This window comes from Lutjanus erythropterus, chromosome 4 (assembly GCF_056507025.1).
Source record: "Lutjanus erythropterus isolate fLutEry1 chromosome 4, fLutEry1.hap2, whole genome shotgun sequence".
Taxonomy (NCBI): domain Eukaryota; kingdom Metazoa; phylum Chordata; class Actinopteri; order Lutjaniformes; family Lutjanidae; genus Lutjanus; species Lutjanus erythropterus.
This window is the reverse complement of record NC_139320.1, coordinates 44,176,330-44,248,418: the sequence shown is the minus strand read 5'-3', so window position 1 is coordinate 44,248,418 and position 72,089 is coordinate 44,176,330. Positions and strand designations below refer to the sequence as shown.

At 40.0% G+C, this 72,089-nt stretch overlaps 1 protein-coding gene across 1 annotated transcript; it reads left to right on the top strand.

Annotated features, from left to right (window-relative positions):
- Window positions 1–39,624: 39,624 nt before the first annotated feature.
- Window positions 39,625–52,024, top strand: fzd4 (frizzled class receptor 4). Its single transcript, XM_084718105.1, has 6 exons — window positions 39,625–40,262; window positions 46,471–46,608; window positions 47,592–47,978; window positions 48,644–48,789; window positions 49,322–49,569; window positions 50,491–52,024. The coding sequence occupies exons 1-6, from the start codon at window positions 39,999–40,001 to the stop codon at window positions 50,907–50,909; spliced, it is 1,602 nt and encodes a 533-aa protein (XP_084574231.1). The 5' UTR covers window positions 39,625–39,998; the 3' UTR covers window positions 50,910–52,024.
- Window positions 52,025–72,089: the final 20,065 nt, after the last annotated feature.

Below are 72,089 nucleotides of genomic sequence, written 5' to 3'. Positions count from 1 at the left end.
TCATGCGGCGAGGGGACCGAGAGATGAGGGGGGAGAGAAAAGCAGAGGAGAAAATGAAGGAGAGGAGGAGGAGGAGGGGGTCATTAAAGAGCTCTAATGACCTGGTGATTGACGAGGGGCCCAAACTCTGACCCCAAAATTGCTACAGAGCCTGAGAACCAGTCCTGTGTTCTCTGAGTGCGTGTGTAGGTGGGCATCTGTGTGGAGGTGAAATAGAAATTAGCAGTTTCTACCCATGTTCAAACAATTTGAATCCACCAACTGCTTCCAAGCATATATGGTCCAAATATGCATTTTTCACTTATGTGAAGGGAAAACACAGCCTGTACGGGCAAACCATTACTTGGGGTGCATCAGAAATTAGTGTAGGTTAGAGTATCTACAGTGCAGACCGGCAACAGCAAGGCTCCAAACATGGCCTAATGAACAGATTATGCTGGAGCGCAGCTAGGGAAAAAAAAAAATGTAAACAGTTTTAAGGGATAACAGTGTGTCATTCCTTTTCAGCAACAGTTTGCTTTAAGAGTCACCAATGATCTGTTGATAAATCCACAGCTGCTGAGAAGTGCCGCGCCAGAGCACTGTCACGCATGTTCATTCACTGGGTTTACCTCCATTATCACCACACACCAGGCTGCTACAGTATAACGATACAAAACTCTGAACACACCAGACTGGTCGGTTATAACAACATATTCTGCTTTATTATGAAGGAGATATCCAGTTACCAGAGTTCATCATAACCAAGTGGTTCATGTGTGACCATTTAAAAATGGTGGTTAGGATTATTGCGTGCGATTATTGATTAGTTCGTGTTGTGATGCTCTGAGCCATCCACACGTTTCTTGAGGTAAAGATTCTCATTTGCTGTTATGATACTCACCTGTGATTGGCACAGCTGTTTCAGAACTATGAGACCAGTAATGTGACTGCTTGACAGAGTATTTAATAATCACCACACCTGCTGATCTATATTCACCTTCACCCAGGCCAGTAGACACATACACAGACAGCTGCAGGCATGTGTGACCTACCACCTTGTGCTTGGCATGTGTTATTCAAATTTCAACTAAGGATGCAAAATATTAAACTTAAGGTTCAATGCATGCTTTTGCAGGCTTGTAGAATTTTGGTAAGCCTGCAAATCATGAACAACTAACAGTCAGTTTGTGAATGTGCCCAAACTATCAGCATCACTAACTTACATTTAAATCTTGGCTTGGATGTTTGCTGCTTGTTACTGGAGTTCTCAATCCTGTTACAGAAGAAACATCATTCATGTCTAGGTAAAAAACACAGCCAATCTCTAGGAAATAAACTTAAGCATTTATCTACTGAAATAATGTGTCCAAAGTTATTGTTTCTAGACTTAGTTACAAATTAAATACTTTGCGAAGTAGCATGATGTCCCATCTTGTCCCATCACACAATATCACAAGTTGGTATAAGATCATGTGAGAATTACTTTTGACAGGCTTCAAGTTATGCACTGAATTCTCCTCTCGATGAAGAAGATGTTTTCGCTCTTCTCCTTGCTGGTTTCAGCAGGAGGTTGTCTCTCATATGGTTCATCAGATTGGTTGAATTTAATCTGTGACAGAATACGATAGACAGATGGTAGTCTTGCATAGCTAAACCTATTCTCATAGTGCTGTGCCAACATTTTCATTTTGGAATAGGGGAGAAAAGGCTCTGGCTTGTTTGTAATTCTTTAAAACCGGTCATAATCATCTTGGGTGGCACTAAGCTCAGTATGTAGCAACGGTGTACCTAGCTAACTTTCTGTGAGTTGGACTAGACAGATGGTTCATCCAACTACTTGCCAAACATTGCATCACCTGCCTCTGCAGTTCCCCTCAGAGGGTTTTTAGCATGTTTCAGCTCTTTATTTTGGTTATCCAGTCTGTAATTTTACTGTTTTTAGTTTTTACTCTCATTACTCCCATCAGCATTGGCAGCAGACAGCTATTCTCAGTGAAAAAGCAATGAAATACTGACAACATGCTAGTGACTAGCTGCTAAAGGCTTCAGCCGGTGGAGACCAAAAACAGAACTAAAAGGAAAGCGAATTTTGAACTCAAACACAACCCCAAATAACTATGAACATTGCTCCATATCTGCTGGATGGATAGGCAGCTGTTTGCTAACAAGTTTTTCATCTCAGCTGTGTTAGCGTGGATAAGATATTGTTAAATCAGCAGCAGGATGTGTGTTGTATCTCTCTGCATGGCCTTGAGACATACACAGATACGTAGATCTACATAATTCATATCTGTACGCTCCCCTGACTCAACAGAATTCCATATTTTCTCATGAGTGAAAACTGCACATTCATATTATGTTCTCACACACACACAATCTCACACACATGCAGACAGTAAGATACAGAAGCAGCCAAACATTTGTATCCAAATGAAGACCAGATGAAGTGGCCATGAGATACTGCTGAAACACATGTTCACACACACAAACACACACACACAGCTCTTAAGCTTGTGCCCATGCTTCATCTGAAAGCTGTAACCACAGCTTTATTTCTCTTCTCATTCTCTATAATCCTCGTCCTTCTTTCATGCACACACACACACACACACACACACACACACACACACACACACACACACACACACACACACAAACAGTCACACACAGGCAGACACAGCAGGAGCAGCAGCACTGCTCCTTCATTACAGGGCTGTAAACTGCAGCAATCTGTTTGGGCCTGGTTAACATGCAATAAAACTCTCTCTGTTTTTCCATTCACCCCCCCCCCCCCCCCTCGCCTCCTCATCTCTCTTTATGAGTAAACAAACAAAGTTGCTCTTGTTGACAGATAAAATCACTCACACACTTCTCAATAAATGCCACACACACACTCACAGAATGACAGGCCTGTAAAAGTATTTCTGGTTGCAATGATGAATGAGGCTCATTATATTTGGTTTGTATTTTTAGAATTGCTCATGTGCAGAGTTACTTAGAATATTAAATATCTGATGAAAATCCGTTGAGAGGAATCACTGATACATTAACCCCTAAGTATAATACGTAGAGGAAAAACTCTATAAACTTTCTGTTCTCCCAACATTTCAACCACTTTTTGGAGATGTTGTGATGTACTTAGCAATGTTGCAGCAATGTCATTATGTAAAGTACAGGAAACACCATGCAGAGGATACTGCAAAAATACTGTACCTGTTGCATTTTTAACGATTCAACAATGTAGCAGCAACCTAACCAATGGTAAAGATGTAATTGTAATGTTACAGTAACAAATAACAAGTGATCACTTCCGCCATTAGTGATCAAAATGAACAAAATGCCTGCTGCCTGGAAACATATTGTGAGAGCAGCCCTTGTTGTGAAAGGACCCTGTTTACTGAAAAATTGAACAGATCTGTTCTTTTCAGAGGTCACAAAAGTAAACACATTCTTTACTACCACTACTTTTAAGCAGAAGTACTAAAAGACCTTTATTTTTACCCTGAGGATAAAACAAGGTGGAGTCGAAGTATAAACTCAACTTCTTTACTGAATAAGTGAAAAAGTACAGGCTTCGAAATGCACTCAGAGTGTAAAAGTTAAAACTAGCTCTCTGAAGGTAGTTTCTACTGACTGTCTCTGTGCAAAACTAACTGAACTCAGGTCATATTAATATGATTTGAAGACAGTTAAACTTAAATAACTGTAACTTCAAATAAAATACATAAATATGCTGAACATAATAAACAATTTACAAATCCATTTCCAGTGTCAGGAGACAAAAACAAACTTCAGGTCTAGATGAGCCTTTTTTTCTTTTGTTAGAAATTCCCTCATCTCTACTCAACCACCAAAATCTTTTGCTCAGCTGCAGCAGAAGCTGGTTTTCAAAGTTATTTGAATCATGGTTTGCCCTTTTGGGTCTAAAAATCATCCTGTCAGGCTCAGATAGATTCACTAAACGTCTCACACGGTTTAGTCCCTCCATACAATTTCATTTACCAGACACTTTTATGCAAAGCGACGTACATCTGAGAGCTGATTCAAGCAAGGATCTAGTTAGGAGAGAACAACATGAATAAGTGCCATGAAGCAAAGATTAAGTCTGACAGGATGAGGTGGAGGTCTTGTGCAGTCAATCAAGTGCAGGGCTGAGTCTTCAGTCTTTTCTTGAAGACTGAGAAGGACTGGTTGAACATGGTTTGGTAGCTCGTTCTACCATCGGGGCGCCACAGTCTAGCGAGTGACTTCAGGCCCTGTTGTGGTGGTTGAATCAGACATCTTTCTTTGGCAGAACGCAGCGAGCAGGAGGGAGCGTAGACTTGGACGAGGGAGTTCAGGTAGGCAGGGGTAGTTTTTGTTGCTGCTTTGTAGGCAAGTGTCAGTGTTTTGAATTTGATGTTGGCAGCATCTGGGAGCCAGTGGAGTGATCTGAACAGCGGAGTGACGTGTGCTCTTCTTGGCTGATTAAAAACCGCCACTTTCTGGATCATCTGTAGAGGTTTGAATGTGCATGAGGGCAGGCCTGCCAGTGAGGTGTCGCAGTAGTCAATGCGTGATATTACAAGAGCCTGAACCAGGAGATAGGTAGGGTCTTATCTTCCTGATGTTGGACAGGATTTCGTCTTGTTAGGCTATGTCTTTTTTTTTTTTTTTTTTACATTATTTTCATCTTGTTTCATCTGTCGCAAGGAATTGTCATGTGATATTGTTCCACCCATTTAGGTTTAATTAACTCTTGATATTAGAATGGTGGTGTGCAATAAGTGAAAATAAGAATCATCAATAATACCCCTCAAATCCTGAAAATAAATGTTAAATTCTTAAGCTTAAGAAACAAGCCTGTTTTGAAAATATGTGGAGTAGAAAGTGCAGATGTTTATGTTAAAATATTCCACACATTCCAGAAACGATAAAGATAAACCAAGAAGCAAACAGCAAGAAGAGAGTGAAAGAGTGCATACAGGGAAAAAGATTGAGTGTGTGTGTGTGTGTGTGTGTGTGTGTGTGTGTGTGTACATGTTTGCGTGTGTGAGTAATTGATAGGAGATTTTGGCCCAAAGCACAGTATGACCTCATTGCTTGCCTGATTTCTCAGCGTTCACAGTTTTACACAAGCGTAGGATCAGGTTAACATCGAAGGCTAGGCTAACAGGCACAGACGCGCACACACACACACACACACACACACACACACACACACACACACACACACACACACACACACACTCAATCTTCACCATTCCACCACATCTTTCAACTGCTTAAGAAAGCTATTTTCCGAAGCTCAGACAAACCACAGACTAATTTGGGAGTACAATTCTGTGGCTGTTGACACATAAACACACACTTCCACAGCAGAAAAACATACATGCGCGCACACACACACACACACACACACACACACACACACACACACACACACACTCTTGCTGCAGAAACACACAGACCTAAGTGCGTCCAGATAACATCTTAAAACAACTATTACTTGTGGTGTGTGGTGTGGGATAAGTGCTGAGAAGCGATGACTTTTAGCTAAAACAAACACCAGACAGTGAAACAACAAGCAGGAAGGGGAGCAGGCAGAGACTGACACAAGAGGGGCAAGAAGAGGAGGAAGAGGAAAAAGAGGAGGGATAAAAACAAGGACTTTACTTTGCAACTTCCGCCTTTGTAACACAGAAATAGATGGTCTCTCGGTCTTCAAGGTCTCCTTCTAGAAAGCTCGTTCTGAGGATAATTAGACTGTGTTCTGTCAAGAAATATATTTAACACTACACTGATTAATGCAAGAACACACAACTCACCCAGCTATCGTCTGTGATGGCTAATTTAAATTTAGACCACAGGAGCAAAACTCAGATTTCTCAGACTCGGAAAAACCTTGAATTCAAGTTCAGTATTGATCATGGAAGCTATGCAGAAAAACATCACATTTTCATTTGGCATTTTCATTACGACTGCATGTCAAGCATCAATTAAAGAGGTATCCAAAAGATACAAACTTCATGGACCATCTCCAGAGTGAGGCCACAGCACGTCTGCCTCTGAGCAGGATTTGGTGATGTCTCACTCGGCCGACCCGTGACGGTTCCCTCAAACAAGTGTATGTTGTGAGACTCGACTCGTGTTATGCAGGAGAGCACAGCAAAAGGCGTCTTTAAAAGTAAAATTATGTAGTGTTGGGTTTTTCCACTGGCACTTTTGGTGCTGTCGAGTCATTTCAATTACCACTCTTAATGCGTCGAGCTGTTCCAAGTCACACCAAAGATGGACCAAGTCCAGGTTTAGTTTTTCCCCAGTGCCCTTATTTGTACTCTCAGTTATCTGATTTATTTTATTTTATTCCACCATTTTGCAGTTGCTTGACTCATGACAAGGTTGTCATCAGTTTAAAGACACACCTTCGAGCAGGTAGTCCTGCCATGCCTTGACGCGCTGAGTCACCAGCGAGGACCAAACCAAACCAAGCCAGAACATGTTTGGAAGAGGGGTTATAGTTCGGCCAAATGAACTGGCTAACTGAGCATCCTATATTTACAAAACTAATTCTGATCACAGGAACTCAAAGAAAACAGATCTGGTGATAACATTAACATGTGAAAGAAAAAAGGAAAGAAAGAAATAAAGAGCCAGCACACCAACAGAGCTTGGCCGCCCACAACAAACATTTTGTTTTGAGTTCACCTTTTCTAAGGGCACAGATGCAAGAAGAAAAGCAAGAGCAGCGACAACACACATAAAACAAGAATTACAACAAGTTGGAATCTACTGCAGAAACAGAAACAAGGGAATAAAAGCGTCTGGAATAAATGAGAGAGAAAAGGAGGAGAGATGGGGAGATGGAGGCACGTAGCCAAAGACCTGCAGGGTTTGAGGGGCCCTGTAATGCTGCCTTTGGCTCTAAAGGTGAGAACAAGAAACCCACATGATCCTGACACGACTGTATACGCGAACGTGCACGGTCTGAGCAGATGGCGGGATGGCGGTAGGGCTGGCACTCGTGTTTACTGTCTGTTCATTGTGAGTTTTTTCTTGCGTTTAGACGTTGTTGGATGTAATTGCTCTCCTGGTAGAGAGCTGGCAGTGTCTGGTAGTGGAGTTTGTGTGTGCATGTCAGACACTGTGCTTTTATGTGCACTGTGTGTGTGAGTACACCATGTAATGTTAAAATGATGCACAAGATGAGCGTAAAGACAAAGGACAGGACACATGTTTATCAGAAAGCAGGTCTGAGTGACGGACAAAGAGACAAAGATAAAGAGAGACAGAGAAGAAAAAGTCTCAGAGGGTCATTATGAAACAAATAACCCATCCCATCTACAGAAGAAGGTAGAGCCAGCTGGACAGCTTCCCAGCCTGTAGATTTATGGCGGCATACTGAGGTGAGACTGAGCGGAGAAAGTCAGTACAACTCAGGGGGAGCAGCAAATATAAGAGCCATTACTGCTATATTGTTAACCCATCATGGGAGGATGTGTAACAAATGAGCTTTAGATTTTCAGTAGTGGAAAGATGATTTTAGAGGGAAAACAGAAGACCTTTTTAGGTAACAGAGGGAGAACTACTTCCACTGGACTGTTTTTCGAACACTTAAGGCTGTATCAGAAATGTAAAATCAAATATAAGTGCTTCTTCTATTTGCACTTGTTAGACAGATTTGTCGACACTGCCACCATAGATACCATTATGTTTGAGGTATAGGGCTGGGGCGATTCATCGACATAACCTGGAGAATAAGCTGCAGCGAGCGAGCCCCGCTGCGATCATCTAAAGAGTATTTTAGACAGAGATGCAACAGTTTGGTTCTCTTTAGCTCCACAAACTGGACATGACTCATCACAGCAGGACAAACTCCTCCGCACGAGTGTTGGAACTGAAGCAAAGAGTGACCTGTCCTCCTCCTGCTGCAGCAGCAGCAGCATCGCCCTGCTTATTTTCTGTCAGCACCCAAACACGATTCAGATTATCAACATGTGGAACATGTTTCTGAAGATAGAAGTCACTGAAGATAGATTTCCTAGAAGTTTCGTCATCACCCCTGTGTTAAAAGTGTCTGCACTGCTGCTCTTAACTTTACACCATGCGTCATCTGACTGTATTATTCTTGTCTCGTACTCTCTGTTCACTTTATCAGCCACATTTGAGTCAGAAATGGCTAAAATTAACTTTACAGGCTGCAAGTAATTCATTTCAGTTGCCAGAAAAACAAGAACAAGTATTTTCCGTGGTTCCATGCTGATGCAAAAACAGTGATCATCTTACCTGCATAAAACTCCAGTAATGAAATAACTCCATGTCATAACCGGTTAAAGTTTTAAGTCAAGATGCTGAGTTTTCAGTTTAGTGAGGGGTTGAGAGTGATTAGTTATTAAATAAATATGCATCACAGCTCCTTTTGATTTGCATCTGATCTGATCAACCATCTGAAATGGAGTCTATTACATAAGGAGGAAATTAGACTAATTTTAAAATATGCCGTTATTACCATTATTCTAATGTGATTTATTTGTCTATTTTTCAGCATTGTGATTGAACAAAATATTGAAATATTAATGAGACTAGTTTTTTATATTTATTTTGGGTAAATTAAATGTCATACAACTGAATAATTTAAATTTAGAATTAATTTAGATGAATTTATTAATAGAAAAAAATCAACAGATTAATCATTTTAAAAAATAATCATTAGGTGCAGCCCTAGTTGTGAAATAACCTACACAAACATTATTTATTATGTTTCCACCCAAAGTAGCTTCAAGTTTCAGTCTCAGGAACTACTTTCCAAGAAAGTTAAAGGACCCTCCAGCCTGTTGTTGTCTGTGTTTACACTGCAGTCCAAAGACCTACAAAATTACACATTAGTCTGCTGACATGAAAAACCACTGGCCATGTTTTCACTTATCATTTTCAACTGCACACTGCAACAACATACTAACCTGACACACCAGGTGGTTTGTTACACAAGAACCATCTGGAAAGTTAGAAACTGCTTGGAAAAGGGCAGGTACTTAAAAAACAATTGCACACATTGCAGAGTAGAACATAAACTTATAGGTATAAATTAAAAGAAGCTAAAGGTGCACAGAAAAAATTCAAATGTGTCTGCATTAGCTCTCGACAAGCCACAGAAATGAACAGGGAGAAAGTGAGACACAAACAGATGTAAAACAAGTGGAAGAGGAAAAAGACAAAGAAAGGAACAAGAAACTGAAAGCCTGAAGGAGAGAGAGTTGTTTCCATTTTTTGGCGCTGGCACAGCTGGTAGTACAGTACATTTTCTCTCTGTGGGTAAAAAGAAGGTAGGAGGCCTCCTTCCCTCTCCACTAATCACACTTAATGATTCAAATGGGCCTAAGACATACCTTTGAAATCAAATCCACTTATAACCACACAAAAACGCACACACACACACACTAACAGCCAGACAAAGACTAAGCACACATTTACCCACTCACAGACACACACACACATTTGTCTGAGAGCACAGCCAGCAATTTACATGGAGAGGAGAGGAGAGGAGAGGAGAGGAGAGGAGAGGAGAGGAGAGGAGAGGAGAGGAGAGGAGGATGTAACTGAAGACGTGTGAAGAAGTGTGTTTGCCTGGATGTTTCCAATCCATCAGCACACCCCTAACTAGCTCTGCAGTGCCACAGCTAATTGGTCCTAATGACCTCATAGATGTGCACACACACACACACACACACGCGTAAAGGAAAAAGTTAAAAAAAAAAAAAAAATGCTGCACACACACAGATTTACAAGTGGCACATGTAAAGGAAAAGAAGTTGAGCCAACTGGTGACCATAAAACACTGGCCTGTCAAACTGTGTGTGTGTGTTTGTATGTGTGTGTGTGGGTGTGTGTCTGTGCGGACTAAGTAATACCCTACAGCTACATCAGGCTCCTATAGCGGCATTTCCTGAAACCTCTACGCAGCAAAAAGATATCCTCTTTCACCCCCACCCCCAAACATGCACACACACACATTGTAGGCTGTAGGCTTAGCCCCTTGCAGACTTCAAAGTAATTTGCCGTTGGATAAAATAAAGCTTTACTTTCCATATTTCAAAGAATTACTGTAAGTACAGAAAATGTGTTAATGTGCTCTGAGAGAGCTTTCACACGCTAAGAAAGGCGAAGCTTGTTTCCTAAAATCTTTTACAGCAAGGTGTGAGAGAGAACCGGATTTTAAAAAAATACTGAAAGTGATAAAAGATGTAACCAGAGAACAGATTTACTGTTCTGTCAGTACACTATAAGCAATAAAGGGAATCCCCCGTTTGCTCTGGAGGGAACTGGCCCTCCTGGGTCTACATGAGTCTGAAGTTATTTGGAGCCGGACGCCATCAACATAGGCCCTGCTCAGACGTGGTATTAACATCCGTCTTGGGTAATCCAGTCACAAGTGGACAGCTCTGAGTACGGGCGTGAACACACCGAGGACACAATTGAGATCCGATCACTCAGACCATATTCGGTGGTGTTCTGAACCACATGTGACCACATTCTTTTAGCAGTGTGTACGCAGATTGTGTCCTGGGCCACACTGAAAGACCGCCTACTCAACTGACGACCCGTAGGTACATCATTTGGTTGGCTGTAATGCAAATGACGTGTTTGGGCTCTCTTATCTGCAGCGAATGTTTGTGAGCACACTAGCAACACTATATCCCCAGACGGCAATAAAAAATTTGCTATTTTGAGAGTGAAAATAATACTATAAACACTGTGACGAGCTGACCATGACAAATTCTTAACTATCTGGGCCTTCTTGTAAATTCAGCATTAAATGCAGTACATTATGCTGTTTCTCTGTTGGTTTGTTTGTGTCTGTTTGTCCCAGTGTCTTAAAGGCTCATACTGCATTTTGCAAATGTATTTATTTGCATACAGAGCAGGGAAATGAAAACACTAAGGGGAATTCTAAATCAGTTGTGCCTTTTTGTAAGGCGGCATTAAATGCAATACATTCAGTTGTTCCTTTCCTTGTATAAAAAATTGTGTTGCTCAGAAAAGCAGACAGGAAAGAGGCTCCATTGTGCACTGGGACACACTTTTACTTTCTCTTCGTCATGTGTGATCTGAAAACATCAGATTTTCACAGTAAAAAACTATGTGTGTGTCATCATGTGCATAGTTACATTATAAAATCTAAAAATACAAAGATGATTTAGGATTTTAGTGTGGCTAAATGTTGGAACTAATAGTTGAATCTGCAAAAATGGACAGTAATGGACATTCAACTGACAAAAAGTCCTAGCATTTATTTGTATATAGAGCAGGGGAGTGAAATAAAAATACAAGTGGTCTCTCACGATGCATCTGGAGACAATGCTAGGTGTAAAGTAACGCACTCAGAGCTGTCCACTTGTGACTGGATCACCCAGGATGCATGTTAATAGCAGGTTTGAAAAGGCTCATAGAAACAATCACATCAGGCTTGAATTTGTCCCCATTAAAAATGAACATGCCTTCATAAACACACACATATTCATATAAGCAAAGCACATTCATACATTAGCAATATCACACACCAGCCAGTGAGAAGCGAAGTTATTCCCATCAGCCTTACAAAGTAACGCAGCTGTTAACTAATCATTAAAGCAAAAAGACAAAATGCTCTCACACTAAAGTCAGTGCATGTGTTTGTTTGTATACCTAGAAAACAAAGAATTTATTCCTCCAGAACCACCCCCTGCCCACCCAAACACACACACACACATATATGCATGCACACTCTGGCTTGCGTTGCTTCTGGGTGGTTTCACAACTGATGGGCATGTGCACAGAACTAACACCACAACACTGGCATCTACGGCTTTCTTTCCTTCTCCCTCACTAATCACTTCATTATGGATTTTTATGGTTACCAATATTAGGCGGTACACAGAAATGTGTTTCATCAAAACAGGCCTTCAGGTAAACATAAACACCCTCACAAAGAAACGCAGTGGTTGGACGGCATTATTTTCACTCCTGATGCAAACGCTGGAACACGTTTTACCATTCTGGATGAAATAATTCTTTCGACTACAACACTACAAACCATGAGTGTGTTATAAATATTTTTAACATTTTTATAGATGTGATTTAGTAGGTGACTGCAAAATTGTGAGACATAATAAGAAGTTCTGCTTGATGCTAACCAGACTCTTTGGCTCTTTGGCCTTATAATTTACCGACAGTGATAGCATCACATTGGAGGAGGATTGTTGCTGAGTATTTTCTTTCTTCTGTCCCTGAATGACTTGCATCCTCCAAAACTCCTCCATGCTTTGTGAGTGTAGACATTGCCACACGGTTATGTTAAAGTGACAAATGCCTCTAGCATCCATATAAGGGCTCCTGCAGGCAAATCAGATGTGTTTCTCAAATCAGATCTTAAACAGACTATCTACACTGTTATTTGGAAGTGACCAGATCTCGGGATTATTTTCATTGTCATTTAATCTCTTGATTATTTCTTTGATTAATTGATTTATGAATCCCATCACAATCTCGTCAGTTTCAACCTATTTTTCAAATCTTTTCTGTAATGATTGTTTTCGATTTTCGATTAATCCGTTGATCATATTCTCTATTAATCAGTTAGTTGTTTGGTCCATCAAATGTCTGAAAACGGTGAAAAAATGTCGATCAGTATTTCACCAAAGTCCAACATGTCTTATTTTGCCAAAGATTTTATTGGAAAAAATGATTCAAAACAATTCATTAATTGATTAATTGATTGCAGCTCTAATCAGATCGGATTTGTGTCCAGACATCACCAACCTATATACATAGGTTGCTGTAGTAGCAAAGAAGGCGTCAGTAACTACATATGTTAGAGGTGAGGAAGCATAAGAAATGGAGAGAGCCTGTACAGAGACCTACCCCGAAAGTGCCGGCAGACAATTTATTTCAGCATCTGTCCACAAACTGTTGCTCTCTGTGTCCTCCATACCACTCTGCTGGCAGCAGCATGGATTCTCCTCAGCCACTCTGATGCACTCCATATACTCTGGAGTTGACGTTGTTGTTTCTCCCTCCTGTGAGTGATGCAAAAGACACATCTGTAAGAATCTGATTACAATCCCATTTCAAACCACCTCCAAGTGTGGCTTGGATTCAATTTGCAAAAATCACAATTTGTTGGTCCAACTCTCTAAAATCAATCTGGATACGCCTGGACTTGGGTTGGCAGTCTGACCTGAACCCAGGTCTATCACTCTTGTCCACTGGGCAGAGACAGTGTGATGTTGTTATCGAGCCAAGTCCACAGAGGGAGGAGGTCCGGGTGGTCGGATGGCTCAACTAATGTCAGACATTAACACAGTAGACTGCCGTATATTTGCTGTTCGTTTCCTGTTTCCTACCAAAATCAACACTGGTTTCAGACCACAGTCGTTTCCCAACCTAAACCAAGTGGTTATTAGACTAATCATGATGACGAAAGTCCCCTAACATTCATAAAGCTGTACTTTTTACCCAAACCACATTGTTTCCCTAGCTTTGACCAAGAAGTTATTTTAACCCAAACACTTATGAGTCTCCAACGTTACTGTGTCATTTTGTGCCTAAGCCTAACCAAACCTGACAAATTATTTCATCCTGCTGATAGGGACATGAGATCAGATTTCATGGTTCATTTTGGAGGACTTGTTGAACTCAGGCTTGCTAACAGCTCTGTCCATATGATGGTAGAAATTATGGGCTTCAATAATTACAGTCCCAATGCTGTTACACATCTTGTAAAGCATCTTGGACAGCCTGTCTTCGATCGGTTGAGTGTTGTGAAGGAATTTTTCTCCTTAAAGCCAAAGGGAATGTGACCAAGACACGTTTGGGGACAGTTACAGATCTTAAAAGCCTATTTCAAATACCTCTACCTCCCCTCTGTCTCTGGCCCGGCCAGAGCTGTCATCCTGATAATGCTGTCTCAGTCTCCCAGAGAGACCAAGGCTGTTGGCGGATATGTTTGTCCTTTACCTTGAACCAAACAGACTGATACAGAATTCGAGCCGAAGAGACTGTATGTGACATGCAACCGTGACTTAAGTTAACCCAGGAAAAGCATAGATACCACTGCTGAGGTGAAATACTCCTCAACAGGAGGTCATCTTCAGAAAAAGGTGGCAGTTACACAGTGTTTCACTTTTCCATTGTGACTTTTGGCCATGCCAAGTCATACCATGCTGCCTTATGTGCATTTTTATTACCAGTTATAATGCGCCATGTTGTACTGAGCTGTGCCGACTGAGGCCAACCCCCAGTGGACCACCTTGTCCCCGTCAAACAAGCTCATGATGCTGTTTTCCTGATTTTGTTTTCCTGACTTTTAGTGTGAAGAATGTATTGTAAATAAAATGTGTGTAATGTAAATAAAATGTGTTTACCCGCCGTTTTTCAGCTTGACAAGACAAGCTGGTAGAAATTTTTCACATAAGTAGATTGCATACAAAATTGATTTAAGATGTGAATAAATGCTAAATTCACGTCATTCACATCACCCAGGGCAAATGACACGATGTGAACACGCAAAATTCAGGTCATTCATGTATTTGGGTGAGTTGAAAATATTCAACTTGAGTGAAAAATCTGCATCTATCTCAAGGCTTTTGCTGAGCGTTGTGTGGAGAGGACCAGCGCAGAGCTGAGGCGCAGAGCCGACACATGGCTGCTGAGAGTCGGGGAGCTCTGGAGAAGACAGATGGGGACAGACCGGAGTTTCTGGAGCAAGACACACCAGAGTCACACTGATTTTGCTCTGGTGCAGGTTCCTCCACTGTCAAGAGGAGGTCAGAGTTTGTTTCAAACTTTAGGGTTCCTCACTCTAGCTTCATACCATGTCTGCAGCAGCGACCCACGGAGAAGCCGACCTCACTCGACTGTTTACTGTATGCCATTTAGTCTCTCTGTCCATTCTGACTGCTGACCAGAGGAGTGATGTATTTTAAAGTTACTTCATGAACGTACAGAGAGAGGGGAGAAAGAAGAGTGACGGGAACTTCTTCAATCACAAGTTAAACACATCAGAAGATTTTGTTCACAAGCTTTGCCTCTACTTTTTGTCACATACTGTATCTCACAAAATGGTTGAGTGCTTTCCTATTTAACCTCATTCTCCAACTCAGTTAGGTCTAACTCGCTGGGCCACATGGAAATGGACCAATATCAACATTTGGCAAGTGTGTTTGGATGCTTTGCATGTAAAACCACAGTTAGAGAACACTAATTATTGGGATACTGCTTTTTTTTTTATTCTAACAATAAATCTCATATTACAGTACTAAAAAAAATGTTTAAATAACACAAACTGACATTTATTTTTATAGTGACACAGTGGAGCTTGCTGTGGAGCAGAAGAACATAAAAAGGAGCCCAGCAGCAGCAGCAGTCTTGAATCGAGACAGATTCATGGGTCTAAACGGACATATATAAATCAAGACATGGTGTATCGGAAGCACTCTTACAATTAACAATACCTTGTTCCTTTTAATCAGCTTGTTGTTTGGGTGTGGAGTTCCTTTGGAAGCTTAGCCTATGGCTGCTCTACGCTATGGGAACCAGGCTAATGGAACACACACACACACACACACACACACACACACACACACACACACACATACATCGCCTTGTGTTGAGAATCGCAGGCCGCCTGCCAAATTGCAGTCAGACAAAATGGCTACAGCTTTGCTAAACTGTGGTTTGTGGTAGCAGTAGCACTCAGTAAGACAAACAAACATACCAGCCCACAACCACCGCCACGCTCAAAGAGCGTGTGGCGTGTGTGTGTATATATAGACCCAAGTCTTTGCATCTCTGCATGTATTCATGCACCTTAGTATTTGTACAGTATTAACATATTAACATGTGTCAGTGTTGCTGGGTTTAGAAGTCTGTGTGTGTTCAGTCACAACTATCAGAGCCAAAACTAAACTCCACTGCCAGGATGGAAAGAAAAGAAAAGAGAAAGAGGAGAGGGAAAATAATAGCTGTTCACAGTTTAAAAAAAACAAACTATTCCAATAAATTTGCCCCCAATCCCCATTTGCCGCCCCTTTTTTCTTGTTCCGAGCGGCTTTTATGGGTGAAATTAGTCGTCCCCAACCCCCTGACAGCGCAATAAAACAGGCTGCCAGGTACATATACTTATACTAGGCCTTGGAGAGCGCAGAGCGGAGAAGAAAGAGAGAAAACAGAGATGGAGGGAGAAAGAGGGCCATAGGGAGGCAAAAAGGAAAAATGAAGGAAAAAGAAAAGGAACGCAAGAAGAGAGTGGGAAGAATAAGAGAAGAGTGTTGGGAATAGAGAGAAATAAGCAAATTGGTGGGGGTGGTAATGGAAATATGAGAGGTAAAAAAAAATGTAAAATACGCATGGGGGGAGAAAAATGGTGAGAAAAAGAGAAATGAAGGCAAATGAGAATGAGAAGTACAGAGTCAAGCTAAAGAAAGAAGCAATAAGTTGCAAGGAGAGAAACAGCACATGAATGACTTTTACATCTGTGGCTGAAAATCCCTTTGGACCTTTACACACACAGAAAACACACGCACGCATACAAACACACACACAGACGCACACAAACACACACACACGCACACACACGCACCGATCCATCCTTGACAGTTTCCTGGGAATTTTTAAAATGAAAACTTTACATCCTGAAATGCACATAGCCGAAAACCATTTCCCCCCTTGGAAGGAAAAGGAGGGACATGGAATAACATAAATTTATGGGGGGCTGTTGACAGCAGCCAGGAAAACAAGATGATGACTTGCCACAAGTGACCTCATCAGGGTCAAAGGTCACACACCCTTAGAAAAATAGCAAAAAAGGGTAAAAATGGAGAACGAAGAAGACGGAAGGTTGAGTAATTCCTTGTATTAAGGTGAGTAACTACTTTAGAGCCATATGATATAGAAGCTTTTAAAATGTGTTTTTATAAAAGTGTATTCATATAATTCACTCAGATATTTTCCATTAGCCCCATTTTTTATCTTGTATAAACAAGATGTTAGCTTTTGGGAATATTAGTTATAAATATGTGGGAAGCAGATATATTTGTCATAGAAACAGGCGGACAACTTGACATGCATCTTCATCATAATAATTTGTTGCCACAGGTTTATATCTTATCCTCGTCATCCTTTGGGACATTAGAGACTATATATTTTTGAAAACAGATATGCGGCTACCTTAAATGGAAAAGTATGTTAAAGGCAGTGGGTTAGAGGATGAAATACTGGTTCATTGAATGAGGCTGCATCTTATAAATCCTGCATGAATTATCAGACCTTATTTGCTCATGCAATTGTAGAGGTGTGGACTTGTATCTAAGTAGTCAGACGTCCGTCAGTAATTTGATGATTTTATACTTGACAAAATCAAAAAAGACTTGCGACATGGACTTTAACACCAATGACTCGTCACTTCACTTGGACTTGAGACTTAAGAAAATACTTGATGCCCTCCCCAAAGACCAAAGATCAAAATCATGTTATTTAAAAAGTATGAATCTGAAAATCAATTAACTCCCCTTCATTTCCAGAATCAACTAATATTAGCCTTTTCTGCTCTCAGCAAGTTGACATTTAATTCCACAAGCCCACTTCATCTGAACAAATCTCACAGCATCCGGTCAAGCTGCAGGAGAGAAGCATGGAGAGCGAATGTCATGTTACTGAGCTCCAGTTGCAAAAATGTTACCAAAGATAATTTTGGTAAATTTGGCCGTTTTTTAACAAACAAAAACTGTCAAAATGTCAACAAAAAAACTAATTACAGTATGAAAAATGTGTGGGTCAAACATTACAGATGCCAACAACTAAAGGCCAATATTAGCAGGCTACTGAGCTAATGCTGAGCTAACGTTAGGTTAACACCTTTGTAATTCAATGAGGCTTCACTTCCCCTTTTTTTCTCCCAGGATAGCAAATTTATGATGTGCCCTACTCTCATTCTGACTGGCTAGTGCTCATCGTCATCACTGGTTGGGGTCATTTCGGTTGGTTAGGTTTAGGTATGAAAAGTGTGATTGGCTGGGTTAGGGTAAGAATATCAGGATAAGGAAACTGGAGGCAGAGTAGGGGGGTCACGCCTTTGGCATCCTGGGAAAAAAAAAGTACCACAGTCCATTTGTTTGAAAAACTGAAGTGAACTTGGTGAGATCAACCCCCGGACGGCTGAGGAAGCAAGTTAACAACGATGGTCACTCCAAGTGAGCTACTATGCCACCCTGCAAGCAGATATTTCTAAACCAGAGACTGATGCAGCTCATTACCAAGTGCAGAAGACACTTTTGCCTCATTGAAATAAAGTCTGTAGGTATTTCTGATCATATGTAAAAAGATGTATAGGTTTAAGCAAGAACTACTGGTCAAGGTTTGGGCTCAAACTGAACAAGGGCGAGTGCTTTCATTAAAATCCCACGCTCCTCCCCTGCCGTTTGCTCTTCAAGTGTCCTCCATGTGACATATGCTGTTATGTCATACCAAAGGCTGAGGGGAAGTGAATGAGGGGCACTGAAAATCAGCGATTAAAGCTGCAGCAGGTAGAAAGCCCAGAAAAACAGTTGATTGTTGAGTCTCATCTCCATGGCGTGACTTAAGTTTCATTTTTTACTTCCTGAGCCCCTTTTTTCCAGACAAGCAGCACACGCACGCAACGGTTTAGCAAGGCAATCATAGCAAGTGACATCATCTGTGTGTGTCTGTGGTTGTGTGGCAGCCTCTGACAGTACTCACCAGAGAAGTCAGTTCTTTCCTTTATAACACAACACCAGCTCTGCCCAGTCCTCTCGGCCACTGGCAAAAGCCCCACGATAGACGTGGATGAAAGCAACTGAAGGTGAAGTCAAAAGTAACCCGGTGTGCTTACAAATTCCTGGGCTGAGCATGTTGCTCATTAGCTGGACTCTTTTTTAAAGATTCTCTTTCTGATAATTATGTTTTATAGTGACTTTTCCTGCAGGAGATTCCACCATTGTTTCAGGGTTCCACTGAAGGAACGTGCACACACAGCTGCACTTGTAGAACAGCCAATAGGAGCGCCTGGTTTCTGAGATGACCTGTGATTAGTGTAACCATCAGGAGCCAGATTTCTTAAAACCTGAAAACCGAGCCAAGAGGAGGTGCACGAGTCTAGTTCTCTGTCAGACCATGTGATTTACAATATACTGAAAGGTTATTATGGAACTGTTGCTCATTGATGCCAAGAAATGTTGCCTACCAAAGCTTTAAAAACCCAAAACTCAAAGTAGGGTTTGTCAGTCTTGACTTGGAACTTGACTCGAGACTTCAGTGCCAAGACTTGATATTTATTTCACTTACAAAACAATAGTCCTACTAATCTACTTGAGGAAATTTTTATATAAATTAGTTACAAAAATTCTTATCTCTCCATCTAAAACTCCTTTGCACCTGTGTTAGCGTCAGTAAAAAGAAGATGTTTGCAATCAGTTGCAGGAAACGCTGGTAGTAATCAACAGCACTATAAACCATGTCTGTGAAAAAAGCCTCACAACACATTCCACACAGCCTCCTCGCTGTGTCATGCAGGCTTATGTGGGAAATAAAGGAAAAATGTCAGAATGCTGCATTGCAAGGTTTTATTTCATCACTTTGGACTATACTGTATGCTGTATCAAATAAGTGATGGAATAATTTGTTTCTGTAAAGTATGTCAGGGCCAGAAGCAACACACAGAACTTACCTGAGGCTTAGAGACGCTTAGTTGAAACAACATAAAATACTAACAAAACTTCCTTATGTCCCGAGTCAATTGTTAAAGCATACAATGAGGTTTTAAGAATAGCAGCCCTGCGGAGTCACACCCCTGCTGTCGCACATCATCATCCTGCAGCTCACAGCGCAGTGAATACACAGCACTCTATCTCTGCTGCAGTCAAACAGACAGGGACAAGTGTAATTGTGGCTTGCGGTTTGGCTGAGCATTCAAACGGAAAAGCAGCTTGTCCACATCTCTGTCTGTGTGTCAGCAAGGTCCATTTGTCTTCCAGTCTGTGCGTCTGTGTGTGTGTCTGTGGAGAGAAGGATTCGGTGTGCATGTAGATTATGTCTGTCAGCCGCTGTCTGTGGTAAATCTAGTAGTCGTGAGACAAAGATGGGACACATGGACACAAACACACACGCACAGGCAGTCAAAAGTCAAACCACAATCGAGCTGAGCGGACTTGGTATGGTGAGAATGCTACGCCGGGCGCCCACTGCTGCAACAAACGTGAATAAGCCATTTGTATAAAGCATTTTCCCAGTGCACACTCACACACACACCATATGCTGGATGACGAATGACTGTTAACCCACATCGGGTATCAAAACTAAACACCCACATAAGTTTATACTGTACACAAAGGCATTACACGCTCAGTCAAGCATATCAACCAAAAACAAACACACACACAACACACACCCTTCTGAAAAGCTTCTGTTAAAATCTATTTTATTTTACTTGAGTTTTATCACCTATGATCACTTCAGACGAGTCACGTCAGATAAAAACATAATCTGTGTATTCTCTAAATGTGAAGTAAATTTAGCAGGATTATTTGAAGTGGGGTTGGAGTTTTGAGACGCAGAGAGGGGCACTAACAAGGAAGCTCAGCACTGAACTGCTGTGGGTGAGGTCAGCAACAAAAAGTATTTTAGTCACTTAAAAAAAAAGTCCACCTAAAAAATCACTATCAGTTCATGCAATGGTTAGAATATTTTCACTGCTTAACTTTGCCATCAGACAGCCTTTTCTGATGGGAAGCTTTCATTATACAAGCCAACTATTGCTCACTCCAAACCAACCAAACTCCATAGACAAAATTAGTAATTTTACCTCAGGGAACACCGTAGTTGCTGGTCAACCGCTGCCTTGATTAGTTAGTTTGTTTGTGTTACTGTGTGTCTGCAGTGATAGTTTGGATTCACTGAAGTCACACAATAACACAAATTAACTAAATGATCAAGATAGCAGTTGACCAGCACCTCTGGTGTTCTGTGAAGTAAAATTACTGCTATTTCACCTGTGGAGTCTGGTTGCTTTGAAGAGAGCAATATTTTGATTATATAAGGGCTGTTTCCCATCAGAAACCATTGTCTGACTGCAAAGTAAACTGGTTAAAATACTCTAAATATAACATACACTTAAAGTGATACAGATTTTTTTTTAGGTTAACAGGGTTTTTTTAGGTTAAAGTGGCTAAAACACCTTTTGTCGCTGACCCTGTCCACATCGCTTAGCTTCTGTGCTGGTCCTCCTTCTTTCTTTCTTTCTTCTCCAAACTGGGGCTGTGCTGATCTACATCTACTGTAGGTACTGCGCTGACTATGGATAAATGTGGTACCTATCCATTAAAGATTATTTGATGTTTTTGATTTGATGATTCTTTGACACATTACTTTATCTGAACTATCCCTTTAAAAGCATTAAACTTTGAAATCATAGGTCTTGGAATTATTTCGGACGTGTGTGTGCTTCCATGTGCATTGTTTTGTGGTTATTCTCATCAGGACTCTCTGAATGAGCGGCAAGAAAACAGGAATTTGACTGTTCTTGAATGAAAGGTGTGTGTGTGTGTGTGTGTGTGTGTGTGTGTGTGTGTGTGTGTGTGTGTGTGTAAGAGCAGCAAACTGAGGGAGGGGACCACCAGTCCACTGGACAGACCACATATCAAACAGTGTATGTGTGTGTATTGATGCATTTGATTTTTGTCATGCATATAAACGCCAACACCCACTCCCTACACTCCTTGTGTACACTTAATTTTAACAGTTTTATGAAGACAGTACACAGTACACAGTACACACACACACACACACATACACACACTCGTGTGTATCAACACTCACCCTGATGGAAAACAAGATTTTAAAACACACTTTAAATATTTGGACTGGTTCCTCTTGTGGTTTTATGTTTCAACTGTACAGTATTTCTCTCTCTCCATCGCTCTCTCTCTCTCTCACACACACACACACGCACACACATAGTTTCTGTGTGTTTTCAGTGATTAAGTCACAGGATGCCATGCAGGCTGCCAGTCCAGTTCTCAGGAACACTCAGCAGCTCGTGCTACTGGGCTCTGCAGGCTAGTCTGGGCTGGCATGACCCGAGGGGCTGAACGCAAACAGGTTAAAATTCAATGCATTACACTCATGCATATTCATTACTCATATTTTCTTTATAATCACATCTCCTGCACACAATGTCATCTAATTCTACTTGTAGATAGTAAATATACTCCCATGTCATGCTGTGATTGCCTCAGTGCTACTCCACAGCACTTGTACTCCATGGCTGGACCAGATCTTGGCAGTTATCTAAACCTTAAAAACATTTATAAAACTAGCAGTTTCAGCTAAATTCACTGACGGTCTTGATGTCCCAATTCCCCCTTAATGATGTGTCTTTGGTTCTGAGTTGCATTGGGTGCTTGGACCTGGATATATTTTTTCTTGGTTTTAAGTAGTGACACAGCTCATTGATAGTACCACTAATTTTACAATATTTGATAAGAAAACTTCAAGGGATTTCAGTTTTTTAAGTGCGTTGGTATGAAGTACTTAACCATAGTCAATGGTGCATAAAGCCAACTTCTGTGCTGGAGCTTCCACATTTTGCGCCCATGGAAGAGGTGCCGTAGAGACTTCCTTCAGCCAAGCAGCTCACTTCTGGTTTAGCTTACGTTAACTTTTGGAAAGTGTGGCTCTTCGAGACTTTCCGAACGTTATTGAACCACACTGATCAAGTCCTGGCCTTTGACTGTTGGATTTGTAGGTTGATGATACTGATACAGTACAAAGCAGACTAAAGAAGATCTCAGTCTAAATAAGTCATCACACCAGTGGTTATAATCAGAGTGGGGAATTTAAACCACCCATCAGCTAAATTCTGGGTGTTTTCTTGGTTGTGTTTAGTAAATAAATCATAATTTTTCCAGCTGGTATAGCTATACGTTACAACCAGATCACCCCACAATGCATGTGGCTTAAACTATACCCATGTATTCAGTCCATGCTCTTTGGTGCCTACAGATGTTGGCTTCACAGCATGGCAAAAGGCATTTCGCAAGGCCACTTCTTTCACGATGTAGGTCTATGGGGAAAAAGTCTTTCTGGGGCTGTAGATAGGACACGGTCATTATTTCCTTGACTGCTATATCAAATTGGCTTCAAAGCCCAGTTCAAAAACTTCAAAATATCCCTTTAAGTGCCTTTTCTTTAACTTCTCCACTGCAGGATTAGTCACAGGGGGCACAAGCTTACTTTGCGTTGATTTAGTTTAGCTGAAAATTTGCAGTTTTTGACTTGCACAGCTTATGTGAATATTAACTAGTGTAAAAGCTTGATATCATTCATAACATTAGCTACAGACAGGCCACAGACTCGTCCTCTGTGTGGTCAGAAACGAACTGTCATGTGTATACTACTAGAGAGATATGCTTGTGTGTATGTATGTGTGTGTGTGTGTGTGTGTGTGTGTGTGTGTGTGTGTGTGCCTTCAGTGTGTGTTGGTCTGTGTTCCCACGGCAGGGCCAATGTTTACTCTTCCTGTGAAGACATGAGTTCTATTTAAGGGAGTGGAGCAACAAGATGGGGAAGAGACAGGTGCCAAGGAAGTCAGTGCAGAGGTCTATGAATAACAAACTGAAGGATGATGGCGTGTTTGCAGTAGAAAGCAGCTCGCTAACAGAGAAGATGACTAAAAAAACAATGATTCATTCTATACTTTTTGACGGCTACAGCTACTCTCAGTCAAAGTGAATTAAGAAGAAGATTTAATGAATCTCTTCTTTGTCCTTTTTTTTTCTCGATGAGTGTGCAGTTCCATCTCTTTCCAACTTAATATCTGAAGTAGCCGCTCCCTCTTTCCTCTCTACATATCTCTTACTGTGTCGGAAAAAAACAGAGCACCCATCTCCCTCCACTACAGTAAATCATTCACTCCTTTGCTCTCCGTCTCTCCCTCCAAAAGCACAGCTGCATGTTGGATGTCGGCCCTTCACCTTGTCAGCACAGCAGTTGACAGGACATTCCCACTTCATTGTCGGAAAACGCACACACATATACACATTCCTATCACATATTCAAACCCCTGAATGCTTCCTCAATCCACTTTGCCTCGATATTCAGGCCAGCACGACCCATGTTCACCCCTAATAGATGCATAATAATGCATGTATGTTCTACATTACATGTTCTACATTCTCCTCTGATGTTGTCACGGTGACCATGGATGAATTACGTTCCAAGGACACACACACACACACACTCGGGCTAGAGTGGTTCCCAGAAGTTGTCTGTCAAGTGGTAATCCTACTAGTCAATTATACATGCTTTCATGAAAAGGTTCAGTATCTTGGCTTTGTGCGGTGTGCAGTGAAAACACAGGTCATGGAAACACACTTGAGTTAAACGTGAACTGGAACAGCCACTCAGACTTACCAGAAAACACCAAACTATGATCATGATGCATTTCTGCTACTCTAAAAACAGGTTTTGACCACAGAATGGGAGTCTGAAAATTAAGGTTGGACCAATTTTGCACTGAAATGTTTGTCTGGAATTCAGTTTTATTTTACACACCTCATAAAACAAAATCCCTCCCTCCCATGCCCATCCCTACAACCTCCAGCCTGCCAGTCTGTCACCAGGGCACTTAACACTGTTGTTTTTGTCTCAGAGGAAGCACGTGATATCCTTATTGTTTTGTTGTTGTAGTTACTACTGTAGTGCGTGCATACTGTAATATTCCCCTCTTATTAGTATGCAATCCACAAATATTGGTTTCATACTAAGGTTCTGGACATAGCTGTACTAATAACTCTCACACAGAGTTGTAGCATATTAAATAGCATGCTGATAAGGAATTTCAGACTCAGCCAGTGGCTCGGTGTTGTGTGCTAGTACAGGCAACAAGTTATCCAGTTAAACAATTAATCACCGGAAGATGTTGATGCCTCTCTTAAGGTTTGGTTGTCCATGGAGGGTTAATTTACACTGTTTAGACGCTGGTAGCAGGCATGCTAATGTTAGCTGCAGCTGCTGCGGAGGACTTGGCTTCCAGGCTATGAAAAACAGTGCGCTCTTTAGCTTTTAGTTACACTGTATTTTGTCAACAAGCCTGAAGGGGTGAGGTTGCTGTCTTTCTCTTTTTCTCTATACTCTATTATTTTTTCACCCACATGTGCTCCCAGGTACTGAAATTTTAGCCAGGACCCTTAAAAGTGCAGAGTTCAGTACCCAGCGCCGGATGAATTGTATGAGAGGAAGGTGGCACCCGGTGCCCGCTTGTCACCAGCCTTCTGCTTCACATGTTCCTGTGAGGGAGGACAGCGTTGACTTCAGCGGGACATAACCAGATTAGCTGTTAGCTGCCAAGCTGGATGTTACATCTGTGGCTGTGGGGATGTTCTGCAATAACTCTCTCCAGACCCACAGTTGTGGATGGTGATGGCACATACAAGTCAAGTCAAATTTTATTTATATAACGTTACCCCAAAATCATGAAACACAATTTGTCTCTGTGTGCTGTACGCTCTGGTTGATGTCACTATCCTACCCTATAGAGTAGCTGCTGAAGGGCCTGGCTTGACTTGGTTTGAGTCCAGCAGCTGTAAAACAGTGAACAAACACTTAATTTCCTGTAAGTTCTTCTAACTAAAAGTCACGTGTTGTTTTGTTATTAAGCCGCAAAATCAGGAAATTTTGTGTTTTCATCAGCAGTAACTTAACACAATTCTTATATATATTCTTAAACAGCTGAAAGTGAACATGACACGGTAAAACGAAGCAGATACCTGAAAGTACAAACAGAACCAAACTTCAAACAGCAGAGATTCAGTTAGAAGCTACAAAAGTACTGAGAGCCGACCACACAGAGACTTTTAAAAACATATTTTTCTCTGCTCTCCTGCACACATATGAATTCACTCTAGCAACACAGCTTGTCTGAGATGAAGGGGATGTCATCACTGATTAGCTGTGGTCAGTGAGACATCACCGTAGCCTGCCCGCCCAAGATGGACCCGGTCCAGAGATGGTCCATCTTGGGCGTGACTCAGCACAGCATGGTTTGACTGGGCACAGCCAAAAGTGCCAATGGAAAAGCTCCAAAAGAGGCATGACAGTGTGACTGTGCAAGTGTATAAAGTCACACGTCATACTTCCATTTTAGCAACAACTTAATTTTTTTTACATCGAGCACATTATTACGTTATTAGTTTTAAGTTAAACTTGCAAACTGGAACAGCTACACAAACTTGCCAGAAAATACCATACTGTGAATATGATGCATTTCTGCTGCTCTAAAACAGGTACCCAATACCCAATTTCTTTCATTGCCAAAAAATGTATGTTTCTTTCCCTTTTAGGCAACACTGAAGGCTCCACTATGATTGAGTAATTCACTGCAGCAGCAAAACCACACTGCATTAGCGCATTAAAAAGGCATGTATTCATATGTGTTTGGACATATAGTGAATGCATATACACCCACAAACGCAGCGAGCAGGGAGATAAATCAGACCATGAGCAGGGCTACAGAGATCCATATTATGTGGTTACTTAGTTACAGCACATTAATAAAAGTCGTCCCAGTCACCAGTCAGAGGAGAGGAGAAACAGCTGTGTCTGCAGAAGGTCAGGAGGAGGAGGAGAGCTACTCCCTAATGCTTTGTAAGTAAGACTGTGTGTGTATGTGTGCACACTTTATAGTAATTGTGCATTTACATGATATATTTCCCATCTGATTAATTCTGAAATAATGACTACAAAAGAACACAGTCACAGCACAAAGGAACACATTCAGCCACCTAATTAGTTTGACCAGCCTACTTAGCTGACCTCTATGTGGATAGCTTTTTTTCACGCGCTAAACCTTAACATGACATTTCTATAATCGCAGGAAGCTGCCTTCAGCTGGCGGTGCAGATGTCCAATGGATGGGAGTTGTTTTTATTTTTGCTATTTTTTTCCTTTCGTGAGCCAAATTCTCACCCACGCAGGCGTATGCAGGGATGGGGACAATTTTTTCGAGGCAAGCACGTCCGTCCGCTTCCCAACTGGGCCGCTACCACCTGCTCCAGTTTCTGGGAAAAGCTCATCAGCTGCCCTAGGCTGTGAGAGGGGAGTCTGCCGTTACAGACGAGCAGGGTTACAGGGGTTAACTCTCCAACAAGAGGCCGATTTACAGCCATGGACAGGAGCCATCTATCAGCACTCTGTTGCCTGTCACCAAACAGGCCACACAGAGCAGCCTTGGGCCAAAGTCACCGCTCAAAAAAGCATCTTATAGAATTAAACATGAATAGTTGAGACACTTCCCGGTGCATGGTAGTATCCTGCCAGTGATGCTCATCTCATTATGCTGAAGGCAGTCTTATGAGGGATATTATTATCCATGCGGACAAGTCATTTTAAGAGATTTTTCCATTAGCCTGTGGTTAAAAAAACAGACAGACTCAATTTCAAGACATCAAGATGCTCCTTAAAAGGCCCTCCATCTGAGACCATTCATAAATATGCTTTTAAAGTGCATAAGTGGTTTATAACCACAAGCAAACGAGCCAATAAAATAAAACAAGTAGTCCAGATGATTTTTATTACCTGGTTATCCACTTTTTAGTGCGCATGATGAACTACGATCCCTTGTTTGTGGTTTAGAGAGAAAGAGAGTGAGAGACAAAAGCAAAACACAATCAGAGCCAGGCCTCAATTTGACAGGAAGGCTTCTCTTTTTATTCCTCTGTGGCATCCCTAAAGGCCACAAAGTGATAATTTTCTAGGAAATAAACTGAAGTGTCAAATCTAATCCAGTTTGTTGGTGATGCAATAAAAAATGTGACAACAGCAGTATTTAAAACACATAAAAGAGCCATGTAGTTGTACTGGTCAACATATTTCAATCTCCGCTCTGTGTCGCTGCATATGATTGGGGATGTAGGAAGCTATAAACTACACTTGCTGTGTTCATTGTAATTAAGAGGTTTAAAATTGTGGTTAATTAATCAAGGGGATTATGGGCTTTTAAGGGATTAAGGCTTGATAATAAAAGAACATAAAATACTGCACACTATATCAATTATAGCACCTATGACTTGATCCGATATCATTATCAGTCCAACACTGACTTGTCAAGCATCTTGGCAACTTACCATTTACCATTCGCTAAGTCCCTCCTCTGAATAGCAACTGTCCAATCATAGCTTAGCAACTATAATTAAGGCACAGTAGGCCTGTCAAGGTTTAAATTTCTCTACATGTTGAAGCGGTGTGCATGGGGCTCTAAGAGGAGCGATGCTTAGCTTTTCCGATGTTAATGAGCGCATTTCTTTAATTTATCGTATACATATATGTATCATATTTCACCTACTAATGTTTGCTGAGATGTGAGCTAGCTTTAGCGTCGGTATTCTAGTTCTAACGTTATATCATGGACACAGCCGATAAGACCCTTTTACAGGGTTATTTATTTTAGAATATACCAGATAGAAAAAAAAAAGGTCAGCTGAAGCCAAGGAGTTTAAGCATTAGCATTAGCTCACATTAACCTGGCTATGAAATCTGCTATTGAGAGTCATCATTTTAGCTGACAAGATCCACAATCTGCAACAAGAAACTGTGGAATCAAAGGCCTCGCATTTCAGCAATTATTCCCAATTTCAGTGCTAAAACTGTCACCATTATCACTCTTGTAATTAGCATATTTGCAGTGTGAGATTGAAAAGCTTGACAGGCGTAGGAAAACTAGCTAAGGCAGGTGGGACTCAAAACAAGGTTCTAGAGAATCATCTCCCTGTGGAAGCTCCTAGGAAATTCAAAGCCCCACAGAGTAACATTATAATGACTAATATGAGTTTTCACAATCCCTGTGATGACTGAGTTTATTTCTGGTGAATTAAGTAAGAATTAGTAACAGATTTACTGAAACCACTCAGGACACGCTGTGCTGGGAAAGCCGAAACGTTATCAAAAAGAAGCAGAAGTTCATGAAATGCTAAATGGGGCTAAATGAATGGAAAGGTCAGAGGTCACAGAAAATCAGAACAGGACATCAGCACTTGAATTACTGATAAAATTGGGTTTCCTATATCACAAGAAACGTCTTTGCTATAGCCAGTAATTACATGAAAGCGCTTTAGGGTTGCATGTGTGATCAATTTCTAGGCCTTAAACTTTAAGTTTAACTGCTTTGGTTAATTTGTGTTGCTAAAGGATAACCCTTTACCACGACTATCAAAATCACATGAGAGTTTTAGTTGTAGCTGTGGATTCAGTACGGATATCCAGTCCTGTAAAAATACATAGAGCATGGGCATGGAGAAATCCTGAAACATTCCAACATGTCTTGCTGACAAACTGAAACATGAAAGAAACCCTCTACAAGAAAACCAATTATTTGTTGTTTAGAAATCTTCTAGAAAGAAGGTAAATCCAGTAGACTCTGCCACAGAAAGAAACTGCTTCCATTATATTCAAGAGAAGGCAGACATCTCTATGGCCAATATCTCCGAAATTTGGCAATGAGCATGAAAACAATGTGGACGGATAAATAGCACTGCCAGAAGAAAAATGTGTCGTTTTGATTTGAACTGTCCCTTTAATGTGGAGGAAGTTTAATCGTGATGTGCACAAGAACAACCTCAGCTGCACCACCTTGTCCATATCAGCACAATTAGTGTGAGAGAATTATGGAAAATATGCGTCTAAAAATGCAAAAATTGTCCCTGCATATAAAACAGAGCCCTCAGAATGGCTAGCGGATGGAGTGAGAGCGGTACAGTGATGGAGGAGAGTTAAAGAGAGTGTGTGTTTTTGTGTGTGCGGGTGTGTGTGGTACTCTACAGCAGGGTAATGTGAGCTTGCAGTCTCAGATAGGACAGATCACCTGTAGAAACCCCCTCAACTCTTTTCTATCAAACTCCTAGAACCCCACAATGGCCCCTACTCCCACACAGGCTGTGCCCCACCTTCCCAAACACCTGCATTCACATACACAGAAGCTTAAAAATACCAAATTCATGGAAGCAAAGCCACACAGTTTCAGACACACACACTCCTGCATGCAGAACATTTGCAGTTATGCGCACTCACACCATTCCAAGGAGTTGGCAGGCCTATTAATACCACACTTCAAGGACTAAGGGATTGGGCATCGAGCCATAAGATGCTATCTGGTGACTTATACACACTTGTGTCTCTCTTTCTGTCCTCGGGGTACTGCCTTTCACTGTGCCTGCCAAGCTGAAAGGTTAGAATGGTTACATTCCCACAGTGAGACCAAGTTGGCCTTAACAGGGCTGTGGTCAACCTAACATGTTTATGTGTTCATTTAACCCTCTGTGGTATGCATTATCAAACTGTAAAACATTAAAAATGAACTCTTTTCATTAGTTTGTCTGAGGGTTGCTTTCAGGCAACATTATGGAACAGCCTATAGAAATGAATGTGTTAAAAATTGCAAGCATATTTCAACAAACTTTACCTCAACAAGCAATCATAAATCTCCTTAAAAAACACAGTGAGCCACATTTCTATGTTTGATCATTTGTTTTACATTTAAATAATTGTTTTCAGTTTTCTGGTATGTGCCTTTTCTGCAATACAGCCATTTGTTGTGTTGCTGGCATCTTTGGCTCACTGCTTATCTGTTAAAATAAAAATCAGTTTTACACCATGCCTTATATTGGTTGCTATTATAAAAATCTAAATACACAACACAAAAAATGCCATGGTTGGATTGCATAATGGAACAGTGTCAACATTTACATTTAAACAGTTTTTCATGACTGAATGCTGCAGGAGGTAGAAAGCCTAAAAGCTGTTGTTGTTGAGTCTCATCTGAGTTAGGTTTTCTCTGTCCTGAGCCCTTCCTCCCAGATGACCAGAACGCACTTTGTGCATGCAGGCAGCAGTTTACCGAGGCAATTGTGACTGAAGGCAGACTGACAGACATCAACTGTGTGTAATAAAGCTGACAACTGACAGTACAAACAGCGACAGGGGAGAGGAGCTACGTTTTAAAACATCAATTCAGTTTGAAACTACAGAAGCACTGAAAGCTGAACATAAGACTTTTAAAGACATCTTTCTCTCTGCTTTCCTGCACACACACGACCTCAGCATCACAACACTTGCTTGTTTGAGGGGGAGAAAAGGATGTTCATCAGCGTTTGGCCACGGTCGGCAAAATGTCATCTCAGCCTGCTTGGAGACAAGTTGGGCTCACTTTGGTCCCACTCCAGAGTAGGTCCATCTCGGGTGCATCTCAGCACAGCAATAAAAGTGGTTATGGAAATGCAACTCAGCACAACACGGTTTGACTCAGGACAGCCAAAAATGCCAGTCCAAAAGCACCGTGTGTGTATTTGTGTGTCAGTACTTACAGTCCTCACCAGTCGAAGAAGAAGTCGATTCTTCCTTTAATGCTACATCCCTCCTCTCTTTACTGTCACACCGTGACTTTCAAATACATTTCTCCTGCGGTCAACAGTCAACATGGACAGAATGATTAATTTTCTTACTGTAAACAGCAAGGTCAGTTCCTCTGTGGTCGCTGCTGCACATAGGTTTACAAGCAAACGTGAAGATAAATCAACTTTTTGATCCCAGAAGTTTAAAAAACAAACACTCTTGTTTGGTCGGTCCGCAACTTCTTCATGGCCCGCTGCTGCAGAGGTCTGAAAAGCACAAGTGAAAATAAATCCACTTTTTAATCCCAAAAGTTTGAAACATACACTCTGAGCTTCTCTCCTGCCAATAAAGGAGCCGGCGTCAGCGTGACTCCGGTGTTACTTCCTTCAGAAGCTCCAGTCTGCTGCCGACCCTCTCCTGCAGAGCTCCCTGGTTCTGAGTGGCTGTCTGTCAGCTCTGTGTCTCAGCTTTGCTCAGTCCTGTCGGCCCTCGGCAAAGCCCTGAGATAGATATGAATGAACACAACTGAATGTGAGCTCAAAAGTAAACTAGTGAGCTAATGAACTCCTAGGCTGTGATTGGTTTAAGTCTACTGTCATGGGCCAGATTCTCTAAATGCTAAAAACAGAGCTAAGAGGAGGTACAGAAGTCTAGTTTTGTCCCAGACCACTTGATTTAAAATATGCTGAAAGGATATTATGAAATTATTTCTCAGTGATACCAAAGCAATCTTAATCTTATTGAACATGTTTTTTCAAGTACAACTGAATTAATATCAAGTTGATTTGAGAACATTTTCATTGTTTTTGAATCATTACAAAATTGCCTCAACTCATTTTTTCAAATTCAATGAACTTACAATTTTAAGACAGCCCAGACACTAACTTTTTAAGTTAAAACAAATGGTTTATTTTTACAGTGATGAGAAGGGGCAGTGTCTTACAACCACATACTTTGAATAAAGAGTTACACTCTGACTCTTTCCCTTCAAAACCTTGAACGTGACTTTATTTTGTGCGGTTTCAGAAGAGTTTCATATGATCCACAATGATTGATTTTATAACCAGAGGATGTTTATTATGTGACAAAAACAATTTGCCTTGTACTTTGTTGTGAATTGTTTTTATTTCATTAAACAAATGAGTCAAATAAAGTGGATATGTCAAAGTGCTGCCAAAAATAGACGATGTTAGGAAGAAAATCTAAATTAATTTTGAGCAGCTGGTATTAAATCATTATGGACAGATGCAGTCCCTGCCCATATCAGCCCTGTAGCTGATTTTAGTATCACTGAGCAACACAGCTGTCTGCTCAAGTGAGACTACATTATTAATAATCATAAATCAATGCCTCAGCAGAGATACCAACCATATAGTGTGTTTTCGAGCCAAGGATTGATTCCAAAACTCTGTCAAGGCATAAATATTTCTTTTACTCTCCTCTTCTCCCCAAACCCCACCTTTCTAACTGAAGACTAAAGCCAAATAAAACAATAAAGATGATGTTCACTCATTATATTTGCCCAGCCATGTCTACTTCATGTGGTACCTATAATCCTGCACATGTATTTCGTGTTATTGTAGGAGTAACAAAGGTGGCAGTGATGCAGAGGAGGGATTAGGGAAGTTCAGACTTTGGGGAGGGTTTGATCCATGGCCAGCCAGGGCACATGTCCTTCCAAAGGCAGGGCTCCTAAGCATTTAACCATCAAAATGTTAACAGGGGTGGGTAATTTGGGAAGGAAAACCACACCGTTGAGTCCTTTCTGCTGGCATCAACATACAGAAGGAATCACATGAATGTTGTGTTTGAGGAAACCGTGTGGCAGAGATAATTAGAAAGCCCTGACTTTTTTTTTTTTTTTTTTTTTTTTTTTTGCTGGCCTACGGCAGAGGAAATCAGCATCACTGGACTGCAAAACAAACTCTCACACAGACGTCACACTGCACGTCTTGTGTTAGGTTTTATAATCTAGTTTAATAATCTGAATAAGCACCTCGATGTTCTAAGCAAGAGTGGTTTTAGACTTTTTTTGACAGGGGCACTGACTTATGCAGGGGTGGCATGAGGCGTACACACACACATTCACATGCACACATTAATGTACCATTTTTCATATCTATTAACATTACTAACATTACAGTATCTGACAGTTTCTTATTCCTGTGTTCAAAAGTTGTATTTCAAAGCACAGCAGAGTGACACCATACAAATATGATATAGAGCTTCCACACTTTATTCTTTAAGTCCTCAAAAGGAAATTGAACCTCTATTGTACATGTATCCTCAGGCTGTTAGATTCCTAAATTCATCCTCTACACTCCATTGTGAAAAATACTTCTATATTTATGATTTGTTATTTAAATACTTATTATTATTATTATTATTATTATTATTATTATTATTATTATTATACTTATTAAGTAAATTGATTAAGTATCTTGTAAAATAAAGGTGGGCTACATACAAAGGAAAGCAATGCACTGGGGATGGCGAATAAGGTTTCAGCCAACCCCCCTAGAAAAGCCCATGGTCTTAAGATCCATCTATAAGAAAAGGAAATGTTTTGTAATACTGTAAACATGAACACATTACCATTGTGATCGGTCCAATCACTGCCATCAGTGACAAACACAGCTGAAATTCCTGAGCCCTCCTCCACCTCCCACTTCCCGCTATCCACATCATGTCTTTAATAGGTTTTGAATGGTATTTACTGTGTCCAGAGCCCACCGCTGCAGCCTGCAAAGACTGTTTTCCATACAGTCACCATCAATTAACTAGTCAACACAAATGTTTATGTTAGGCTTGCAGTAACCCGAATATTGGCAGCCTGATTTCCTCCTGCAGCTGATTGCTGGTTTGGTCAGAAAGGGATTTATACACAGAAATCGGATGGCCAGAAAATACGCTACTTGTGGATTCATGAAAACCAAAACTTTAAAATAATGTAATATGAACAGCCAAATAAATTTAAGTCTTGTGCATTGTATAAGCTTTATTCATAGTTTTTAAAGCTGCAATATACAACATTCAGCCTCCCTAGATGTTGCTATGTTAAAATATAGTGGAGTAAGACATGTATATATGTGTGACCTTAAAGCTGGAGCAGTTTATTTTTGGCAGCAGATTTGGCACCTTTAAAGGGAGAAAATTCACCATTTTCATGTGGATGTCCAGTCAGTGTTGATGGTAAATCCAGTCAACTGAAGCAATAAACTCCTCAGCGCTGCTATATGACAGAGAAAGCTGAATGTGATTCAAGTCATCTCAGAGGAAACTAGAATTCTGCTGATCTTGTTGGCTCTGTTTTCAGGATTTAGTCAAATCTAGCCTGTGACAAAAGACTTGACCAACCACAGGTTATCAACCACAACCAACCACAGGTTGGTTATCTCACAGAACATGGGAGTTACTCATGTAATGAACTAATGTGTAAAAACACCAAAGTCACACAATAACACAAACTAACTAACCAACTGAAGTAGACCAGCAACTCCTCCATTCTGTGAGGAAAAATTACTGTTTTTGTCAAAGGGGTCTGGTGGCTTTGAGGAGTACAATATAACAGCTTCAGTTACCCAGCGCCGCCTGAAAAGGTCCGTCTCTGTTGCTGTGTTGTTTGACACTTAAGCCATTTCCACGTATGCACTCTGAACAATGTCCTGTGAATCAGGATCGGGATTGAGACATTATCTGTATGTGCCTTTTCACACATGTGGCACACAAGAGGAGACGTGTTCTCACATGTTGGGAATACTACATACGGTTTAGGTGAGGGGTGGCCTGTGCAGAGTGTGCAGGAGGAGCAGGAAGACTCATATTGATGACTGTTTTTGTGTTGATATCAATACAAACCAAGTTTAAAAATCAATTGTGATGGAAGTGGAGAAGGCCAGCTTGGCACAGGAGGAGAGACGCTTTTTTCTCTAAATGTATTCTGGCATTTTAACACCACTGATGATTAAAAAAAGGCATTCAACAGTAGCTAAAAATGCAATTCATGTGGGCTGATATTGCAACAAAACAATCGATGAAAGAGTGGAAAGCAATATACAGGCAAGCAGAGAAGAATATGAAAGCAGCTCCCACTCACTCTCTCCAGACGCTGACCTGCTCCGTTCAAACATGTGGCTTACACGGATTTTAGAGTAGGGAGCTAGCACGATTCAATACAATAAAATGAATGCAGACATTTGCGTTCACATATACAGCTCCTCTGGGGTAACGTCTAAACAAGTCCAGCGTTACAGTGCTTGTGTGAAAGAAGCTTTAGAATAACAATCTGAAGCCTGTCAGTGGCAAAAACAAGCGCTTTTAATGGACATAATTTGATGGGCACATTTGCCCCAAAGGATTATACTGTAGCCATTGCTGCCTATTTGGCAGCTGTGAGCTAAAGCGATCTACTTAACCGGTTCCTTTTTTTTGTACCTATTAGTCATTAAGACCCCCAAATATGTAAAAAAAAATAAATAAATACCAGAGATATCCTTTAAAACCCCGCAGTCCCTCTTCTCCACTTACCAGCCAAATGTCAATTTTAATGGGAAAGCCTGTTTGATTATTAACTCAGTGGTTTTATGGCTTAAAGAGTAAGTGTGGTCATTATCCACTCAGTGTGATGGTCATTAGTCTGTCAATTCCAACACGTTGTCTGCTCAGCCCGGCTATTCACACTCTACTGTCAAAGTAAACAGTGGAGACGGAGCGAGCTGGTGGCTGGGCCTTGATAATGTGCTGCTGTAGCCCCTAACCTCACACTTCTTTTTCTCTCTGCCAGTGTCACCCTTCTTTTTGTATGAGATCAGATGCCCTAATTTATTAATTGACTTGATTAAGTGCTGTCTCTATTATGCCTAAAAAAGGTTTTTCCCCTTTGCTCTTGGATCAAATTTATCCTAGTCCTTGAAAGTGAGCTTTGTTTTGTCTCCCAAGTTTTCTCCATTTCAAGTTCCCATCCATTCACTTTTTCCTTTTGCATGCATGTGCACACACACACACACACACACTCACGCACGCACACACACACACCACGCCTCTGATAACCATCAGCTTCAGGGCACACTCTATTGTTTCAGCTCAGTGCTAATTACTTCAGGTCCTGACCTCAGGTTCAGCTGAGGAGCAGCAGAGGGGGATGGTATGTATGCGAATGTGTGTGTGTACGATTGTGAGCTGTGTATGTTGAGGGTTGGGGGTGGGGTTGGCTGGGTGGAGAGGTCATTGCTGCTGCCAATCAATTGTCACAGTGGATTCGGCTAAACATCACAGTATAATCCAGGAGGGAAAACACAGCAGCACAATGAGTGCAGCCAACCAGACTGCTGCTGATGTTTCCACATTTTAAGCATTTATGTGAGTCTCTTTTCAAACACCAAACACACATGAAAGGTTAAGAAGGAGAGGAGTTATACTAATGCACCAAATAGTTTGTTAACTGCAACCCTATTAAGTTCCCTAGTTCAGTGTGTTAATTCCTTCAGTGTTGGGTCCTCGTGTCTCCATCAAATTCAGTTGTTTCAAAGGGTCAACTTATTATTTATTATTTTTCAGCCTGGACCCTGTTTTGCCACCGACAGGCTCTGACAACATTATGGAAAGGATTACTACAGAGAAAGATCTTGTTTTAAAGAGTAAAATACATTTTGCTTAACCACAGACAGCAGTTTTATTGCTTTCACCAAACCCACCAGACTCCCTTTGCGAAACTGATTGATGAATTTCATCGTTGTCATTTTTATTCAGTACTGACATAAACAAAATAAAACTCACCAAAAACTCTTGGCTCGTCTCTCCACTCTTCTAACAACCACTGGCTCTGGTTTAGTTGAAATAAACCTTTTATTCACTGCACTGAGAAGCAAAGAATATTTTCACATCTAACTTAGTAAATTAAGGGTTTATTTTGACCAAACCAGAGATGATGATTTTTGGAACAGTGGAAAGAAGAACCAAGATGGTTTTGGTGATTTTTATTTGGTTTCTGTGGAGTCTGAATGAAGGTAAGAATTAGTTTAACTGATTAGTTTTGCAAGAGTGATAAAACAGCTGTTTCTGGTTAAACTAAATATATCTTACTTTTTATGAAAGGTCTATCTCTGTAGGGATCCTTCTCCATAACGCTACACACTTAGAATATCAATCTGAGTCTGTTAGAAGCAAAAATAAAAGCACTTTTAGTGGATGCACTTTGATGGTTGTAGTTTAGTTTCACTCCTGCAGGCTGCAGCACTCTCCTTCAATACTGAACCAAGTTCAAAAATTGTGACACAAAAACATGGGAAAACAGGATTCAGGTTGAAAAATACATAAGTTGCTCTTAAGTTACTGATGCTGATGTGCAGTTGAACTCTATACATTAAGAATTCTCACCCCATCTTGGGATACATGTAGACTGAGTTAAATATTGTGAGCAAAATAAAGTATCACTGGTTTCAAAATCTTCTTGCTATATATCTCTCTTATTCTGAAATCAAATCGAATTTGAATCTTTCTTCATTTAAACTCCACAAAAAGTAACGGCAGAATGGGAGTTCAGGTATTTGTTGTATTGAAAAAAGTCTGCAGAGGTCTTCAGTTGAGTTTGATTACACCTGGCAGATGTATAAACAGTCTCAGAATTGTGCAAATCAGTTGGAAGAAAACACAAATCAAGCATTTGTTGAGCTCTTCTCCTCCCGAAATATTTGCAGCAAATCCAAGCTTTTTCTTTCTCACCCAAGTCCACTTTTACAAGACAGAAAAGCCAAAACAACACTCTTCACTGCTAGTTTCATGCTGTAAAAGAGAAGTCTTCTCCCGGGGTGCCACAAGCAAACAAAACCTGTCCAGTAGGCCTTATATGTGCATTCATTGCAATGCAAAACAGATTTCCAATGCTTCAGCATCACTTAAGGCCCTACTTTCAATTACAATGTCACGAGCACTTAGAGCTGACGGGCCTTTAGAGGAGGAGAGTGGAACCTGTGGTGAAGCTCCAGACGGGTTCAAAAAGAGACCATTAGGGACTTTAAATATAAAATAAAAACACTCAGATTGAAAAATCTACTTGTCAGATGCTTATTTTCTAAAAATACAGCCAATAAAAACATATGTGAGCCACACCAGCCAGCATAAATACAGGCTCTGGATATTGTCAGAATTAGTTGGAGAATGCATGCTGATTTTCTTTGCAGGAGGAGAGGAGAGGAGAGGAGAGGAGAGGAGAGGAGAGGAGAGGAGAGGAGAGGAGAGGAGAGGAGGATGGAATGTGCATTATACTACAATATACAACAATAATTGAAAACTAAGAATATGAATAGAAAGTGGTTGGTTAAAATGTACAATGTAAAGGGATAAATTCAGTATTTAATTGCTCCAATTCAAGAATAAAAATAAATAAGCACAGAGAAATTATAAGCAAATTATAAATAGAAAAAAAAACGTAAAAATATGTGAAAATATGCATTATACTATAATATACAACAATATGTAGAAAATAAGTAAAGGAAATAAATGATACTACTGCCACTACTACAATACATTATATACAAGAACGTGAACACAAACAATAATGTTAAAATAATAAAATAATGAAAATATACATTTTAAAATTACATTAAACATAAAATAAAAATAAATAAAGTAAATATTATTATAAAGACTAATAAAATAAAAATGAAGATGAGTGTAAAAGTATGTGTATAATAATGAAACTATAGGCCTATACAAGAGTGTAAACAAAACAAAAATGTTGAGGATGCGGTCTATAAATAAGGGTGTTAAGATGCAAGAGTATTATAAATAGGAATAAAGGTTGGTTCAAATGTCCACTTATAATAACTGCACTATGCCATTGTAAACCCACATGTTGCACTATTGCATTATTATGAATATTGCACAGTTGAATTATTGCACTAAATGACTGCACCGTTAAATCAATATTGCCTAACTAAATATATAAACGATTAATAAATCTTAATTTTCTTCTGACAGTGGTGAAATAAGAAGGAGACAGGAGTGGAGAAAATGCTGAAGTAAAGGAGAGGAGAGAGGAGGAGATGGGATAGTGCGGGGGAAGAGGGGAGGAGAGGAGGAGAGGAGGCTCGCTCTTCTATTTTCCTCCTGGATCCCGCCCTCCTGGTCAGGGGTTGGTCAGGGAAACCCTACTCCCGCGCGTGGATTGGTCCGCTCTCCTCCGGACGGGCAAAATAGTCTCTCTTCACAGACACAATAAAGTTTAGTGCTGGACTCTTGCAGGCAGTGTAGGCGCAAAAGCACACCGCCGTATGCGCTGCTGCGCTCCTCCGCACGGAGTTGACTAACGGGAAACAACGCAACAAGGACTGCGGGATTTATCTTTTAAAACTGCAGATGCACAGATTGTTTTAACTGAAAATACTTAATTAGGTCTCGCAATGATTCTGTGCCTCTTTGTGGATATTTTAATCTCCTGAATGGGTCGGAGTTGGATATTATAGCCCCCAAAACGCACGGACTACATGCGCTCCACTCTTGCAGGACTATAAACACGCGTCTCCAAGGTGACCAAAGCTAACTTTGTGTGTTTTGAGGACAGGACATATAACCGTGCCGACATTTAAAGAAGGGGCAGCGTTGCTGTGACCATGCCCGGGATGATGGTGTCGCTCAGCGGGGCAGCCCTGCTCCTCCTGTCCGGGCTGGTCGCTCCGCTCTGCGTGGTGCAGGCTTTCGGCGACGAGGTGGAGGAGATGACCTGCGACCCCATCAGGATCAGCATGTGCCAGGGTCTCGGCTACAACGTCACCAAGATGCCCAACCTGGTCGGCAACGTGCTGCAGTCTGACGCCGAGCTGCAGCTGACCACGTTCACACCGCTCATACAGTACGGCTGCTCCAGTCAACTCAAGGTACTGACAAGGCACTGACGATAGAATAGAATAGAATAGAATAGAATAGAATAGAATAGACAGGATTGGGCCAGATTTCTTTGAAATGTAGTCAGTAGCTGAACACAAATGTCCTTTTTTGTAATTAGTTACATAATCACAAAAAGTAATCTTATCTGATTACTTTTGGATTGCTTAACAATCAGAAATTTAAATTTGCAGCAATCTACTAAAAAAGTGGTCACAGCCTCAAACAATTCAATTCCACAAATATTATTATTTATTTTTTAAACATCTCAAAACTTTTTCAAGGCAAATAAAATTGTTTCCCATGAGAAAAGGTGTCATTTTAAGAAAGCTGCATTTCGAAGATGTCGTCAATAATGCAATCAGGTATTCATGACAATATAACTAAAGTCTAATTACACATTTTTCAAATGTAATATAGGATGATTATAGTTACTTTTTGTAATTTGATTACATAATCCCTATTAAATGTAATCATTGCAACACAACCCTGATAACAGAATAAAATTCCTTTATTTTCATCACAGAGTTGAACAAAACTGAGAAGGCAATCCTTCTGGTGCAAACACACAAATTAAATAAATTAAAAAAAAATAGAACAATATAGAAAAAGTACAAAAATAAGATATATTGATATTATAGATAGATATGTATTGCAATATTGTGTTTTGTTATATGGTATCAATTCTTAACAACACTATCATTCCAGCTGAGTAAAAGTTAAAAACAAATTCAGCTCAGATTTTTGCATATAGTGGTGTGTTCTTTATATGACACTTTTCCTAACATTAATAAAAAAAAAAGTAACATATCACCTTGCTTACAATATTGCAACATATCACAATACATTTGAATCCTTGTATCATGATACATATCAGATCACTAAATTTGCCAGTACACAGACCTAATATACATATATATATTTGCTGTAACCTGGAGAACAGTAGATACTGAGATATCACACACTTCTGGGTGAATTTTTTGTGGCTCTATGTACAATATCACTATGTACAAGTAGTGTGGTTGGAATAAATACAGAAATATGTACATATGGGTTTATATTATGTATACATGTGGACTGTACACATATACAAATGCAGTATAAACATCTGTGCGGTGTTCTTCATATAGATGTGAGGGTGCAGTGTACATATGTAAACATCATGTACATGAGGTGCCGTCTGAATTTTGACATTTTGTGCAGTGTTTTAAGAATGTAAACAGTAAAGTATTGTGGTGGTGACAGTCACATGTCCCAGACAGTCAGTGTCTGTGTTTGAAAGAGTTCTGATGACACTGATACTGATGATATGAGAATAGACAGTGTGATATTAAAAGCACGCACTGAAGCTGCACAAATTTAGGAACACTCATCCTGGACTCTAAAAAAGGCATGGCTGAGAGGAGATAGTCTGCTATATTTATGTGTGTGTGTGTGTGTGTGTGTGTGTGTGTGTGTGCGTGTGCGTGCGCAGAGAGAGAGGAACAGTGCGGTCCCAGAGCACATGACAGGCTACAAGCAATAGTTGACTATTCAGTGAACTGTTGAGTCTGATGGTGCCAGTGATAATGAGCAGCATAATATAATATAGGTTGACCCCCACAGAGTTAAAATAAGCAGGAGGGGTCCCCGTCCTCCTTCCTGTTGTGCCAGGCTGTCATGCTAATTTCAATGAAAATGCCCCCTCTGTCTGTTGACATTCTGAGTTCATGCCCCACACAGCAACAGCTGAGTCTTCACTGCGATATACTGTACTGTCTGCTCCTCGACAATGGTGCCCTCAGTGTCCTGAGACAAATGCTGCTTGTTTGCCTCATGCACCATGTAAGAGAAAAATTAGATTGGTCCTATTCCATGTCCTTAAGATTTTACTTTAGATTAGAAATTGGAAACACTGGTGACACAACAAGAGATGTGTCACTGAATTGAGTTTAGTTTCTGAAATGACATATTTTCATTTAAAGACATCCCTTATCACATAGCTGATCATCCTGAGACGTCTGCATAGTAGGGCAACAAATAACAATTATTTGCGCTGTCAATTAATCTATTGATCATTTTCTTGATTAATCAATTAGTTGTTTGGTTTCTGTAGTGTCAGAAAACTGTGATAAAGATTGATCAGTGTTTCCCAAAGCCAAAGATCACCTCCTCAAATGTCTTGTTTTGTCCATAACCAGGGCTGACTTGTATGATACCTTGATATTTTTAGGCTATTATATCTCAATATATACATTTTTTTTTTATGGCTGGGTGAGACGAAATCAAATATCATTATATTTCTGATCAAATATTGATATTGTGACAATATTGTTGGGATGACTAATGATACTTTCACAAAATATTAACACGATGAGATTTGTGATAAATGACAATCTGTAATGTGAATGAAGTTACTAAACTGGTCAAAGCAAATAGTAGAACAGCTAGAAAAGTCTGGAAAGTTGAAAATTACATCACTTTACTGTAATGCAGCTTTTAAAACCAGGTAAAGACACCAATTAATGCAGCAACACTATATGAAATTATCCAGATTCTAAGATGATATAAAATCACACAATAGCATCACAATATGGATATAATATCAATATATTTGCCAGCTCTATCCACAACCTAAGGATATTCACATTAAGAAGGGGGAATCAGAGAATTCTCACAAAATTACTCAAACCAATTAATCGATTAATTTAAAAGTTGACAAGTAATTGATTAATCGTTGCAGCTTGATACGAAAACAAGCATTTTGCTCTGATGTGTCACTATTTTCTGGAAGTTGTATTTGTAAGTCTGAAGACGTGTGCACATTTTCTTTGTGTTCTTCTGTGAGTTTTTGTGTTATTTTGACACGCTAAATTAATGTAGCTGCAACTATTGTTCATATTCTTAGTTAATCCATCAGTTTAGTCCATAAAATGAGGGAAAATCATGAAAAGTGTTGACACTGTTTCCCAAAGCCCTGAAGTCCTTAAATATCTTGGTCCACAACCCGAAGATATTCAGTTTACTGTCATAAGAGACTAAAAGATCCAGAGAGCATTCACACCGGAGAAGCTGAAATCAGGGAATTTGGACTTTTTTTCTCTTTAAAACAGTCTTAAAACAATTAATTGACTATCGCAATAGTTGGCAAATAATTTAATAGCTGACAGCCTAACCAACTAATCGTCACATCTCGAAATTAATACACTGCTTAAGAGATTATTTGTGTGCGTGTGTGTGAGACAGCCAGACAGAACAAGGAGCAACTGCAGCATGAAACCAAACTGTCCCCCTCCAGCTGAAAATTGGCCTGTAAGATTAGCTGACACCCCCCACCCCCCTTCCCTCTCTCTCTCACACACACACACATACACACACATACACGCTAAAGAGGGAGGAAAGGGGAAAGGGAAACCGTATCCCCCAACATTTGCTCTAATGGGAGGCTTCCTGACTGGTAACCAGAGCAGCTTTTAGCAGAGAAGTGACAGCACTCAGGTTACCAACAGTCGGGGAAAACACCCAGAACGTGTTACATTACTGTCACTGGTACAGAATGCATACGTTACTGTGGGAAACATCAGAAATGTTACTGCATCTAATCTAATATTGCACTCTTTCCTACTTTGTACTGAAACTGCTGCATAAGAATCTCCCCCTGGATAGATCAAATTCTATCTTCCATAATCTTCTTTTGCCTTTATAAACTGTGAGAATTGAATCATGTGCAAACACACAAACAAAGCATCCACTCACCCACACAGGGGGCAACTAATCTGTTAACTTTTTTAATTCCATCTAATCAGGCTGTAAATTACTCTGGACAACTCCAGTATGTGTGGTTCAGTTTGGGAACAAAGATTGTCTATTTGTGGTGAGAAACTTAAACTGTCTCCAGATTGGCCAGTCTGCTCCATTTGCTGCGCTACAACCCAGATACTCATCAGAGAGCACTGTAACAAACTGAGTTTAAAGGAAGTTCCCTTTGACTCAGATAACTGATCCTGACATCCCGTACTTCCCATACACAGTCAGTAACAGAGTAAGGAGACACTGCATCACGCTGTCGACTCATAATCATAGAGACACGACTGTTTCTTTGCTAATATACAAACGTTATTAGGTATTTCAGAAAATTATTGATGATTCTGTATCTTTTACACCATATAAATCCTACAGGAATGTAGTGGAATCAGCTGAGCTTTTCTCAATAACTATTGAGTTTTATTCAAGTCAATTTTAATTTTAAATACTTTATTATGTTATCTTCTACCTTGAAATCTTTTTAAATTAGTTGAATGTACACTGTAAAAAAAGAGCTGATAAAACTTAAAGAAAATAATAAAGCAACCAGCTGCAAAACCTTTTTAAGGTTAAGGCTCAACTAAGGACTAGTTGCTGTGTTACTCAAAGTTTACTCAAAGTGCTATCTACAGTTTATCTAACTTAACCTTATCATTCAGATCTACCTGTGTATTTAAGTTAAGACAACTTAAATTATTACATGCGATGAACCGAAAAAGTTTGACAAGTGAATTTTTTAACCTAAGTTGACACAACAAGTTAGCCCTTTATGTTAGCAAATTCAAAAAGGGCTTTCCAGCTGGTTGTTTTCCTTTTTGTATTTTTACAATGTAAAAGAGATCTACTTTATCTGCACTTGTTGACAGCGTGAATTGAGAGTTGTTGGATATCTTTTAATATAAATTCATTTATCTTTTAATGTCAAATAAATTTTAAGGCAGCCCAAAAATGTTTCTAACTTTTTAAATTTAAAACTTTTTAGAGTGCATTTTTATACAATTTATCATGGTTGTGATAAATTCATATCTATACATACACAGATGAACATTTTCAATGTTTATTTAACTCAATTCTCACAGAAAATAAGAGTTATATAATGTTTCTGTGTCTGTTTATTTCCTAACCTTGACACCCTTCTTGGATTCATGTTTCATTTGGGCTCCGTTCAAGGGCTGATTTCAAGCTGGGTTTTCTCTATCACTGGATCAAGGCTGCAAGCCCAAAACATTTTGTTCTTATTATGGCCCATTAAGTATTTTGGTATTTTCGAAATGAAAAATGGCAGCAAACCCTCCCCTCTAACACGCTTCAGCATTTAAAGTGGGCCATCACCTTGTCCAAGCTCCTGGGGCGCATGTTTGTTTCCTTTACTTGAAAGTAGTTGAGTGAAATGTACTTTCTGCTTCTGTGTATTTTCATATCATGAGCCTGGCACAATTTTACACTCTGGCTTCAAACAGATTTTACCGTAAAGGCATGAAATCACTTAAAATTGCAACCTTTTGCAACCCCAGAGTACATCTTCCTCACTCACCTCACCAGCACCTCAAACAGTCAGATGTGACTTCAGACTGCTCACTATCTTTATAACCCTGACTTAGATATCTATTTCAAAACCAGTGCCATGGGACAGAGACAACTGAGCCTTGGATTAGGGGGGATTATGGTGCATTACAGGGCACATGCCCTCAGTGTTGTTAAATTCACAGATTGTTTTTAAAGATGCAGAGTTGGATGTGTAACCTTGGAAGCAGATTAGTATTGGCAACAGTGTTTTAACTCAAGTTGTGGAGTTTCTTATTAGAAGTGACAGTAGAGACCCACCACTAGAAGAGGTGATGCAATGTATTGAAAGTGAAGAGCAGCAGGATAGTGAGTGGTATAATATGCGAGTAGATGGAGGATCCGCATGTGGGAGTACAGAGTGTAGCCGCCCAACAGCTGTAATCCTGTTGTAATATATAGAAAGATTGGCCCACAGGGTAGACACAGCACTGTTTCCACTTCTTTAGCAGGCTGACACGATTTACCTCCTGCTTCACAGTTCGCTTGAACTTAGCTGGAACAAAGCCCACAAAGCAGTGCACATGACATATGACATAACATTGGAAAACTGTTACACTCTTACTGCACTCTCAGTGTCTAAGTTGAAATTGGTGTGCTGTCATTTTTCATTCCTCCATGTGTTTCTTTTCACTCGAAAAAAACAGAATACATTTTATTTGAATACACATACAACGCATAATTCTAATAGTAACTCGACACATCAGCATCAGTCTAAGCTCATTTTGAGTTTTGTGTCCTTTCTTTCTCTTTAAACTTGCTCTGCAGTCCTTCTTCACTGTAAGCTATGAATTCTCGCTACAGAACGCATACAAAATGTTCAACCTGCAATCTTGTATCTCCATTTTCCTGCAGTTCTTCCTGTGCTCAGTCTATGTGCCAATGTGCACAGACAAGGTTCCCATCCCCATTGGTCCATGTGGTAGCATGTGTCTCTCCGTCAAGAAAAAATGCCTCCCAGTGCTCCACGAGTTTGGCTTCATATGGCCTGAGGTGAGTCACATCATCACATGAACATCCCGCATATACTAGCAAATCTAACTTTAGGATGTGGCTGAAAAAATAGGATATATATATAAAAAAACGAATATTAAAGGAATAATTCAGATTATTTGAAGTGGGGTTATATGAGGTACTTATATTACCTGGCAGTAACCCCAGTCTTGGGAAGCAGGAAGGAGTGCTGGCACGGAAGCTAAACAATGTACTGCTGTGGGCAGGGTCAGCAACAAAAAGTACACTATGTTTAGAATATATTCACAGCTTTACTTTGCAATTAGACAGCCTTTCCTGACATGACACCACTGTTATATAAACCAAATATCGCTCTGTCTAAATCAACCAAACTCCATGTGCAAAATCAGTCATTTTACCTTGCATAACGTGGGAATTCCTAGTCTACTGCGGCCTCGCTCTGTTAGTTTGTGTTATTGTGTGACCTGTATTTTAAATGGTTAATCTGGATTCACCGTCACACAATAACACAAACAAACTAAAATATAGAGGCAACAGTAGACCAGCAACTTCCATGTTCTGCAATGTGAAATCACTGATTTTACCCATGGAGTTTGGTTGGTTTTCCAGTCAAAAAAGGCTGACTGATGCCAAGTCAAATCAGTAAAAATATTCTAAATATATAGTAGTGCACGCTTAAACTGACATTGATTTTCTTTTAATGGAACTTTTTTAAGTGGCTAAAATACCATTTCTGCTAACCCTGTCCACAGCAGTACATTGCTAAGCGCATGTGCTGGTACTCCTCTCTTTTCTCAAAACGGGGGGCATGCAAACCACACCTACTGTAGGTACTAAACTGACTATTGATAAATACTTTATACACACCCACATCAAATAATCTGAACTATCCCTTTAAGACAAAATGATTTCTTTCAGAGAAAAAAAATCACACAAATTTATGTAAATTAGTTCAAGAAGCATCACGGCCTTAACAAGTGACCATCATGTCTCCTCTCCAGGTGCTCAACTGCAGCCTCTTCCCACCTCAAAATGACCACAACCACATGTGCATGGAGGGTCCGGGGGACGAGGACCCGCCCTATCAGCCCGTCCGTATTCCTCATCACCAGGAAGAGTGTCAGGCGTTGGGATCTGCCCCTGATCAGTACACCTGGTTAAAACAGACGGAGAGCTGCACTCTCCAGTGCGGCTACGACAGTGGGCTCTACCGACGGGGGGCCAAAGTCTTCACGGACGCGTGGATGGCGGTGTGGGCTGTGCTGTGCTTCCTGTCGACCACCCTGACAGTCCTGACCTTTCTGCTGGATTCACAGCGCTTCTCCTACCCTGAAAGGCCCATCATCTTCCTCTCCATGTGCTGTAATCTGTACAGTGTTGCTTACCTGGTAAGTAGGAGACTGAAGTTTCTTTGTGAAGAAAGAATGAATACAAAGGAAAAAAAATAAAGAATAAGTGAAACAAGATATATAAAACTTATTTTTATAGTAGACCAAGACAGATCTGTTAGCAATATTATTGACCCCAAACTGGCCTATCACAGCGATATCAGCTATACCAGTATTACTGTATTTGTTGTTAAAACAGAATTCTTTTTGTTTTATTTTATCAGAATCTTTTAGTCATTGATCAATGAGCTTTGTCTCTTTCTAATAAATTTTTAAAGGGATAGAAAAGTTGTCTGGACAGAGTGAGTGGACAGATTTATCAGGTTGTCTCTGTGAAATGTATGCCACATTCAACAAACCAAAGCAAGATACAAGATACAGAAGATTAAATCGTGAACTGCTTATGTAAATGGAAACTAGAGCCAGGCAGATATATCAGTCAGACAATATTATCAGCCCAATATTGGCCTAGCACAGCTTTGATGGTATTTGCATATATGTTGTTATTTTTTTTTTTTTTTTGCAGATTACATATATACATCAGTCTTGGCATCACCCTCAAAAATTCAGTTTTTTCAGGCTTTTATGGAAAAAATAATAAATCATAAGACTTTGCCTCTTTTTCTTAGATTAATAAAAATGTCACTTTCTGCGTTTTCCTGCAGGTGCGGTTGACTCTGGGAAGGGAGCGCGTTTCCTGTGACTTGGATGCTGCAGCCGTACCAATTCTAGTCCAAGAAGGCTTAAAGAGCACCGGGTGTGCCATAGTCTTCCTCCTGCTCTATTTCTTTGGCATGGCATCCTCACTCTGGTTAGTACAAACAAATTCACACACACACACACACACTTTTTATCATATCAATCCCTCGTCTCTTTGTCCCATTGTCATGAACTGTTGTGAAAGGACTTTAGGGGGAACAATTGGAACACGAGACTTGCATCCTGTTTTCTTTAAAGTCTATCTATCCTGTCTCATAACCTCTGTACTACATGGATTAATTTCCACATACAAAGGCAGTCTTTGTAAAAAAAAAAAAAAGGCACTTTTTGACTGCGTGCTGCACTACAGTTGCAGTGGAAACACTCTGCTGCCGCAGCTCTTTTTTCTTCCGTTTCACTTTGCCCTCGTTTTCCTGTTTGTCTTTGCTCTTCCCTTTTGGAAGAGCAGCAGACTGAAAAGCCCAAGGACTTCATTCTCTCCTGAAATATGATCACAACTCTCTGTCGTATAACTCATTCTCACTCACTCACGCTGGTGTCACAATGAGCTGATTACAATAGGGACTAGATCTGTCTAGGATTTTTTTTTAATGGAAAAGTTACGGTCTTGTTCTCTCTTTCAGGTGGGTAATCCTGACCCTCACTTGGTTCTTGGCTGCTGGACTCAAGTGGGGCCACGAAGCCATTGAAATGCACAGCTCATACTTCCACATAGCAGCCTGGGCCATCCCAGCCGTCAAAACCATCGTCATCCTCATAATGAGACTGGTGGACGCGGACGACCTGACGGGGCTATGCTATGTCGGCAACCAGCAGCAAGAGGCGCTCACAGGCTTTGTGGTGGCACCACTAGCCACGTACCTTCTAATAGGTAATTACAACATGATAGTGCAATCAACTTATCTATTTGTGTGGCATTTTTCTATTACAAAAAGAGTACTTATATATATTTTATATATTCAGATCCTATATTAATTCCTAAAAGGTGCTGTAGTCACCAGGGATGGGCTGCACCAACTGGTCCTTACCGAGCCTGGTCTTAACTGCCAGGTCTGTCTTTTTCAAGACCAGTCTTTAGAATGGACTTTATGTCAGTTGTACCAACCAAACTTAACAATGCATGCCCATGTAATGACCACGCTATGCTGGCCTAGCAGCATCTGTTGCTTGGATACATTGCTAAGAATCTACAGCTACTCACTTCTAATTTGCAGCCACTTTATGGAGGCTCCAATAAAAATAATAGGCCGTTTCACTGGTGTTGAGATAAGAAAATGAATAGAGCTGTACAGCCAGCACATGAAAACGCTGACTGCCAGGCAGTCCAATGTAATAACAAATGAGAAGAAGCTGTCAGCTTGGGGAGAAATAAATGATTGTTCAGACCCTCACAGCTTTTGCTCAGGAAATGATGTACGGGAAAAGTGGAAAGACCTCCCAAGCAAGACAAAGAAAGGGCCCAGATTTTGACCCTACAACTGCTCCTACCGAGGCGCAGAATTTGTGTCAGGTCTAAGCGAGAAGGCTGGTGCAATGTAGAATGCTAGGTTACAACCAACGCAGCTTAAGTCCAGATGTGAGCTCTGTTGGAGCACCCAGCCACGTGGTTGGTAAATACAAATGTTTTGGTGGAACAACCTACGACCCGAGTATGAGACTGAACAATAAAATCATTCTTCAGAATCGCTTAAAGCACTTTCAACATGTACAAACCCTTAGTTCTTTTATTGCTTTATGCACTGGTCATTACGTTTTCTCTGGCATCACTTTAGTTTTCCTTTCTGTATCTCAGGAACTCTGTTCATCTGTGCTGGCCTGGTGGCTCTTTTCAAGATCCGCTCCAATCTGCAGAAGGATGGCGCCAAAACAGACAAGCTGGAGCGTTTAATGGTGAAGATTGGAGTGTTTTCTGTTCTCTACACCGTGCCAGCGTCCACCGTCATTGGCTGCTACCTCTACCAGCTCTCCCACTGGGGGGAGTTCAGGGCCAGTCCTCGGGACTCATACGTGGCGTCGGAGATGCTTCGAATCTTCATGTCACTGCTCGTAGGCATCACATCAGGCATGTGGATCTGGTCAGCGAAAACCCTCCACACCTGGCAGCGCTGCTCCGCCCGCCTGCTTAGGGACAGCAGGGCGAGCCGGGGGGGCAAGAGGGCACCGGGTGAGGGGTGGATCAAACCGGGGAAAGGCAACGAGACGGTGGTGTGAGAAGAAAAGGGCAGGAACGGACATCGACCTGCTTCTGTCCCACTTACAGAAACTCACTCTGCCAAATGAAAGACGGAGAGGGCAGAGAAGAGAGATGAGAGGGAGATGTGACACAGGAGTTTCTCAAGGAAGCCACTGGATGTAATGGCATCATAAACACTGCAGAGAGTCTGTAAGCATGCCTCACCCCCCCTCTAACTGACCCCGTGCCTGTCAAGGAGGAGTAAAGTGGAGGACTGGGTCGAACACAAGTAGCGACAGTAGCCTCTCTACCTCTGTTAGACTTCCTTTGCCCAGAGAGACGGAGAAAGCAACAAATGAAGGAGAAAGAGAGACGGGAAAGGCAGAACAGAAGCATTGACATACAGACCAGACACACCAATAAGCTGTGTAGCACCACGTCTACCTCTCTGTCTCTCTTTCCTCCAGAGCCCTCAGCAGAAGAGACTGAGCCTGCTGGATACAGTAACCCTTATACCGCTGTGTCTTTTTAGGGTCTTTTGAAGTTTTGAATTTTACACTGGACGGTCCTGGTGCAGACATTATACAGATCAAGGTTTCCCAAAAGCATCTGACGGCATGACTTCCTGTGGGACTTTATGTCCACACAGAGAAATTTTGAACTCTTAGACCAAAAGGAATTCAAAACTGATGGAAACATATCAAATATGGCCTTAAATCTGTGATGTGTTTACATCTGAACATTAACATACGTTTTTGTAAATTATTGACTTTTGTACAATATAAAAGAGCAGGTGATTTGATTGCTCAGAATTATTTTTGGGAAACCAGCTCTAAGCTGTAATAATGCACTATAATTATTTACAATATGTGAAGTGTCTGAGCTTGTCGCAAGTGCATTACCAGGGATGGCAGTGATTGGACTAATAACATATCATTAGAAAGTATATTAAAGGGAAAATGTGGCACTTTTCATGCTGATGTCCAGTCAGTGTTGATGGTAAACGTAGTCAATTGAAGCAATAATAATACTGACCAAGAAAACTGCCCTACTGCTCGTGGAGTTGGGTTGGCAGTGCCTACATATACCAGGATGCATTGCGTGGGAGCTTCTGATGCCCATACCGATGTTGCTGTGTATCACTGCTCTAGGATTATAGCTTTTACTTTGTTGGCCAAAACAGCGTCAGATGACAAAAATACTCATCAAGCACGCTCAGTGGCGACCCAGAGGTGGAGACTAGGAGCTGATGTGGGTTGTAGTTTGATTTTGCAGCAGGAGCACTCAACTTTCTCTTTGACTCCATTTACCATCAGCACTGACTGGATGTGCAGAATTTTCTCTTTAATATGCAGAGAGTTATCAAACAGGGAGACTTTGGTCAGAAAAAAAAATAACTAATGTGCTTTATCCCTCACTTTTCTTATAAATATTGTAAAGGCAGAAATATAATACTGCAATGAATGCTGGTAGTGCCCCAGCTGTGCCTTTTATTCATAGACATATATACACAGATGCTGTTCTGAGCCCATTGCTCTGATAGTGCTGTACTGGTCAAAACTGACCTGTGAATAAATACATGTAAACAGGAGCGCTGCCATTTTCTGGATTAAAAGAACTAAAATGTCTTATTAGGTATGAAAAAAAGTTTTGGTTTTTCAAACATCGACCAAGAGAGTATAAAAATGAATCATTAAAATCATTTGAAAAATGGAAACGTTTAGTGCAAAACATAGTTTCCGAGTTAATTTATATGTGTTTACAGGCCAGTGTTGAGCTGTAATATGGCACCAATATGGCGTACAATCCAACGTGGCATCTGTGTATATATATCTATACTTTCGCTGACCCCACTCATGTGGAAGCGGTGAGGCATCTGGGAAATGTAGGCCTGTGTGTTTTACCTCAACGATCTATGAGAAGCTCAGCTAACTTCCAATTATGTGTGCAGTCTTCTTGGAAACCCTGTACTGTATATGCTCTCGAGTTACCATGAAATCCAGGAAATGAAATTATTCCCTCTGCCCTCTTTTCCAAACATCGTGCTCGAGGCAGGTTTAGGAATTAGAGGTTATTAGGACAATCACTTGCCAAAAGACACATTTTGCAATAACAAAGCACACACATGCACATATATGCAGGTAAACTCACATAAGAATCAGTTCTCACTCATTCTCATTCACCAGTTTGTATACGAACAAGTTACACCACTAATAAGAGACCATATCTGCCTAACTGTGTCTCCTTTGCACGCACCTCTGTGTGCTGTGTTCTTGAATCTCTTCAGTTCAATGAAGCCATCACAGAAGCACAATTAAACTGGCACTATTAATTGCCGTGTCTGTCCAGCCTGCATATCTGAATGTCTGTCTGTGTGTCTGATCCTCTCATTGGCTCACTGCCAGCCTGTTTCTCTTTAACCTCGTCTACTGCATCATGGCTCATTTCCCAGACAATCAAGTCGTCCCTGGAAAAGATGATTGTACTCTGCATTTCAGGATTTCATGGACAATAGAGACGAGGCTTCTGTTCATCGTCTCCACCGGTGCATTTTGTTGATAACACCGTTTTAATCTCTCTCAATAATTGCTAATAGGATGTGCTATAAGTTTTAATTACAATAAGTTATTCCTGGTCCATCACGTTAATACTGCATTCACCAAATTGTGCAACCGCTGTATTTGCCTGACAATCTATCTAGCAAAGCTCTTGCATTTCAGTGAGTCTTTGAATGTATAAAAGCTGAGGTGTGTGTCACATTACGCCTTCTACATTTAAGTAGAGTGAAGAAAATTTGGTAAATGTGTTAGGGGTGAAATAATTTGGGGCTTTGCCCTCCCTGTGTGTCATTTGAAACCATAGTGCCTCACACAGCCTGTCACAGGTATTTTTAACTAAATGTTTTGGGACAGAAAATCATTTTTACAGTGTGGGCTGCCTTTCCCCCAAAAATATGTTAAATGTAACAGCACCCTTATTGCATTCGACAATACTTCTGGAGGTTCTGCTGAAACAGAACCCTGAAAAACCAGCGTTTCTCAAACCAGCATACCTTGGCACACTTATTAAATTTCCAAAGTCAAACAAACATTACATTGAGTTAAAGTGAATTAAATTAACCTCTGACCACCTCCCCTCTGAGCTAATGCAGTTTCCCCTCTTAAACTGTCTTGGCCTTCTGCTCTCGTATGACCACACTGAGCTTCAGGTGACATTTCCAAACAATCACTGAATAGTTTTGCCTCGAAACATGGTGAGCGTGTGCCACGGCCTAATGAAGATTGAGAACCACTGGTGACACAGATTTGTAAATGCTTTTTGAGAAGCCAGCCCAGATATGAATCAATGTTGGAGTCGGTTCACCAACGCTGATCATAGCCTTTAAGGTCGAGACTGTTCCTTTGTGTAAAAAAACTTGTTGTCTTGATGATGTCATCAATGTATTATAAAGAAACTGCTAATTTATCCTTGTAAAAAGTGACAAATTTTAAAACTTGTTTGTTATTTAAAACACTTTTGTATCAGAAGAAGATGATGAATAAAAACTTTTTGGTTTCCAATATGTTGATGTAATTTTACTTGTGTGTTTTATATATATACATATGTGTGTGTGTGTATATGTGTGTGTGTGTGTGTGTGTGTGTGTGTGTGTGTGTGTGTGTGTGTGTGTGTGTGTGTGTGTGTGTGTTTTGGCATAGCGTACTATCAGGGACACAGTTTGCCTAACTGGGGACAAAAGGTGTAACTCCAACTGGGAAAAAGCTGATTTTGGGGGTAGTGGTTCAGGTTAGGATTAGACAAGTAGGTAAGATGGTTAGGATCAGGGGAGGGGTCTGCAAACTTTACTCTCAAAAGAGACGTTTTTTACCAAAAAAAAAAAAAAGTAAAAAGCCACTGGCAAAATTTTGAGAAGTGCCATATGACACAAAATATTGTTGTAAATATTGTAAGAATCACTTAAAGCCTACAATGATAATAAAAGAAAAAAGCAACAGGGAGCCACTGGGGTGGGGCAAAAGAGCAGCATGATACAGCTGATACTGTGACCAGGTCTCTCTTGGAAAAGTCTTCCAGGTAAAATAAAAGTTTAAAAAAATATATTAGCAGACTGGGGATCATGAGACAAAATCTTATTAAATGGGCATTAGTGGTCTAATCTGTGTCAGGTTCGAGTCCCTGACATTAAAAGTTTGAGAACCACAACCTAAGTGGAGGTGTGTGTTTTCTGCAAATTATTATTATTTTTCATTATAGATTAATCTGACGATTCTTTCACAATAAACTGATTAATCTTTTGGTCTATACAATGTCAGAAAATACTGAAAAATGCCCAATGTAAGATCTATGAATGTTGTGTTTTGTCTGAATGTTTCAAACCCCACAGATATTCTATAAATATATTATTCCATTCTCACCTTAGACAAAGAAAAGCAGCAAGTTCTCACATTTGTCTGTGAAATGGCCAATTAGCAAAATAGATGCCAGTCTGATTAAATGATAATCATTTTAGCCTTAAATAAAAATATCATCTTGACAGTGTCATAGGTTCAGATTATCATTAATCATGCATTAAAGAGGAGGCTTCAGTGTGTCATGTACAGACATTTCCATGCCTTCTAAAAGCCACTATTGAGTGAAGAGTAACTACAAATCCTTTGCACGGCATCTCGCTTTTGTTCCATTAATGGGTTGAACAATGCTGCCACCTCTTGTCTGATGAGACAAATGAAGTGTTGCTGCTTCATGAAGCACTAACACCCCTGAACGTTTGTTCGCAGCCGTTTAACCCCATTAACTCTACACATCCATACAGCAGCGACTCTGTTTAGATCTCTTTTTAAGTTTCTTTTTAATGGTTACTTTGGGTTAGGATAAGAAATGCTCCATGACCACTTAATTTGTTTTGAATCCACAGTGGAAACACAGTGATTACACTGTGTAAACAGCACTGTACCGTCAATCACATCTCATCAGCTATGAACTTCCAACCTCCCCAACACACACACACACACACACACACACACACACACACACACAGATGCTCACTAACAGTACGCTACAGAAACACACACCTCCTCTCACTTCAAAATTTGTTGTAATTTGGTTTTACAATTACACTTAATGCACGCTAGGCTGTAATTTACCCGCGCAGGGGTAAAATTGCATTGGGAGAAACTGATTAATGCCGAGCATGCTCTAGTGTGTGTGTGTGTGTGTGTGTGTGTCGGCAAAAGAGAGAGAAAGAAAGAGAGTCCAAATATCTAAGTCTGCAGCTCAGATTGCCTTCCTGTAATTTACTGTGAGTGAATTGAGTGTTTGTTTAAGAATTCACTCAAAAGCCTGAGGTAAAGGGAAAGTGACAGCATCTACTGCTCTATTGTTTCCAGATGTGGCTCCAGTGTACTAACACACACAGTCCATACACAAGCAAGCATGTTCACAAACTGACATGCACATTCACACAAACACGGGCTGAAAGAGGAGGAGTTAAATCAGTTCAATGCTGAAATTCTTACCCTAAATGGTGGTTTCTGTATAGAGGAGTGTGTATGTGGATGTAAAAGTGTGTGTCAAAGCGTGCAACACACTGTAGTTATTCTTTTAAGGCTGTTACAAACTCCAAGTTCGCATTTTTCGCTGAGTGCCACAGGTCAATTTATCGACAGGCTTCTCCTCAGGCAGCAGTTTCCACGTTTCTGTGCTTCTTCAGAGATTCAGTAACTTGTCACACATAGAAATCTTTAACAGCTAACAGCTCACCCTAAATGCTGATTTTCCAACTTTAAAAATAACAAAAAAAATTATACTGCTAACTTGAATTCTTACAAGTGACAGCCTACTGTAAAAATATTTTTTTTCCAGACTGCTTTAAAATTTTAAGTTGACTGAATTTGAAAAAAATAGTTGAGGTGATTCTGTAATGAGTTAAAACAAATAACCCTTTTCTAGTCAAACAAACTTGATATTAATTCAGTTGGACGTAAGAAAACATGCTCAGTAAGCTCAAGATATGAAGTTGAACCAACAAGCCATCAAATACAATTTTCTAGCCAAATAAACTTGATAGTATACAAAACACTCAACACTATATCAATGGCACTGTGGTCATGAAACACAAATCAGAGTTACTATTTGTTTCAGAGTATAGGGAGGGACTTTTCGCAGTAGCCAATAGAGCTGAATGTTAATGCAACCCCATCCCAGAAACACAGCTACAGCACAGCGGTTCATTAATTTAGTTGACTCTTCCTGGACTGGAAACTTCCAGTGAATACAGCGAGACCGGGACCAAAAACAACCTCAGACAACAATGGAAGTTTGATGATAGGAGTGTGTGTATCTTGCTGAGTTTGGCTCCTGGTACCTGCGGGCTTAGTCAGCTAACTTAGCATTAGTTACTTTAACAACATGTAGAGCTATCAGGATGATCAGGAAAATATTGGGAAACTAAATGCCCTTGGTACTGTGTCCCCCGTCTGTCTCTGATGTCTGTGAGCTCTGTGTTCAGTCTCGGTCTGGCTCCTGAGCCCCGTTCTGTTCCCGGCTGACAGCAGCTTAGAGAGTTGAAGCTGAGCAGTCAGTCACTGGAGGAAAACCAGAAAGCATTTTCTCCACAAAACATGACCCAATTTAATCCAAATTAGTGAATAAAGTCATTAAGTTGTTTTTGTACAAGTTATAAAATTGTGGTTTTGCACAAACCTGGCTCCCAGCTCGTTGTACGCTCCATATAGCTAACATTAGCTGCTCAAGCGGGTCACTGTAAAATCCCTCACACACTTTTTCCCAAGTGAATAAATTCTAGCCAGAACAAGGTGAACTGGCTAATGAATCAGCTTTGCACTGCTGAAAGAGGTGGATGTCACATTAACTGGTTGAAATTGGTAGTTCATATTCTGTTTTACAAGAATGTAAAGATTTTTCTTGGCACATATTATTAAATAGCTGCACAGTATAACTAGGGATGTGATGTAAAAGGGTTAAAAAGGGATTTTTATTTAATCTCAACGTTAAAATTTAAGTGTAATGGGTAGGGAATGTTCAATACATTATGGTTTATTCATCGTATATGTTTTCTTCAAACTAAAAAAAAAGAAAGCGTTTTACCTTTCAAACTATGCATGCTGGGAAGCACGCCTCTCATGTTTCTGTAAAAACTTAATTTAATGAGTTGACTGAACCCAGCATTCAATGCGCAGCACTGTTCATTCAACTCATTGTTTTAAGTCACAAGAACTCATATTACTAAGTTCTGAAGTGTTCTGAAAATAGATACTAGAAATTTTAAGTTTAATTAATTTGAATGAATGAAACGTGTATCAGTGTTAAGTTTAAGGATTAGTTGACTCCACTAAATTCCTGTGTGTGTTTTTTTCACAGTGTAACCTTTGGATATCCACTCTTGCGGGTGACATTTCGACACAATCCTGAAAAAAACGCACACACACACAAATGCACACAGTAACGCACACATTTTGTTCCACTCTGTTAGCGAACAGCATGTTAGTGTGTGTTTTTTTACAAAGCTGAAATGTGAAAGGGTCCTATTAAAATTCCTTGGACTAATATTCCTGGGAATGTATTTCCAAAGCTGAGTTCCCTTGTGTGTAATTGTGTGTATACGTTGGTGTGGGGGTGTGCGTGTGTGCATGGTTGTGGCGAGAAAGAGGAGAAAGGGATTTATAATAAGAAGTGAGTGAGAAAAAGCAGCAGCTAGGCTACAATAATGACAACGAGACAGAGAAAATGAAGAAAAAGAAGAAGCGAAAGAAAACAGACAAAAATAGAGAGGAGAGAGTGAGTGAGAGGAAGAGTGGAAAAGGAAATCTGTCATCGTCCAACAGCAGAGCGCTGCAGCTGTTCCCTCTCAGCAATGTTGAAATCATTTTCCCATTCTGCTCAGAGTCTATGGCTTGTATGAATAGTTTTGAGTAATGGCCACCACTAGGGATTCTGGGTGACGTAGCTGTCTTGGCCCGAGAGCCAATTTGGTGCAAGAAGGATTTGTAAATCGTGGTTCTCGGGGCCAAACAAGCTAACGAGTTGAGACTGAAATCCAAAAGCCCAGCCAACAGAGAGATTGGAGAATTATTCACCATCAAGTAGAAACAGAGAGCTCTTTATACATGGCAGGGGGTGTGAAAGATCAAGTTTATTCTACGCCAGACAAAGATGTATTGTATGTTTAAGGTCAGGTCAGATGTTTGAAAATGTATTATGCTTTGATATGGGAGAGCAATATTAGTACATCAAATAAAGTATGAAACACTCATTTAAACCAATTTAGCAGTCCTCTGGCTTTACAAAAAAAGGTCTGTGTGCACGTTTGTAATGTTTATTGCCATGTGGTAGATGGAAAGAAACTAAATGTAGTGGATTTTTGTCTGAATGACCCAATTTATAAAATTGACGGGGGGCACAGTACCAAGGGCATATATCTCATAATTTAGCAAATATCAGGTCCTGAAACAACCAACCACGACTGAACCTCATAAACCTGCACTTTGCACATGAGGATTTGATGTTAATGTGTGAACTACTATCTGCTTTACAACACAATATAACAGTGTCCCTTTGTCACCACTAGATGTCACTCTCTATCCAAACCAACCCGCCATGTCACATCCCCATCTGAGGCAGCTATGTCTTGTTTCTCTGCTTGACTTCAGGATATGTTTCCATTTGTACTAATTTTACGCTCATTTTGGGTGAATCAGAAATTAATCTTAGAAATATTAACTGACCACAGACATTGCTCAAATAAATCCAAAAGCATATTTTACTAAGATCAACATCTCTAATGGTTGGACGAGAGAAGCTTCATCTGATTGAAATTTAATCTGTGATAACAAATCCCAGTTTTTAATATTTTTAATTTGACCTTCTGTCAGCTCAGCGCTGTTTCTGAGTTCAAATAATCTCAATTTAACATGGATTTAAAATAAAAGATATAATCATTCTTTAGCATTTGGAATGCAGCCTTGTATTTTTACTCAAGTACTGAACTCAAGTATAATTTTGAGGAACCTATGTTTGGACTTATGCATTTTTTTTAACTTTAAATTTCTTCTGCACCACATTTTAGATGCACCTAAACACAAAGTGCACAGGCTTTACACTCGTCCAATGGTCTCTGTGTTCTCCTCTTTTATAACACAGGAGAAGAAGCGCAGTATTGACCTGAAGAAAGATTAGACCATGGAGAATTTGTTCAATACGTCCCTCTCGAGACCCAATTTAAGATGCTCCGCAATTTCAGTGTCTGCCGAGACCGCAGGTCCAGGCAGTGACACGTCTTGCAGTGGTGGAAATGCAGCAAAATTATAACCATAATGCACTGCTTACTTGAAAACATAACTAAACTAGTAGAATGCAGATCCCCACCAGGCAACAGATGGTGAAGCACCTACTGCAATGTCACCACAGACAGCTAAGATTTGTAAAGTCCTGCCAACATTAACATGACCCTCACACACACACTGTCTGCAGCTGGGACAAGATTTCAAACTGAAGCAGTTGTTAACCACCTAGTGGTTGGTTAACAAGAGTGAGAAGTCATAACAGAACAGAGCAGTCATAAATAGAATTACTGCCTCACAGCTGTATGTCTGTCCAGTGTCATATACTGTACATAGTGAAGAAATATTATATTTAATATAGAACTTATTATTGTCACACTGACCTGATTGACATGTGTGATTCCAGTGACTAAGTCATTTTTCAGTGAGGTGGACCAGATATTATGTCACAGTGATGTTGACCTTTGATCTTTTGGATATAAAACATCATCAGTTCATCATATTATCCTATTAGAAATTTGTGAGTAATTATGTCATAATTAGTATAAATGTTTGAGTTATTACCAAAAATGTGTTTATTGTGTTTACAGTGACCTTGACCACCCGAATCTAATCACTTCATCTTGTGCCTGGCAGGGATAATAACTGAGTACTTGAATTATAAGACGTGTTATGTTGCTCATTACAACAAAAAACTAATCCAATTACTCTAATGTGTGACTTTGCATCATGCTACCCTCGAAACTGCTAATATTAATGACAGAAGTTGTCCTGCCTCAATCAAACGCAAACACTGAGGAGAGCTCTGATTCTCCACTTGGACAATGTAGTGTCACATATGTCCACTTTACGGACCGTCTGTCTCTTAGCTTCTAGTGTCAAATCTGCAGTATACCTCTATGGTCACCTGAGTGCACTTTCAGAACCAAGACAATTTGATTTGTACACACACTGCAGATTTGACACCACTAGCAAACTGATGGCCGTTCTGTAAAGCAGACATACGTCACACTACATAGCGGAGAATTAGGCAACATAACTGAAAACACCTGTGTGGATGTACAGGGGGTTTAAGTGTTTACATACAAATCATATGATTGCTTTGTAAAATATGATGAATATTGGTTAAACTACCCAACTGTATAGTAAGCAGTTAGAATTTGAAAGAGTGCTTTTACACTGTGGTATTATTAGTTTTACTTAAGCATCAAAATACTTCTCCCACCACTGCTGGATCTCAAAAAAACACAGAAAAAAAAAAGATATTCTTCAATGATCCAAGATATTAAGATATTATACAAAGATAGTCATTATAATGGTGAGCTAGTGAGCAACCAAAGGGATAATGACTAGATATACACAGAATGACAGCTGAGTTCTAACTTTTGATTATAGCATTTTGATTTATAACCATATACCACAGGATACACAGAGTTTGACAGTAACAATGTTCATCTATCTCATAAAAGAGCACTCAGGGTGCTACTTATCGTGTAGAAGCTGTACTGTCAGAGGCAAATGTATTACACTGAATAAATGTGGAACCATGTGTGAGACAGGCTGAGTGATTCCATGTTATTTCAGCAGGACATTTGTCAACTTTAGAAATGCCAACCGGTCAATACAGTCGCTTCATCTGTCTCGCTCTCTCACACATAACAGGGATACAGAGAGAGGAGGGGGGGGCGTAGAGACAGCAGGTTATATTTGGAAGAAAAAGGGGTATAAAAGAAAAAGAATTGGGGGGGGAAACAGAGGTAGCGGGGGAGGAGAGGAAAGAATGGAAAGAAGGGGAAATGAGAAAGAAAATGAGAGTGGTGCTGTTGTGCGGTTACGGAGAAAAGTCGGAGAAAAGGATGGAGGGATGAGCCTAACAAGCGGAACGTAAATGATTCCATTGTTTTCCTCAATCAGAAAGCCAGTTTGGCATGCCAAATGACTGGAAATGACTCATACAAACACAATCTATCTCCAACAGCCTGTCTGAGTTGGTTTCCTATTAGTTTCTTCCTGTGCGTCTGCAAGGACAGAAATAGAAAGCATAGAAAAACCTGGCTCTGGTAGGTCAGTTTGTTATTTTCTCTGCTAGTTTGTGGTTTTAACACAAACAATTCAGTTTATCACTGCTCCAAACTGCCTGCCATCTAACCCCGAGCCCCCACAGGAACGTTGTTACTTTTCATTGTTGAGTCATTAGACACTGAGCTAACTTTACTATTTTCAGTAAATGTAGTGCTGTTTTCAGTATTTTTCAAATTAATTTTTACTCATCATATGCTCTTTTTCTGTCATGTTTCTATACTGATATTGGATGTATTCTACATGGTTGCCTATCCTTTCCAGAAAAACTCAATCAAATGCTTTTGGGGCCACAAAAAAGTTCATTTTGAACAACATGACGGGACTAAAATACCAGGAATTCTATACCAGTCAGGACAAATGAAGATGCTACTTTGATGAGGGGCAAAATGAGCCTTACCCCATGCTAGTGACTCTCCACCATCCAAAGAACCAGCATCGTTCTGGTTCAACAACCTAATTTTGAACTGTTCTGAGCATTTTCACCGAAAATTTACCTGGAAAGTTGGTTCCCGACTGGAAAAATAAAAATAATCCTTGGGAACCAAACTGGGTGTGTCATATTCCACAGGCTGCTGTGCATTGTGCAACACTCCCTGATTATAATGGTTCCACTCAGAACCAGTGCATACACATGCTGGTTCACTACATGGCACCCAGGTTCTTGAACGGAACCGCTTCAAGAATGGAGCTCTGTCTGGAGTCCCTGGGGAGGCCCGCATTCAACTTTGAAAACCTCTGTGCTAGAGGAAGTTAAGGGATCATCAGTGTTATTAAAGTTCATCCTAATGGGGACATGGATGTCTGTGTCATATTTCATGCCAATCCATCCAATAGCTGTTGAGATATTGTTAATTTTAACCTACTGGTGGCGCTAGAGGAAAAGCCACAGAATCACCAATAGCAGTGGCATAAACCCAGTAGCTATTAAGATATTTTGTTGGATAGGCCTAAGTAAAAACCTGATGAGGAAACATCTGGGATGAGCAAAGTCAATACAATTCATGCTCAAGGGACCACAACTGTCTGAACAAAATTTAATCTCAAAATTAGATTTACCAATAACACAAATCTAGTTGATTTTACTTTAAGTGGCCTTATTAGGCTCATTTCAAGCTCATACTTTTATTTTGGATTTCTACTAGTGAAGGTTTACATGCTTTCATAATAAAAAAAAAATAAACATCACATTTTTTTCTGTCTAAACCACTCAGTTTTTTTCTCCTGTCTCTTTAAGGCCCCAAGCCCTTTCCAAATTTCTGTCCAAACTAGCTGCACATTATGCAAATGTGCTACAAAGTGATGTCACCAAGTAACAGAACAAAGGGATTACACACAAGGCCTATCAGGCGCTTCAGGAGCAGGGCTTTCTGTAGGATTGACTCCCTTTGGCATGGACTTTGGTCTTAGTGACTTACATGCACAAAAAAGCAATTTAACACATTAAAGAAAAGGGAAAAACCCCAAAAGCATAAGATAGCCACTTTGAATGTTAAAAAAACTTCTAGATATCCTATTACTTAGATGTCTGAGTCTTCATAGATAAGCATAGAAAAGTAGAGCAGCAAACTTTAAAGTCTAGATTTTAATTAGAGAGTCACTGTCTCCTCTGACAGTCCACATTTTCTAATTCCAAAATGGATTTGTGTGCAAGTTGTGTGCTTTTGTTGTGCAACTGTAAGCCTTCATTCCTCCTGTTTGGATGGCTTGCGTGTCTGTATGTTGTGTTGTGTTGGCATGTGTTGTGCCATCTCATGTTTGACAGTATGTGTGTGTTTATGCGTGCTTTTTGTTCACTCATGGGTCAGTGACTTTGCACTGCCACTTTTAAACTTTATTGGACGCCTGAACAGCAATGAGACAATTAGCTAAAGCCTATGATCCAGGACTCACTGTGCCCCGCTTATTAGAACTGGTCCAACACACTGCAGCAGCATCCTTGTCACACCAATATGGAAATTAAGTGGCACACACACGTCGTGCGCACTCGCACGTATAAACGCACAAAAACACACACAGTAACAAATCAAAAGTCATCAGATAAGAAATAGAAATGCCGGTGGAATATGAGGTAAGCAGCAGAGAGCAGGAGAGAAAAGAGGACCTGGAGGGTCAAAGATATAATCTATTTTTCTTTAATGTTTTATCAGCCACATGACTAATGAACATATGACCTGTTTCCAACAGTTTGTGCTCTAGGAAAAAGTAAAAGTCCAAGAATTAATACTCTACAGAATCCATCACAGATTACTGATAACATACTTGAAACTATCACTGGGAACTTTATCTACTGCTCCACAGGGCTGGAGGGGTTACTTTAATAATGTATTTCGATACAATCACTACAACCCCAATCCCAAGTACATACGTAAATAAAAAACAGAATGCAGTCATTTGCAAAACATACCAACCTATATTCATCTGAATACAGTACAAAAACAAGATATTCAGAGTTCAAACTGATAAACTTTGTTGTTTTCTGTAAATATACAATAGTGAACCTGCTGCCTGCAGCACGTTACAAATAAAAAAGGTTGGGACAGGGGGTCACATTTTCTTTTAACAACACTCAGTAAGTGTTTGGGGACTGAGGACACTAACTGTTGTTTTGAAAGCTTTGAAATAAAAATGAAAAAAAATCAACCATATATCATTTTTAAATCCAGCAATTATCAAACCCCACTTGACATTGTCAGCCTCAACACATGAATACAAAGTCAAACATAAGTTTAGGATTGGGGACATTACTTAGACTTATTTTTAACCTGTGGCACATATCCAAGAGGCCATTTATGATAAGTATGTCACAAAAACTGCCTCGGGGAAAACCAGCCAAAGTATTATTGGCAGTTTTCATTTGAAACAGCTATAGAACTGGGTAAAATGATGAAAAAGTATTAGTATTCCAAAAAAAATAGTTTAATTGAACCTCTGTAAAGAACTCTTTAGTGTAGGAATTAAACATTGCTTCAGAATATTTTACCACCAATATTTTTTTAGGAATAACTCAAAAAATATCTGAAAAGCCATTTATACTTGTTGTCATCTGTAACACACAAGGAAAGAGAAGCTTTAAAGGAGAAGTAGGTAATATATTCAGTGCACTCAATCATAAAAAGACCATGATTTGTCATTAGAGATTAGGTTAATAAGTTGAAATACTGGCTTCTCTGACAACAACTCTAGAGCCAGCATTTTCTCTTTTTCCATTCTGGCGCAGAGGATCTCTGCACACTGCCCAATCAAGTTTATTCACTTTACATGGAGCTTAAATTAATACATGTGATGTTTCAATGAAATTAACATATTTTAGTCCACATTTTCTGATGCAACTCCCGACACTTTGTATACAGGTGTTTTATTTGTAAAAGTTCCTGAAAATGACATCACACACAGGTAATGGCTATGAATAAAGAAGTCTTCCACCGTAACACCGATACTGGATGTGTGCCTCCTCTCAAACATAATAGGTCTATATTTCTGGTCTTCTATTCATAGTAGAAAGAAAGTAGTTCTGCTAGATTCCACTGCAAATAGAAAGTATTTCCTCCATGAAACTGCTCACAACAAGCTCTGTGGATTATCTTGAGAAACCGGGTCGTGACTTCTGGAAAGAGACACTGGCGTTGAATTTTTTAGTTGTATTTGTAATTGTATTTGTTGTATTTTTTGGTGCTTTGAGCAACACAAGCAAAGTCCCATTTCATCACATCATATTGAACAGAAGGCAGACATTTCTGTATCTCAAAAACTCACACCAAAACAATCTATACAGATAAATAATGCTACAGGCCAGAGGAAAATATGTATTTTTGATTGTGGGAAGTGTAAATTACTAAATTGTGGGGTTGTGGTTGTATAGTTGCCTCAGACTTCATATAACAGCCAATTAACAGGTCATTTTGACAGATTTTAAGAAACTCTGCTGCATTTTTGGTACATTTTCACTGGTCATCAAAAGAAAAAAAATATTTTCTGTCAATATTTTATGTCCCAGGAGGAACACGCAGGTAAAAATAAAGATCACATTAATTATGTCTGAATTCCATTTAGCTCCTTCATTTTCGGGGGCCTGGTAATGTGCCTGCTGCTTCACTGTCACACAGTCATGACTTATTGGGACCCCTGAATAGAACAGAGCCCTCGCTCATGTTAGTTAATGACTAACACCTGTGCTTTTCCTGCAGGTCAAAATGCTGTGAAATCAAATGAAATGCTCATGTTGACATTAAGGATTGTAGATTCACAAACAAATTATCTTTATTTTAGTTTTACATTCAAATTAAGATATTTTATGAATTTGTAATAGCCTAAAAGTTAATTTAAAAAAATTAAGTTGTTACAGAGTTAACACCCTGAAATTAATGTCTTCTGTGTGACTGGAAGAATAATGTTCACTAATGCTAAAAGTCCTAAAAGTTAAATGGCGCATGGCTAACGACTGACACCGGCGGCAAGTAAATGTAGTTACAAAAGTGAGCCATCGATGGACTGTGATATATTTAAGTCAAATAGACTGAGAAAAACTATTTTCTGTGGGTGACAGTATATGACTTTAAGTTACAGATTCTCATCTGGTTATAAAATGCCCAGGGAACCGCAGAGTGTGGAGGGAGAGGAAATGCCTAAGAGAGCCAGAGACTGATGAGGCCTATCATTTTACATTAGTGAGTCTAGCCTAGATCATACTTCTCATCCCTAATGAGACAAATATTAGCCACAAACCCCCCACTCCCCAAGGGTTTTAGAAGCAAATGGTTCTAGGTAGAACCTAAGAACCCTTTTGGAACCCTTATTTCTACCAGTGTGCAGTTGTTGTGATATTCACAGAATCGTTAAATTGAGAATTTAAAAAACCTATGACAGATTTCATAAGGCCAACAAAAGAAACTGACTTGACTTTATTATTTCTGAAATAGACAAACACCATGTGTGTACTTCATGGCACAATTCAATCAGCATCAAAAAATTATTTGTCTCTTGCCGTTCACACAACAGATGTCTCTGTTGAGCTTTCCAACCATCACATCTACATTTCCAAACTAGCCACCCCGCTGTAACTGTTGTAAAAAAAAAAAAAAAAAAAGGTGTTAATAATACATCCCCTGAAAATAAAATCCCCGACATTTGGTGGGATGTCGACCCAGAATGCTTGGAATAGGAGAGAGAAGCAAGGTGTTTGCTAGATGCCACTAAATCCTACACACTGGTCCTATAAGATACCTACGTATCTAAAAAGTGTCACCTGTACATTGTTTTCAGTCATAATTAACAGATATGTTGCACTGTATTTTACTTGTAGCCACCTCCTGTATAACCACATACACAGACAACACATTATATTTACTACATGCCTTCGAGTGTGCACATACATGTACACTGGTTTTTTCCTAGTAACCATTCAACTTTGGCTGCAGTTAGAATAAAGTAGTTCCAGTATAATGTGTTCACAGTACATCACACATAATGAGAAAATGGCTTGCTCACAGGATGTTTCTAATGATGATGATGATGACACTGGAAATCTGAATCAGCCACAAATGTTAGGGTCTGCAGCTGATGGGTGATTTTATAATTTGGGTGATTTGGGTTTGAATGTAATGTCAGTTATTTCCAGCACAAATATCACCAAAAGCATTAGCTTTAACTGATAAGAACTTTAACTCTCTGCTGATGGCAGAGTGGAGATTGAAGTAAATCTATCTGTCTGTCTGTCTGTCTGTCTGTACCAGCATTACAGCTGCTGATGTCCCTATTGTAATAATACTGTTTACACAAAAGAAGCTAATAGGTGATTATAGTAGCTCCTCAAAAAGTATATTTATGCAGCCTATCTAGAAACATTCATCACAGAAATCTGTTTGGGCTTCTCCCTCCCCCTCACTGTTTGGTTACAGCTTTATGCGCCCTTTCTTGTGATTATGTTTGATCAAATTTGTGGTATTACGGCTGCAGCAAACAGCTTTTCTGCAAATATCACAGCTGGCAACATTCTTATTAGCAAGCTAGAAAAATACAAAAAAAAAATATGCTAGATTTTGAGCCAGAACCCAGCTGAGCCGCTGTGGCCAGGTGATGGCTAATCTCCTCGTTTACTGTCACCGGTGATAACGCCGCAGTACGGTCACATTTCTGCAGTAAATGGAAGAATAATGGATTTATTTTGGGCAAACACAAAGGAAAGGGACTGCTGCATTTACATTCAGCTGCAGACCTACAGTTGTAAAAGATGAGAGGTTTAGGCAGCTTCTGCACAAACTGGACTCTAATTATGTTACCCCCAAAAGGTTTATGTATGCGTCCTTGGCTGAAGTAGACAAAACATTTTAATTGGACGATCAACCATTTTCTCCTTTTCAGGCTGTAATGGGGACCACCACTTTCAGCATGGATGCATACCTGCTGTTTTGCTGTTGACCATCATTTAAAGAGTTTTGTTTTGGGAGTGGGAAAATTGCCAAAGAGCCACAGCAAAGTCGGAGCATCTCTCATGAGGAGCGGGTCATCGGGGAAAACCTCACATGCACGGTAACAGATGCTGCTGCAAATGAAACTCATGAACTCATGCACTGACTTGGGCCATTAGAAATGCTCCTAACCACTCACAAGCAGCAAAGGTATTGGATTATAGTATTTACTGTATTATCATTATAACCACTAGTGTTGGTCCATAAAATAGTGAAAAATGTTAACAGGAACAATATGTAGTAATTGCACATGCTAAAATTAGTACAGCACTCCAAACAATGAGTTGGAGCCATAGACTGTATATTACACAAGTTACAATCATATTTAATACACGATCTATGTTTGAAGCGAGTTCTTTCCCACACACCTCCCCAGACTAGGAGAAGCTCAGCAGGCTGCAGGAGCCTGCAGGAGCTCTGCAGGAGCTCTGCAGGACACATGCAGCAACAACTTTGGCTTCTACAAGATTATTTATCATTTCTTACAACTCATAAATACACACTGACTCATGTGACAAACATTTGGCATTAAAAACAGTTATTCTAGCCCGAAATAGAAATTTCAACAGGACACGCCACAGCTTAGCATGGCTGTCAGAGAAGCAAGTATTACAACTAACAACCTGTTTCCTTAATCTCTGATGGCACATCATGATCATTTTATGATTTATTACAGTAAATATGTTACTTATTTCTCCTTTAATTGCCCAGTTTTTGATAATTGATCAATCGCTTTGAGTAATTTTTTAAGGAGTGTCCAAATTCTCTGATTTAATAATAATAACTAGGGCTGCACCACTACGGATACCAGCATCGGGTGTCATACTCTTAAAACTACTCTGATACCCCACAGCTGACACCACGTCACGAAAAGTAGCTGCTCGACAGAAGTAAACATCTAAAAATCCGCCATGATGCAGAGTTCAAGGTGTTTGTTGATTCTTACCCTCTTTCTTTGGACGCGTCGTCATCATCAGCGAGAGACTCTCTGTCCTCAACATCATCCATTAATGACCGCAGAGACTCTGGAAACTGTCCGTAAATGTCCATGTAAGTCCATGTAAAACTGAAATAAATGCAGAGTGCAGCTGTAGACCGCAGCCAGCCGCTGAACAATAAGTCCTGGCGGGTGGAAACTAGTTGATGCTTCGACAAATTAATACGAAGATGAATAAATAACACCGCCGCACCTTTCTTCATAATAAGCTGCTCCAACTTCTCTTTATGTACTTATTCTCCACCAAAACGACCTGACAGCTCAGGACACACAACTTCACTCTTTGAGGTTCACAGCAGGGTCAACAAAACTGATGCACACATGGTACCACACTCATACCTGTCCCCCCTGAACAATGACAGGTAGGAACTAATTAACTCTTAGACAAGAGGGACATGAAAAAGAAACTTAAATACTAATTAAAATACTAGTTAAAATGCTGTAAATGATAATGAAATAATTATCATATATAACACCAGTAAACTTAATTCTGCAAGTTCATAATAATGAAATTATTATACTGAAATATGTCACATACACAGTAAACTGCACAGCTTAATAAGGAACACAAAATCAGTAAAGTAACTTACTACAAATAACCTAAAAGTTTAATGTGTATAGTAACTATGGTTACACTTGTAGCACGAAACAGGAACAACGACTTGTTACATTTAGAAAGTGACCATCTAATGAAAATAAAACATGTTTTAAAAGTTATTGTAAGAACTTTAATGGTATCAGTAAGTACTTCTTTCAGTACTTGCTATTGCCAAGTACCCAAATGTAAGTACTTGTACTTGTACTCAGTCTGAAAAAAAGTGGTATCGGTGCATCCCTAATAATAATAATAATAATAATAATAATAATAAGAAGAAGAAGAAGAAGAAGAAGAAGAAGAAGAAGAAGAATAGTCTTTATTCATAGAGCACTTTTCAAAATTCACATTACAAAGTGCTTCACAAAGACAGACAGGTTTGAAATTCAGACAAAACAGATAATAGTTCAGTGCGAAATAGCGAGAATAGGAAAATAAAAACATTTTAAGAAATAAAAACAGTTCAGAACAGTTAAAACTCAGATAAAAATCAGGAAAGGCTCTCTCATAAAAGTATGTTTTAAGAAGGGATTTAAAAGACATCACTGATTTGGCCAACCTGATTTCCTCGGGCAAATTGTTCCAGAGCCTCGGGGACCTGACTGAAAAAGGCCCTGTACCCTTTAGTTTTCAGCTGGGCCTGTGGAACTGACAAAAGACCTCTGCCCAAGGATTTCAAGGTACGTCTTGGTCTGTAAGGTACTAATAGGTCAGTGATATGAGAGGCAGTGAGGCCATTAAGAGCCTTAATAGTCAACAGTAAAATCTTAAAATCTATTCTAAAACATAATGGGAGCCAATGAAAAGATGCTAAAACAGGAGTGATATGATCATGTTTCCTTGTTCTGGTTAAAAGCCATCTCAAAATACAATCTCAAATATGAATATTTTCTTTTTCTTTACTCCTCTCTGACAGTAAACTGAATATCTTGGGCTTTTGGAAACTGATCAACATTTTTAACCATTTTCTGACATCTTATGGACCAAACAACTAAATGTTGCTTGGTTCAACTACAATCCAGAGCCCCAAAAGATTCACTTTACTATCACAGGAGACCACAAAACCTGCAAATATTCTCGTATTAGAAGCTGGAGAAATCTCTTTGCTTAGAAAGTTACTAAAATTATTACTTTATTTGAGAGATTTTCCTCCCCTGGGATAAATATCCTATCCAACACAATCCCTAAACTTTATACCTGCTAGAAATGCAGGTAGGAGAGCAAGTCAGATGACAACCACCTACACTTATCATGGATGTGGGAACGTGTTGGAATAATTCCTTCCACAAACTGCGGCGTCTGTTCATGCCAAGAAAGCCAGTGGCTCAGCCCAAGTGTGACAACAAACTGTCTCCCCCGGAGACTGCAGAGAAATATAACAGTACAGGTGAGTGCTTCAGTGCGCTGTCATCCTTCACTGAGGCCGCCATGGAGCTGTCAGGTGGGGAGAGGGTCCTCAGGCTCCAAGGCAATACGACTATTAAAAATGATTGAAGACTCTGTCCTAGAAAGAAATTCCTACAGTGACCACTCACCGCAGTCCGCCTTGGAGAAAACCTGAGGTCGCTTAATCTGAAATCACTGAGTATAACATCAATAGCAACAACGCTGGACTCGACATTTAAGACCAGGAAGTTTTTCAGCTAACACACAGCAACTATCATTTCATTATTATTTTTACAGTTGATTAACTGGTCGAATATTCTCTCGATTCATTGATTAGTAGTTGCTTGGTCTATACAATGTAAGAAAATAACAAAAGATATTCAGTTTCCTGTCAT

Coding starts and splice junctions, on each gene's coding strand:
- fzd4 (XM_084718105.1), top strand. CDS start 39,999: ATGCCCGGGATGATGGTGTCGCTCAGCGGGGCAGCCCTGCTCCTCCTG. Junction 46,609..47,591: donor TTGGCTTCATATGGCCTGAG/GTGAGTCACATC, acceptor TCTCCTCTCCAG/GTGCTCAACTGCAGCCTCTT. Junction 47,979..48,643: donor TGTACAGTGTTGCTTACCTG/GTAAGTAGGAGA, acceptor GTTTTCCTGCAG/GTGCGGTTGACTCTGGGAAG.